The following is a 72,089-nucleotide window of genomic DNA, read 5'->3' as shown; positions in this document are numbered from 1 at the left end:
GGAACAGGATGAGAAGTAATGAACTCAAATTGTAAAGAAGGGGACTTTGGTTAGATGTTGGAAAGAACCTTCTGTGGCAGGTACACCTGCCCTGATAGAGTGCAAAACTTCTCGGCCGTGAAAAAGAGAAAAAACCCTAGAAGCCGCGGTTTGGGGGGTTGAGCCGCCCTGCCTGCATGGTGGGGTTGGGTTACGACCGCCAGGTACAGGTACACACTTCGGTCAGGAATAAGGAAGTGTTGACCCTCAGCCAGCGAGGACTAACATGACTTTATTTGACCACAGGTCAGATTTGACTAGGGTATAAATGGAGCCCTGATGGAGGGCAAATTGTGTCGGTCGTCCTCGGAGCAGCGGGTCTGCAGTTGGGGACTCTCCCCTTGGGTCAAGACGCTGCCCAAGGTAACTTCTCGAGGTTGAGAGCCCTCATCTTTAAGCTTAAGAATTCTTAAGTCGGTTGTGTCGTATTAATTTCCCCTTACATCATTGAACCTGTGGTTTACTAATGTTGTCGGAGTTATAAACAATTTTGATGATTGAAGAATAAACTTTGTTGAGTTTAACACCTATTTAATTTGATTGTGTGAGCCTCCGTGACACCTTCTAACTCTTCAGAGTGAATTGTATAGGGAGATTATGACTATTATAAGAAATAGGCAAGACATGCATGCTGCCAGCTATGATGTAGAAATATTTTGGTTCAGGATGGTGAGTAGGATGATCTCCTGAAATCCCTTTTTTAGCAGGTGCTTTAGGAATATTTTCAGGACAGGCTACTAAGGGGTTGCCCAAATAGTATCCTTTAAAGTTTTCACTTTGAATTATTGTACTGTGTTACAGAAGCTAAAGTTGCAACTGGAAATCAGAATAAATCAATCATCTCTGTAAGGCAATAAATCAATGCTGGATTCTGCTGCTTATTCACTGGATAGCTTTTCCTCTCTAACATTATTCAAGGGGACACAGATTTCTAAGGCCATCAAGATTGTTTGCTGATGATACCAAACTGGGAGGTGCTGTTGACACTCTCGAGGGACAAGAGGCCTTGCAGAGGGATCTAGATAGATTGGAGCATTGGGCAATCATCAATGGAATGAAATTTAACAAATCCAAGTGCCAGATTCTGCATCTGGGATGGAGTAATGCCAGGCACAAGTATAAATTGGGAGAGGAGTGGCTGGAGAGCAGCCCTGCAGAAAGGGATCTGGGGGTGCTGGTCGACAGCAGGCTCAATATGAGTCAGCAGTGTGCCCTGGCAGCCAAGAGGCCAAACCGCATCCTGGGGTGCATCAAACACAGTATAACCAGCCAGTCAAGAGAGGTGATTATCCCACTGTATTTAGTGTTGGTGTGGCCTCGCCTTGAGTATTGTGTGCAGTTCTGGGCCCCACAATTTAAGAAGGATGTTAAGGTACTTGAATGCGTCCAGAGGAGGGCAACAAAGCTGGTGAAAGGGCTGGAAGGAATGTCCTATGAGGAGCGGCTAAGGACTCTGGGTTTGTGTGGTTTGGAGAGGAGGTGGCTGAGGAGCGACCTCATTGCTCTCTACAGCTTCCTGAGGAGGGGAAGTGGAGAGGGAGATGCTGATCTCTTCTCCCTGATATCCAGTGACAGGACACATGGGAATGGTTCAAAGCTGCATCAGGGGAGGTTCAGACTTGACATTAGGAAGCATTTTTTTACTGAGAGGGTGGTCAAACACTGGAACAAGCTTCCTAGAGAGGTGGTCGATGCCCCATGCCTGTCAGTGTTTAGGAGGCATTTAGACAGTGCTCTTAATAACATGCTTTAACTTTTGGTCATCCCTGAAGTGGTCAGGCAGTTGGACTAGATGATTGTTGTAGGTCCCTTCCAACTGAAATATTCTATTCTATTCTATTCTATTCTATTCTATTCTATTCTATTCTATTCTATTTCCTTCCAAGAGCAACATCAGCCAGAGCCATGTGTTAGGAGTGGATTTTCAGCCTTGTTACCTCTGCAGATGAGGCTTCAAACTATACAGGGCCATTATTCCACACAGCACATTAAAATACTTGGGCAGCAAATATAAGTCAGTTGCCAGGTAACCAGAGAATTCTGATTTCAGAGTTTGGCAATGGGAAAGAAGGGTTCAGGCTATTCATCCATTCTATCATGAACATTATAATTTCCTCTTTAATAAGATTGGAACAATTTATGGGCTTTTTTTTGTATCAGTAGAAGCCGCCTTGGCAGGAGAATGTTTTCACACAGTGATTGTCTTACTATTTGTACAAATTCTCTCAGTGGCTTACTTTAGTAGCCCTTTCCTAGTAATCTACAGGAGCTGGTTATTTAAAAGCTCTTCAGGAATTCCTCTGGTTCTAGTTTTGAAACTGTATCTGTAAAAAGAATCATGGATGGCCACTGGTGAATCTCCTGGCATCCAGGCCTGAGTTGGTTTTGCATCTGCAGAAATAAACATTTTCAAATGGAAGAAGAATCACATCTTCAGTGTCTGTCATTCATAGTTCACTGCAATATGTGTTTTGATCTTTTTTCACAATGTAGAATTAATGAGAAAGATATACTTCCTCAATAAAGAACTATATGAAGGCCAAAACCTGAGATTTCTCCCTTCAACTTTAAGGACCATCAAATCAAAACCTCCTAGCTGTTGTTCTAGTTCCTGGCAGTCATATCATGTACAAGGGACACTGCTGAAAGAGAGAAAAATCTAGATGTTATGCTGCATTGTAGCAAGTCAAATAATTTTTCACCTGATACCACTTACCACAAAATACTGTTTCAAAATCAAGCTTCTTTAACCAGAAAAAACAAATATCAATACAACAGTGCAATACTATCACTCCAGCCACTCTACTAGAAGTTAGGACCAACAGTATTATGGATACTAAGAGAGCAACTTATTTTATTTTTAAACAAAAGCAAAAGTATCAGCAGAAATGTAAAATTTGTCTGCAGTTTTGTACAATCTGGGAGTGCTACAAATGCCACCAGTTCTGCAGAGGAATGGAAATGAATTTCTGTTTTAGTTTATATCTCCTTTAAGTCACTGTCTGTCTACAGAACCGAAGGAATTTTTGCAGCTTTAGTACTATAGATTTCATAAGCTAAGTAGCATTATTTCTGTTAAGTATTGCAAAAGACTCAAACTTCTCCTTATGCATTTCACAAAATTCATGTTTTGGAACAGTTTTATCTTGGTGTGGGCTTCCCTCACGCATGGTGACTAGTGACTCTCATACATTCTGTCCCTATCTGGCTTCTCACAGAGGCATGGTTATTTCAGCAATGACTCATAATCTTTTTTGTCTTCCGTGTTTCTTACTGTCTCAGTGCAAAGAGAGATATTTTAGGCATTTTTTGCCTACTGATCTAAAAATGCTGGGCTTTTGTTTCCTACTTATTTGTACATAGCATATGGTATCTGAATTGTACCTGCCACAAAATGCTGTAGAGTATAATTCATAAAGTGTATGAGATATTCTCTCATGTTCTTGTTTGCTGAAGTTTCTCTTCCCTTGACTCAACAATTTATTTTTATGATAGTCCTTATGATAGTTATATCCTAGGAATGGCTTCTTCTCAGGCTGAAATCAACTGTTCCTTTTTCAGACCTGGACATGGGACAGAGGCATAACGAGTCCCATTTTTGCTCAGACTTACTTCTTCCATTTCCCCATAATATTTGCTCTATAAATATATGTAATTATAGACCCCAAAAGCACCATACATTAGCACTTCCTCCCCAAACTGCTGTTAAGAAGTGGCTATATTATGTGGTGGAAATAAGCTCTGGTTTGGAGCACAGGAACATTGTAACACGACCACCTGTCCTAAGGGAAAGATGCATGATCATTTGTATTGCAGTGAAAGTAAAAGCACTGCTATGCACCAAAATGGAGACATGTACATGTACCTGTTTTGTGGAGTTCACTGCTCTTCTTTAGCAGTCTTATGTTTCAGGAAAATGTATATGAATTTCCCCTCTTCTCTTCCTTTGTACTTTTATTAGATTTTGGAAGGGATGGATGTTTCTGGAAGAATAACCTTTGAAACATGAGCCTGCAATGGAAAGGTAAGGAGGGTGAGGCAGAGCTGTATGTTAAGGTAGGAAAGCTGAGTGATCAATGATGATCATTTTTATATGTTATCTTAGCTTATTTGCAAGGCGCCTCCATATATAGTAAACACTTCTCTAAATAAGTTACTGTTCTCCGTATACTCAGTGAGTGATATCTCAGTCAAGTACTGTCCACACAGTAACTGTAGAGGATTTCTGCCTAAACTGATTGATAGCTAAATACTACCAGGTCTGGAAAATTGTACCTACTATTCCAAAAATCTGGCTGACTTTTGAATATTGGAGTCACTACTGATGAAGATAGATACATTGACAATGTAAATATTTTTATAAGCCAGTTGAAGTCCTACTAGTCTGAGGCAAAATAACAGAAAAGCTGATACAGTGTTCAGATGACAAAGGATTAGAATACAATTATCTCCATAATTTTAATTTAATGAAAATAAATCTTGTCAAGCGTGATTTCTTTTTTTGAGAAGGCTGTAAGTTAAATTAATAAAAATAATGGCATAGTTGCAATAACTAAGCTTTTATAAAAGATTAATTCATTATTGCATAGAATCCTGTTTAAAAATGTCACTGTTCTTTAATATTGACATATCAAAGAACATTAGGAACTCACTGATGGATCTCAAAAAAATGTTGGGAGATTCCTCATTTGAAAGGGTTCTATTTCTTTTCAACATTTCTATCAGTGACCTGGAAGTAGGTTATAAATGTTTAACATTGTGGGATTATTTAAAGTGGGTGGAAAATGAAAATAGTCACCTGCATCACTTGGTAAAATAGGTCCTTTCAAACAAAGTGTGGTTTCACTGTATTGGGTTTGTGTAGCAAGGTTTTGGTAGTGGGGGGGTTACAGGGGTGGCTTCTGTAAGAAGCTGCTAGAAGCTTCCCCTATGTCCGACAGAGCCATTACCAGCTGGTTCTAAGACAGACCCGCCGCCGGCCAAGGCCGAGCCAATCAGCGATAGTGATAGTGCCTCTGTGATAACATATTTAAGAAGGAAAAAAGTTACGGTGGGCACAGAAACGGCAGCTGGAGAGAGGAGTGAGAACATGTAAGAGAAACAACCCTGCGGACACCAAGGTCAGTGAAGAAGGAGGGGGAGGAGATGCTCCAGGTGCTGGAGCAGAGATTCCCCTGCAGCCCCTGGTGAAGACCATGGTGAGGCAGGTTGTCCCCCTGCAGTCCATGGAGGTCCACAGTGGAGCAGATATCCACCTGCAGCCCGTGGAGGACCCCATGCCGGAGCAGGTGGGTGCCCGAAGGAGACTGTGACCCCGTGGGAAGCCTGCGCTGGAGCAGGCTCCTGGCAGGACCTGCGGATCTGTGGAGAGAGGAGCCCACGGAGCAGGTTTTCTGGCAGGACTTGTGACCCTGCGGGGGACCCACGCTGGAGCAGTGTGCTCCTGAAGGACTGCATGCCGTGGAAAGGACCCATGCTGGAGCAGTTTGTGAAGAACTGCAGCCCGTGGGAAGGACCCACGTTGGAGAAGTTTGTGGAGGACTGTCTCCCATGGGAGGGACCCCATGCTGGATCAGGGGAAGAGCGTGATGAGTCCTCCCCCTGAGGAGCATGAAGCGGCAGATATAACATGTGATGAACTGACCATAAACCCCATTCCCCGTCCCCCTCCGCTGCTGGGGGGGTAGGTAGAGAATCCGGGAGTGAAGTGCCCAGGAAGAAGGGAGGGGTGGGGGGAAGGTGTTCTGAAATTTTGTTTTATTTCTCATTACCGTACTCTGGTTGATTGGTAATAAATTGAGTTAATTTTCCCCAAGCTGAGTCTGTTTTGCCCGTGACGGTAATTGGTGAGTGATCTCTCCTGTCCTTATCTCTACCCACAAGCCCTTTGTTATATTTTCTCTCCCCTGTCCAGCTGAGGAGGGGGAGTGATAGAGCGTCTTTGGTGGGCACCTGGTGTCCAGCCAGGGTCAACCCACCACATTCATACATCCAGTCACAGTGTCATGGAGCTGGAGACAAAGAATGGGGTTTATATATGCACTATGCAGTCTCTTATTGGGGAATTTGTACGGAGCATCCTATTATTTTATTGTGAAGAAGGGTACTTAAGAATGCTGAAACAAACTGCCCTGCTCTTCCTGCGAAAACTGATGGAGATTTTAGTATAGGTGGAGGTCTTAGCTTCAGGTGTAGGGTTTTTTTGGACCCATGTATAAGCTAGAGGACAGAGAGGAAATCATGCCAAAACAGTGATGATTTTCAAAATCTCTTCTTTAGTCATGGCTGACTGTAGGCTATTATATGAAAAACTGCACTAATATTTATGACTTTTGAGCTTTGACATCTTAAATTTAAACACTGTCTCTGAGCAAAAGAAAGTTCTTTTTTCATATTTTGATTTTCAAATGCAGTTTCAATTTTGTTCTACTTTACTTCAGTAGTACAGATTCTAATATTTAAATACTGTTCTCTGGCTGTTGGACCTTTACATCAGGACAGGATATTATACTGGCCTATAAAGTACGATCTGTAGTCTGTTGTCAGTCACTTATATCAATGAATGTTGTAATTCTAATTCAGGTTCTTTAGTCTGAAGTCAGCCATGTTACTTAATCTTTTAGAACAGCTACACAATGAAACCTTCTCAGCCTAATGGATTCAGGCATATCTTTCCTTGGCTGATACCCAGAAATTGATTGTTAGTTTCTTCTTTTCTTCTCCCTTTAACTGAGAACTGCCTTAGAACAAAAAAATTGCAGAAATTTTGACTGAACATTAAATTAGTGAAGCCAAGTGTGTGCTTCTTTCCTCTCCTGCATTGAAAAGCTGTGCCTTTGACCTTTGGTCTCCCTTCCACTGGGAGTTATTTCTCCATTATAGAGAGAGAACTTTCTTCTATTAGAATCACCCTCTCACCAGTATCAAACTGATGGATTTTTCCTCTCTCTCACGTGCCTTCATAACTCCTCATGTTAATTTTTTCCATATATTTAGCCCTACTTTGTGCACCAATGCTTAGATCTACAAATAAAACTTAGGTGCTCAAGGGCAAAACATGGTTCCCCAAACTCCATTTCAGCTACTTCTGAACTCATGAGTACCTGGTGGACTGGGCCACCAATGCTTTCCTCAGAAAACTGCAAAAGTGCTTGAGTAGCTGTTAATGAGCATGCACAAAAGTACTTCAGGGCTTGCCAGTGTGAAGCAGTTCAGTTTCTGGCTCTTACCCAAGCTCACTCAAGTTTGAAAGTAAGTATTTCTCTGTGTCTTAGACTACACTTCTCTGATTCAGCATAGTACCAAGAGGAGTGACCATACTTTTCCACAAGACCCATGATCACACTACTTATTGTGGATGTGTGGGGCCCAATTTCAATTATTTTCTGTCTCTAAAGAGACTGAAGTTTATGTCTCCTACCTCTCAAATGAATTCTCTGCCTGTATGATTAGTAGGATGTTTGAGGGTAAATATCTCTAAATCCTTCTTGCTGCTCTTCATGAAATAATGGAACATTTAACTGTACAAGAAAGGAGGCCTCTTTCACCCTTCTCACCTTTCAGTGCCACAAGCACTTGATTACAAAATCATTGTCTCACCAACTGAAGCCACTTCTGAAGGCCTAAGAGATGCCAAGTGTGCACCCAAATTCATACTTACTCTTTTAAGCTAAAACCAGTTTCCACAATTGCTCCTAAAACTTATGTACATTTTTTATTCATTTATACAGGAAAATGTAGCACTGAGGAAGGAAATTTGGCAGTTTGGCTAGCTTTCCTTTTGGCCTGGTGCATCTTAGAAACATCAAAGTTACACTGTGATGATGTATAGAATCATATAAAAATTTAGACCAAAAGGGGCCTCTGGAGCTCATCTGATCCATCCTCCTGCTCAATGCTTGGATCAGATTGTAACATAAATCCTATTTCTCGTGTTGCAGAAGACTCAGATTACTTCATCATGAGTTTCAGCTGACAGTTATAGGGAAAAAAAGTATAACCGCAGACAGATTTGGATTCTTTATATAAAAAAATGATTAATAAATTAACTGTAGTGATTTTTCATGAACTAAATTAAATAAGAACAGTGTGAACTCTAATATTGTGTGTCACAAACATAAAAACACAGCCAGTGAACTGCGACTCCAGTGACTTGCTGGCTTTCCCAGCTTTGGAGTTAATGTTTATTGCTTAAGTGTGACATATATTGAGTGTTTTCTAGTAATTTCTTCTAAATGATAATATCCTAGCTCTCCCTCTTGATGACTGCAGACTCTAGCACCACTTTCCTGAGACAGACTGCTGAGTTGTAGCAGTGCGACTTCTCCATGCCTCAGACTGTCCATAACTTGCTTCTTCCTTCATTATGAAATCCAGAATGACCAATGTGTGCTTAGGCAAAAAATTTCATGGAGGACTTTTGTAACTCTAAATAAGTATCCTTCCACAATAGCTTTGTAAAGGATACTATTTTATTTAAAAACTATTACTCTTATTTTTGTTGCATGGGCAAAATGTACACAATTACTTGAACTGATTTGGGGCTGGGTGTATGTAGAAGTTTTCATATGAAAATGAGAGATACGTTATTCACTGTAATGTTTTAAATAATTTATTATGCACATTTATTAACCCCTCTGTCTACAAAAGTCATGACAGGTATAATTTAAAAAGTAATCTGCTCCAAGATTGCTCTAAGGCAATCAAGTTTTTATTGTATTAACATAATTTAGAGTCTACCTGTTTTGAAATTTTTTCTTTTTTGGAAGGATAACGTTGATCAGTGACATCTTAATGAACATTTGTAGAGTTTCATGCTTCTATTACCATATAGCAAGCACATATTCAGATTAATCTGGACTGAATATATTCCCTGTTGTGCTGTGCATTCTTTCTAGAAATGAGAAATGTCATACACCCATCTGGAATTAGAAAAGGAAGAGATAACTGAGGGGTTCTTTCCTTCTTTCTTTCTGTCGTGGTTTAACCCCAGCCAGCAACTAAACACCACGCAGCCGCTCACTCACTCCCCCCCACTCAGTGGGATGGGGGAGAAAATCAGGAAAAGAAGCAAAACCCGTGGGTTGAGATAAGAACGGTTTAATAGAACAGAAAAGAAGAAACTAATAATGATAATGATAACACTAATAAAATGACAACAGCAATAATGAAAGGATTGGAATGTACAAATGATGCACAGTGCAATTGCTCACCACCCGCCGACCAACACCCCGCCAGTCCCCGAGCGGTGAATCCCTGCCAGCCCCCACTTCCCCGTTCCTAAACTGGATGGGACGTCACATGGTATGGAATACACCGTTGGCCAGTTTGGGTCAGGTGCCCTGGCTGTGTCCTGTGCCAACTTCTTGTGCCCCTCCAGCTTTCTCACTGGCTGGGCATGAGAAGCTGAAAAATCCTTGACATTAGTCTAAACACTACTGAGCAACAACTGAAAACATCAGTGTTATCAACATTCTTCACATACTGAACTCAAAACATAGCACTGTACCAGCTACTAGGAAGACAGTTAACTCTATCCCAGCTGAAACCAGGACAGTATCCACCCCTTATTCTATACCATTGACGTCATGCACAGTTCCCATACCTTTAGTTACATCCTGATCAATCATCACCTTTCCATTCCTTTAAGACATATGAGCAATGATATATATATATGTATACACACACAGAGATATCATTCCTTTAGTTCATGGGTCATGTTCATAAAATGTTCATTGAGTTTATTTAGTTTCTGACTCTGGGCTCCATCTGTCATACCAGTCTTTTCTGGGCAGAAGGGATGGTGCAAAGTCCTCTCAGTCGGTAGAGCAGAATTGGGCTTCAGTGCAGTGTGGCAAGCAGGTGACATTTGGCGCAGCAGGAGGATGGTGTGCACCGTTGGATTGTTGCATGCTGGAGTCAGTTCTGGTTCCATCACTACTGCGCTTTGCTCAGTTTTATCACAGTTCTTTTCTTGCTTGATCTAAGTGATTCTTACTATAGTACTATGGATATAGCACATAATTATAGTAAGGATAACATACAGTAGCAGGGTTATAGAGCAACTAATATACAGTTTAATTCTGGCTGTTCTCACCTAAAATTAAATCCCCTTGAGGCACACATCGGACTTCCCCATCTTTTCGCATCACCCACCAAGTGCACCCAGGCCCTTGAGCAAAAGCAATCCCACGAATGGGTTTACCTTTGCCTGAGGCAGGAGTAACCCAGACTGTCTTCCCTAACATATTTTTTATGTGCACTACAGGGACTTTATCCCCTTCTACAGTATGTAAAAATTCTGACTGGGCAGGGCCACCCCGATTGGCAGATCCTCTGGTGTTGACTAACCAGGTGGCTTTTGCTAAATGTGTATCCCAATGTTTGAAAGTTCCACCCCACATTGCTCTCAATGTAGTCCTTAACAGTCCATTGTATCGCTCAATTTTCCCAGAGGCTGGTGCATGATAGGGGATATGATACACCCACTCAATGCCATGCTCTTTGGCCCAGGTGTCTATGAGGTTGTTTCGGAAATGAGTCCCGTTGTCTGACTCAATTCGTTCTGGGGTGCCATGTCGCCACAAGACTTGCTTTTCTAGGCCCAGGATAGTGTTCCGGGCGGTGGCATGGGGCACAGAATATGTTTCCAGCCACCCAGTGGTTGCTTCCACCATCGTGAGCACATAGCGCTTGCCTTGGCGAGTTTGTGGGAGTGTGATATAGTCAATCTGCCAGGCTTCTCCATATTTATATTTCAGCCATCGCCCTCCATACCACAGGGGCTTTAACCGCTTGGCTTGCTTAATTGCAGCACATGTTTCACATTCATGGATAACCTGTGCAATAGTGTCCATGGTCAAGTCCACCCCTCGGTCACGAGCCCATCTATATGTTGCATCTCTTCCCTGATGGCCTGAAGCATCATGGGCCCACTGAGCCATAAATAGCTCACCCCTATGTTGCCAGTCCAGGTCCACCTGAGCCACTTCAATCTTGGCAGCCTGATCCACCTGTTGGTTGTTTTGATGTTCTTCAGTGGCCCAACTCTTGGGTATGTGAGCATCTACATGACGTACTTTTACAACCAGATTCTCTAGCCGGGATGCAATATCTTGCCACAGTGCAGCAGCCCAGATGGGTTTACCTCTGCGCTGCCAGTTGCTCTGCTTCCATTGCTGTAGCCACCCCCACAGGGCATTTGCCACCATCCATGAGTCAGTATAGAGATAGAGCACTGGCCACTTTTCTCTTTCAGCAATATCTAATGCTAGCTGGATGGCTTTCACCTCTGCAAACTGACTCGATTCACCTTCTCCTTCAGCAGTTTCTGCAACTTGTCGTGTAGGACTCCATACGGCAGCTTTCCACCTCCGATGCTTTCCCACGATGCGACAGGACCCATCAGTGAACAGGGCATATTGCCTCTCATTTTCTGGCAGTTTATTATACAGTGGGGCCTCTTCAGCACGTGCCACCTCCTCCGCTGGCGACATTCCAAAATCTTTGCCTTCTGGCCAGTCCGTGATCACTTCCAAAATTCCTGGGCGACTGGGGTTTCCTATGCGAGCCCGTTGTGTGATCAGTGCAATCCACTTACTCCACGTGGCATCAGTCGCGTGATGTGTAGAGGAGACCCTCCCTTTGAACATCCAGCCCAGCACTGGCAGTCGGGGTGCTAAGAGGAGCTGTGTTTCAGTACCAACAACTTCTGAGGCAGCTTGAACTCCTTCATATGCTGCCAATATCTCTTTTTCAGTTGGAGTATAGCGAGCTTCGGATCCCCGATATCCTCGACTCCAAAACCCCAGGGGTTGGCCTCGGGTCTCCCCAGGTGCTTTCTGCCAGAGGCTCCAGGTAGGGCCATTCTCCCCAGCTGCAGTATAGAGCACATTTTTAACATCTTGTCCTGTCCGGACTGGTCCAAGGGCTACTGCATGAACAATCTCCCTCTTAATTTGTTCAAAGGCTTGTTGTTGCTCAGGGCCCCATTGAAAATCATTCTTCTTTCGGGTCACTTGATAGAGAGGGCTTACAATCAGACTGTAATTTGGAATATGCATTCTCCAAAAGCCCACGACACCTAAGAAGGCCTGTGTTTCCTTTTTATTAGTTGGTGGAGACATAGCTGCTATTTTGTTAATCACATCCATTGGGATCTGACGACGCCCATCTTGCCATTTTATTCCTAAAAACTGGATCTCCCGTGCAGGTCCCTTGACCTTACTTTCTTTTATGGCAAAACCGGCTTTGAGAAGGATTTGGATTATTTTCTTCCCTTTCTCAAAGACTTCTTCTGCCGTGTTGCCCCATACGATGATGTCATCAATGTATTGCAGGTGTTCCGGAGCTTCACCTTTTTCCAGTGCAGTCTGGATTAGTCCATGGCAAATAGTGGGGCTGTGTTTCCACCCCTGGGGCAATTGATTCCAAGTGTACTGGACACCCCTCCAAGTAAAGGCAAATTGTGGACGACACTCTGCTGCCAGAGGGATTGAGAAAAACGCATTAGCAATGTCAATTGTAGCATACCACTTGGCTGCCTTTGACTCTAGTTCGTATTGAAGTTCTAGCATATCTGGAACGTCAGCACTCAGCGGTGGCGTAACTTCATTCAGGCCGCGATAGTCAACTGTTAGTCTCCACTCCCCATTAGACTTTCGCACGGGCCATATGGGACTATTAAAAGGTGAGCGAGTTTTGCTGATCACTCCTTGGCTCTCCAGCTGGCGAATCAACTTGTGGATGGGAATCAGAGAGTCTCGGTTGGTGCGATATTGCCGCCGGTGCACCGTCATGGTAGCAATTGGTACTTGTTGTTCTTCAACCCTCAGCAACCCCACAATCGAAGGGTCTTGAGAGAGACCAGGCAGGGTAGACAGCTGTTCCGTGCCCTCCGTCTCCAAGGCAGCTATACCAAAAGGCCATCGATACCCCTTTGGGTCCTTAAAATACCCTCTCCTGAGATAGTCTATGCCAAGCATGCACGGAGCCTCTGGACCAGTCACAATGGGGTGTTTCTGCCATTCATTCCCAGTTAGACTTACTTCAGCTTCCAATACAGTTAAGTCTTGGGATCCCCCTGTCACACCAGAAATAGAAATGGGTTCTGCCCCTTCATAACTTGATGGCATTAAAGTACACTGTGCGCCAGTGTCTACTAGAGCCTTATACTCCTGTGGGTCTAACGTGCCAGGCCATCGAATCCACACAGTCCAATAAACCCGGTTATCCCTTTCCTCCACCTGGCTGGAGGCAGGGCCCCTCTAATTCTGGTCAGGTTTGTCGTTATCTCAACCCTTCGTGCCCCACGTTGGGCGCCAAAAAGGACTGTCGTGGTTTTACCCCAGCCAGCAACTAAACACCACGCAGCCGCTCACTCACTCCCCCCCACTCAGTGGGATGGGGGAGAAAATCGGGAAAAGAAGCAAAACCCGTGGGTTGAGATAAGAACGGTTTAATAGAACAGAAAAGAAGAAACTAATAATGATAATGATAACACTAATAAAATGACAACAGCAATAATGAAAGGATTGGAATGTACAAACGATGCACAGTGCAATTGCTCACCACCCGCCGACCAACACCCCGCCAGTCCCCGAGCGGTGAATCCCTGCCAGCCCCCACTTCCCCGTTCCTAAACTGGATGGGACGTCACATGGTATGGAATACACCGTTGGCCAGTTTGGGTCAGGTGCCCTGGCTGTGTCCTGTGCCAACTTCTTGTGCCCCTCCAGCTTTCTCACTGGCTGGGCATGAGAAGCTGAAAAATCCTTGACATTAGTCTAAACACTACTGAGCAACAACTGAAAACATCAGTGTTATCAACATTCTTCACATACTGAACTCAAAACATAGCACTGTACCAGCTACTAGGAAGACAGTTAACTCTATCCCAGCTGAAACCAGGACACTTTCTTTACAAATAGTAAGCACAAATATGTTAAATGACCTAGAGAGGAGATAAAACAAACCATCTGGCCATAATAAAGATCTATGTCTGTCTTGAATTATTGCCAAATGTAAATGTGCACATAGCCTCCAGGTCTTGTTCTGCAGCTTTTCTGGTATCTTCTAGACATCAATTTACTAAGGCAGAAATTCTATTTCATAGCATGGATCCTTCAGTGTCTGATAATTTGTAGGTGAAAATAGGCCATCCTCAAGGGGCATATCAGAAGTGAGAGAGTTCTCTACTCCTTACTCCAAAACTGATAACATCTGTTTTGCTAAATTTTCTTAATTCTTTACACACAATTATTTGTTCTTATTTTATGGAAGTCGATTTTTTTTTTGGTAATGTATTATGTTTGTGTGGCAGGGTTTTGGTAGTGGGGAAGGGGGCTACAGGGATGGCTCCTATGAGAAGCTGCTAGAAGCTTCCCTGGCTCCAAGTGAGACCTGCCTCTGGCCAAGGCCAAGCCAATCAGTGACTGGTAGTGTCTCTGCAATAACATATTTAAGAAGTGAAAACCTGCAGCAGAGAGGGGAAGTGGGATGTGAAACACCTATGCAAGCACCAAGGTCAGTGAAGGAGGGGGAGGAGGTGCGCTGGAGGAGGTGATTCCCCTGCAGCCCGTGGTGAGATGGCAGGCTGTCCCCCTGCAGCCCATGGAGGTGAACAGTGGAGCAGATGCCCACATGCAACCTGTGGAGGGCCCCACGCTGGAGCAGGTGGATGGCCCCAAAGGCAGCCATGACTCCATGGGAAAACCTGCGCTGGAGCCATGTGTTCCTGTGTTACAGATGCACAACTAACCAAATCCAACAGGTGTTAAAACTCAGATTTATTCTTCAGCAAAAGTTAGTTTGAAGTCCGGTAACATTTTATAAAACCGCAGGCTCAATGATGTGAAGAGAATTAATATTATCATCCAGATCTTCACCATCCACACCTGCCACTGTCATCACTGTCAGCAAAAGGACTGGAATGACTCGTTCCTTCATGGTCCTGTAAGAAATCACAAACTAGGCCTCGGTCTTAACCTGGGTCACAGGGTTAGAAATCCGGGATTATCCACCAGGCACTGATGCTCCCATCTAAGGCTTCCCAGGCATACTAGCCTCTGGGTTTTGCTAAGGCCATAGGAACAATACCAATGGAGGGCAGCTTGCCCTACCTGTTCCTTGTTGTCCCCACCAACCAGGATATCATCTATATATTGATATATGCGGACACCTGATGGTACTTCCACAGCATCAAGAAGCTTGGCTAAGGCATTGTGAGCAATAGTGGGGGAGTACTTATATCCCTGGGGAAGTCGATTGAAAGTGTATTGGGTCCCTCCAAAGTGAAGGCAAACTGGGGTTTGCCCTCTTCCAGTTCCTCTCGCAGTGCCGCGAAAGGGTCCCGTTTCTCTTCCCGAGGGGGCGGGGTTGCTGGCGCTTCCCTTTGGTCTCTAGCTTTCCCCTCCAGCAATTCCACTCCCGGATGCCGCCGGCGGACTGCCCGTGCAGCACGGCTCGGGCTGCCCCCAGTGCCGCTGCCTTCCGCCAGAGAGCGTCCCTTCCGGGATCGTAGTTCCGACCCGACGGCCCCCGAGTTCGAGACCGCTCGGGGCGGGGTTTACAACCGGCTGGGCGGACCTTCCTGCTGCCCTCCGCGCCACCGCTCGGCTCCGCCCATCCTATCTCGCGCCCGTGAACTACTATGCTGTGCTGTACTTCCGCCCAAGTCATCACATGCGCGGGCGGCCTCTGGGGGTTCTGCTGGTTGCACTCAATGACCCCCAGGATTCTTTCGCTGACGGTGAGGGACTGGACGTATATATTTAAAAGATCCAGCAGGTCTCTAATAAAGGGTCTAAGGTGGTGGGGGTCCACCGGGGCAATCATCGGTATCCCTTGCTGCCCTCTATCATACATGGCCTGAACACAGGCGGCTTTCTGCACTCCCTCCGTTAACTCTGACAGTCCCTTTGCCCGGATAGTAATAGGTTCTCCTCTCTCCCTCGGGTCCACACCCCCAGCCCAGTAGGCTACTCGGGACGTTATCGACCTATCTCCCACCGGTTCATCATTCAGAAACACTCCCGGTCCCCAGTAATTTCTTGCTTCATCATCACTCAACAGTATCCAATCCCCCCCCCCGTTAGAGAAACTCTCCACAAATACTCAGGTTCGGTTTCACCCGGCTTGTGCGAAAACTTAGCTTGCAACTCACCGAGTTCAGGTCCCGACCAAGAGGCTGTGAAAACAGCGCTCCGGGGACTCCCACCGTGCGGACCCGCGTGCCCTTCTGTTTCAATAAGGGGCCGCACCTCCCTTTCCTCCAATTCCGCCTTCAGATAATCTATTTCCCCTTGCCTTTTAGCAGAATCACTCTTTCGGTTTTTGTGCTTGAATCAAGCAGGCGCCCAGGAGGGCACACACACTGCCTTTGCTGTCTCGACAAGTTCCGCGGCGTAGTTCTACTCTCTCCACGACTGCTGCTGGGTCGGACCACTACTCCTTCGCCCAGGCCAGACCTGGGGGAGAAGGGCTGCAGCCGTGCCTCCGTAATAATTCCTCTATTAACACCATCCTGCCAACTACACCAATTTAAAATGTTACGGATGCACGACTAACCAAATCCAACAGATGTTAAACCTCAGATTTATTCTTCAGCAGAAGTTAATTAGAAGTCCGGTAACATTTTATAAAACCACAGGCTCAATGATGTGAAGAGAATTAATACTACACAGCCGACTCAAGAATCCCCAAGATTTAAAGTGATGGCTCAAAATGCGCATATCACTCACCTAAAAGCTGAGGGCTGGCTCTCTCCCTCGAGGAGTTACCTCGGGCAGTGCCCCAACCCGAGGGGGAGTCCCCCACTACAGACCAGCTGCTCCGAGAAGGACTTATTCCAATATGTCCTCCGGCGGGACCCCATTTATACCCCTGTCGAATCTGACCTGTGGTCATTTAATCCCTATTGGCCAGGAGGGTTACCTCAGTGTACCTGGCGCATCTCGATTGGCCGGTTCAAATTTCAACCTGCAGCCTCCAGGGTTTCCTTCTCCCTTCCTAGAGAAGTTTTGTTTCTTGCTGGCAGGATGGGGGGGAGGGGGGGGGAAATGTACTGCCGCATCCTGAAGGACTGCACCCCATGGAAAGAGGACCCATGCTGGAGCAGTTAGTGAAGAACTGCAGCTCGTGGAAAGGACCCATGCCAGAGAAGTTTGTGGGGAGCTGTCTCCCGTGGGAGGAACCCCATGCTGGAGCAGGGGAAGAGTAAGTAGTTCTCCCCCTGAGGAAGAAGGAGCGGCAGAAACAACCTGTGATGAACTGACCGCACCCCCCATTCCCTATCCCCCTCTGCCGCTCAGGGGGGGAGGAGGTAGGGAATTGGGAGTGGAGTTGTACCCAGGAAGAAGGGAAGGGTGGGGGGAAGGTGTTCTAAGGTTTGGTTTTACTTCCTAAGATCCTTGTTTTGTTTTGATTTGTAGTAAATTAAATCGATTTTGTTTTATCCCCAAGTTGAGTCTGTCTTTTGCCCATGACAGTAATTGGTGAGTGATCCCTCCCTGTCCTTGTGTCAACCCAAGAGCTTCGTTATATTTTCTTCTCTCCATCCCACCAGGGGGGAGGAGTGAGCGAGCGGTCGTGTGGTGCTTTGTTGCCGGCTGGGCTTAAACCACAACAGGTAAAAAGACTAGTAATTCTTTCAAATGATGTCTGAAGCCAAGTTTTCCTCTTTAATAAGTTTATATGGAGGCACAGAGCCATAAATATGTGTGTTTGTGTGCCAAATAAATTAATCTAATTTTTAGGAATTTCAAGGCAAAGTCTGGGATTAGCAAGATCTAGTGTTCTAAAATCATTAGGTGAAATATTATCACCACTGAAACCTAAAGGATTTTAAAATATCTTCTCATTAAATTTGCTCATTTCTGTAATAGGAATGCTGAGCTAGAAAGACAGCTTGTATGGTGTCCAACTGCTTACAGTAACAGGTGGCCCTGTTATAGAGGGCATCATTGTTATCATGCTTGAGCTGCTCAGGAAAAGAAAATTCAGAGAATGGTTTTTATATTTTTTTCCAGTTCATCAAATTATAAGGAAAAATGACTCAATGGCAAAATGAAGCACTGCCACCACTGTCTTTCCTTAAGAGCTGTTAACTGCTAGCAATGGGTGGATAAGTTTAATCACTATGAATATTAAGCTTGTTCTAATTTTTCAGATCCTTGATTCCAAAATATTTGATTTTGTCTGGGGAAGTGAAGAACTTTGATGTTTATACTTTCAGATATGGTTAGATTTAATTTGCCTCCGGGTAGTTGTATGTACTTTTGTATGCTGAGAGAATTAGGTAATAAAATTCAATAGGTCATCTGTACAAAGTGTAACCCCACATTATTTTTCAGTGATTTTTATGAGAATTTTGAGATTTGTTGTTACTGCCACATGTTATTATTGATGTTGTTGGGTTAAAGCGTAAAGAAGTTTGGCAGAAAATAAACCCCCTTGCATTCCAGCTTGTCCTCGGATATCAGAGGGGCTGGGTGCGGCTAGGCTTAGATTCTGAGTGATGCCCAATTCAGCACTATAAGTCCAGTCATGTTCAATATATTGAACTATCACGATTACAGATGCCCTAATAGCGCACTGTACTTTCAATTTAGCCACGTTCAATGAACTATCATGGCCAGACTTAGGGAGTTTGGTTGTGTTCAATGAACTATCACGGCTAGATTTTAATGAATAGTACAGTTTATTAAAGCAACAGTACAGGTTCTTTTGGATTGCCAGTGTTAAATACACTGTCTGCAAAGCACATGCAAATGATAATACAGTTGACTACCAGCGCACTAAATTATGGAAAAACTCTATAGAGATTTCTAAGTTTCCCAGGGAAGCACTTGGTATAACCGAGTGTAGCAGGGAACCATCTGGAGACGTGAGCCGAGTAACAACCGGACACCGATACAGTTAAAGTTGTTCTCTCTTTATTGCCCAAATAGCGTGCTTATATACCTTGTCAAGCTAAACATCAGCTGTCCACGCGCCAAAAGCTAAAATATAATTGGTTATACTATCTCTGTCCACGCGCCTAAACATAGGACACAATTGGTTATACTAACTAAAACATGCGAAACTTGTCTCAGCCTAATTGGTTAAGATAAACTGCCGAATTGAGGTTCTTCGTGCCAAGTTCCCTTTATCTTGGAATGTGCACCTGTGTTCTTCTAATTGGCATCTTTCTTTTTTTGTCTTCTTGTTTATTCTGTTCAAGGCCTTCTAAAGGCGTCTGGAATACTTTTGCGACCGTTAGCTAAATATGTGTCCGCAACAATTCCCCCTTTTTTGTTTTTTCATCAATTGTTTCCATCAATAAGTTCTTAAACTTCGTTGATGCCAGTGGAACCCCCTATTAAACCTGTGAAAAAGGGATTGCTTGGTGCTGCTGTACGGAGGCATAAGCAATCTTGTCCGGTCACGTCAGCCAGGGTCATCCAGATGTTTTCTTTGGCTTGCGGCAGTATCCGTGACTACATCCAACCGAGGACTGTGAGGAAGATGGACCATCCATACATTCTTGTGCCGTCTTGCACCGCAAACTTAGCCCAGCAATTGGTAGGTGCCAGCTTTATGTGGGCGTCCCCACGTAGGCAACGATGGCCTTGCCATACACCAGCCCGATGCTCTTCGGAAAATCCCGGTATTTATACATCTGCAGAGGAACGGATTTCAGCACACGTGGCCAGCGGGTGCCAAAATCCGCCTCGGTTGCAACATGGGGAGCCTATGACACATGCGCTTGCTGGCCAGGCGCACTGCACGAGTCATAGCCACCATGTCTATTGGTTCATGGGCTTTGTGATGCGGTTGCAATGCACAAAGAATCTTGACCCTTCATGTTGATCAAGGTAACCTACAAGATCTATGAACACAATTAATTAAACACAGTAAAAGCAACATTATACCTAATAAAATACACAAGAATAAAAGAAACCCCGATTTTTAACAAAGATACAAACCAACTCCTAAATCCCCATCCCGCAGCTAAATGCTCTAAGCCGAAATGACAGCTTTCTTAATTGCGTTAAAGCTCTTGCAGCTCCTTCTTGCCTCTGCAGTTCTGTTATCTTGTTTATTAATTGCTCCACTGTCCAAGTTCCTCATGTCCGTTGTTTTTCTGGTGGTTCAAAGTCCGTTCATACTGCAGCTGTCACGTACTCTGGCCCACTCATGCTAACTGCGGCCTACTTATGCTAACTCTAAATAATCAGGCTCAAAGAAATGTCCCCCATTTTCCATGAAATCTCCCACAATTCCCCCTTTTTGTTTTTTGGACAAGCCAGGCCTGACTTACTATCTTTTCTAAACCCTTTTTTATGCATGACACACATATACATGCTGCTAAAACAAATATCAATCCATAAACAATCAAACGAACTCCTTAAATAAGTTTCCCAGCCATCCACCAAGGCCCAAGCTGGCTAGCCACTCGTCAAATGGAGATGTTGACTCTGTAATATGAGACATGCGTTGCTTCATCAGCGACAGTGCCTTGTGAATGGATTCAGAATGATCAGTCAAGTTCATACAACACATTCCTTCAAAATCTTCACAGCCATGTCCTTGGGCTAATAACAAAAAATCAATGGCAGCTCTATTTTGTAAAACAGCATGGCGCAAGCTACTCTGATCAGCTAATAATTGCGTGATTACATCAGCAGTTGTGTTAAAGTGCTTTTGCGTCCAACAAGCAAGCTTATTTAAATTGTTCAAAGCGTTCCCTGCTGCACCACCTGGGAGGAGGAGAGACAACGCTACCCTTGCAGGTGTTCCCAAAAGTTCCACATTATCATTGCACTCGGGAGTCAACTGCGTTATTGCTCGCTTGCTCCGAGGGTGGTTTCTTGTAAGGTTCCTCCAAGTCCTAATGGTAGGTGCAAATAAGGTGAGCTTACCTAAATAGCACGGTCCTCCTATTACATTTTTTGGCAGGCCTTGCCAAGCTCGGTCGCCACAAATTAAAAACACTCCAGGGGGTAAGGCTTTAGCAGTATTGTTTACCCATATAGATTGCTTACTGCCTTTTGTTTCTGTTCCTAAGGTGCCAAGGCCTTGTTTTTGACTTTCGGTGCGGCTGATACCACAAAAATCTCCTGCATTCATATAGCCATATATCGTAGAGCGGCTTGTTATATTGGTCCACTGAGACCAACTCTGAGGTTTATACATGTTTGTGCCAGCAAATAACGAACTGCCAAATACAAAACAAGTTTGCGTTACGTTTTTGGTAGAGTTGTCAATGGGCATTGAACCCAGCAGATCTAGCTCTTGCGGGTCCCAGGGCAACGAGACGTTTGCCATATTAATTAATTGCGCAGCACACCATGCTACTGACTTACATCTGCTACAGTTTCCAGTGCTATGACTCTTAAAATCCTCTGCATTAAATTGGGGTATTCCAATTAAACAAGTGCGAAATGGATCTGCAGCTGATGCCATTGCCAAACAAAAAAAGTGCTGTCCCATCTCATTTGCCCATGTGACCCACATGTTTACCTGAGGGTTAATGCGATGTATGGCTATGATGCTCGTCACCCACTGTAGGAACAGACTTGTTATACACAAATGGTACCCTTTTGGGCTCAAAAGATTGCCAATCTTTTGATTAGTGCTCATCTTAATATTACAAGGTATCTTTCTCTCAAACTTCACACACACTGTCTAAAAGGCCAGCAGGGCCGCTAATTTGCGGAGGCACAGATGTCTTCTTCGTTCTTGTCGGCTTCTCTCGGTTGTTGTGCAGCTCGGGTAAATCGCGCTGGTACCCACAATGGTCCTTCACCTGTTGTATGATGTATGACCACAGGCAGCTCCTCCCTGCCTTCCGTTAAGCACAGATAATTCAAAGTAAAAAGAGCCTTGTGTAGTCGCTGTACAGGGTCTAATTCCTCTGTAGCCTTTTGCTTGGCAAGATAGTCCTTTAGTACTCTGTGTGTTCTTTCAATAATAGCTTGACCAGTTGGAGAATGCGGGAGTCCAGTGCTGTGTTTTACCCCCCAAGTAGCCAAAAATCGAGAAATGCTCTGACTTGTGTAAGCTGGGCCATTGTCTGTCTTAATATGTTCTGGGACCCCCATAACAGCAAAACAAGCTGTGAGATGCTTCTTTACATGAAGAGCTCGCTCTCCAGGTAAAGCAGTGGCCCAAATGAATTTTGAAAACGTATCAACTGTAACATGCACATATTTCAGACGCCCAAATTCTGTTACATGGGTAACGTCCATCTGCCACAGTTCAAGGGCTCACAAGCCTTTTGGATTGACTCCCAAACCGAGGCCTGGGCCATGACGGCTGCACTGGGGGCATGCTCGAACAATTCCTTGGGCCTTCGCATGTGTAAGTCTAAATTGTTTTCGCAACGCACGGGCATTCTGATGAAAGTTTGCATGACTATTCCGTGCCTGTTCAAACTGATTCAAGGGAGGCACGTGTGTGATCCAACTGACTGCAGCATCTGCTCTGGCGTTTCCTTCCCCTAGGCCAACGTCCCACATATGACTTCTAATGTGGATGACACAATACTGATGTTGCCTTGTGTTAATGGTGCGCCGTAATTCTTGAAACAAACTTCCTAGCCGAGGGTTGGCAGTACGCTTCAGTAGGGCGTCCTCTATGCGGCTCACTACTCCGACGACATACAGCGAATCAGACACCACATTCAAAGGTTCATCAGTCCATTTTAAGACGGTCCAACAGACCGCCTTGAGCTCTAAGGTCTGCAGGCTATCTTGCCCGTCTCCTTGCAGCACGTGCGTCTGCCATTTCCCATCCTCCTGCCACACACAAGCTGCTTTCTGTGATTTTTTCCCTGCATTCAATATATCATTCATATAGTGATAGATCAGAAATTGAGCAAATCTTTCTCTGGTTTCAAAGCCCAAGCAACAAAATGTTGACACATGGTAGGAGAGTTTTTCATTCCCTGTGGTAAAACTGCCCATTGATACCGTCGTGCAGGCTCTGCCTTATTTATTGATGGTACTGTAAAAGCAAACTACTCTTGATCTTCAGGATGTAACGGTATAGTAAAAAACCCACAATCTTTCAGATCAATAATCAAAATGTTCCAATCTACTGGAATCATTACCGGGGAGGGCAATCCAGGTTGTAAGGCTCCCATATCATGCATTACTGCATTGATCGCATGCAGATCGTGCAACAAACGCCATTTCCCATTTTTCTTTGGGATGGTAAAAATTGGGCTATTCCATGGGCTCGTAGAGGGAACTATATGTCCTGCCTCTAGCTGCTCTTGTACTAACTCTTGAATCTTGGACAGCTTTTCTGCATTGAGCAGCCATTGATCAACCCATACCGGTGTTTCAGTTTTCCATCTCAGTTTTAGGATTGGCAGTCCTTCAATGGCCGCGATTAAAAACCCTGAGTTGTCAGCCTCGCGCCCAGTTGACTCAAGGCGTCTCGCCCAATCAATGCGATGGGAATGTTCAAAACGTGTGGTCGTGTTGTCACCTCAGAGCCGTCAGAAAAACAGAAATTTAAATGCTCTTTGCTCACACTAGTGGATTGCATCCCACCAATTCCATAAATCTCTTCAGTGGTGTGTATTAGCTGCCATTCATTAGGCCATTTACTTCTGGGAATTACGGTAACATCTGCTCGCGTATCAATGATCATTTTTAAAACAATGGTTTCGTTTTTTGGTCCCATAATTCTCACTGTCTCCTCTGGTTTAGACTTTTGAATATTTAAGGCCAATAGCACTGCAGGTGAACCAGAGGATCCAAATCCTGCATCTCCTCGCAAAAGTTTGCCAGATTTTGGTACTCGGGATTCAAACGGAACTAACTGCGCTATGCGTGCACCTTTCGCAATATTCACGGGTGGCGTTATTGTTTGGACCATGATCATGATCACACCAGTGTAATCAGCATCAATTACTCCTGGTAAGACAAAAATCCCCTGTCGAGATGTTGACGATCGCCCCAACAATATCGCACATAATCCATGACCAAGAGGTCCTTTCATGTTTGATGGAATGCAATGCACCTTTGTGTCCAACAAAGTTACTTCTACTGCTGTTGCCACGTCCACTCCAGCACTTCCTGCTGTGGCGGAGGGGACGCTGTCCAGACACCCTGTATTTGTGTCGTAGCGCGCGGGGATCTCGCGCTCAGTTGGGAGTTTCCCAAAACCCTGCCGCTGACATAGTACTTTGATTTACATTCTTTAGTCATGTGGCCTCTTTTCCCACATCGATCGCATTGTGTTTCACCAGAGACCTTACCATAAACTTTACATTGCGCCTCCTGACCTTTCCCCGCATTTTGTTTGTAGCAGAGGTCGCACTGCTGTGGCAAATGCAGAAGCAAAAAGAGCAGCTTTCCCTTGTTCACCCAAACGGTCGCAAGCTTCTAACATCTCACTAACAGTAACACCTCGAGGTAACGTGCACAATACTTGCTTTGTTTTCGCATTTGCATTTTCAAACGCCAACTGATCAAGCAACTTAACCTTCATGTTACTATCAAGATCTGCGTGAGATTCCAATGCGGTATGCAGTCTGTCTATAAACTGAGCAAATGGTTCAGATTCTCCCTGCCGAATATTAACATAGGAAGGAGAAACCTTTCCTTGCTCGGGTATGCTTTGGAGAGCTTTAAATGCCAATTCCTGTGATTGCATTAAAACTTGAGTATCAAATTGAGCTTGCCGAGCGGCGTTCGAAAATGGTCCAGAACCCATCAGCATTTGAGCTGTACATTGAAATAAGGGATCATTTTGTTGACATCCCCTATTTCCTGCATCTGCATCATCGCAGAGTTCCTGCCACCTATGGAAAAAATATAACTGTTGTGACGGCGACAACAAGGTTTTAGCAAGCATTCACGAGTCGTGGAGTTAAGGTTGACCCAGAAAATATATGGGACAAAACTGCCTGCGTAAAAGGAGATTTTAAACCATACTGAGCAATTGCAACCTTTGCTTCTTTTATGATTTTCCAATCAAATGGAACCCATTTATTAGGTCCACCCCCAGCCCCTGCAATAACCAGAAACGCTGTGGGAGCTGCTGTGATTTCTCCCTCAATTAAGGCATCACGAATAATTCCCCGCCATTTATTCCGGGGGTCCGTTGTTTCTGGAAAGGTGGGGATCGGTTACCAGGGAGGTGGAGAAGGCAGAGGTATAGGTGTAGGACAAGGAGGGGACAGAGGTAAAAAAGGGTTTGAAGGACAGGGAGGAGGAAGAGGGCGGGGCGGGGGGGGAAGGGTGCATCAAAGGATACGGCTGGCAGTTTTTCTGGCTTCACAGCAGCCTCCAGCTGTGCCAGCTTTTCTATTACTGACTGCAACTGCTGCAAAGTGAGCTCCAGCCCCTCTTCATGCTCTTGAGGTGACCCAGGCGTAGACGGAGGCAACGGAGGGTATATGCTAGGTATAATTTGTTCATGTTGAGCGGCAATATCTGGGGGCTGTTTTCTCGTAGGCAGATTTTTACTCGCTTCCTGATTCTGTAGGGTTTCCTTTAAGCGTACGGTTAGGGAGGCTTGGGAACTGTCAGATAGCTGATTAATATCGGCAGTCCCAGGGAGTGGAGCAGAAGTCAAGGGTGCAGAAGCAGGCGGACAAGCTCCAGGGAAGCCAAAAGTCTCTCTCGCTGCATTATGTTTTTCTCCCCGCGTTTCCCCTTCGCTTGTGGTGGGAGAGAGAGCAGCAAAAGCAGACACAGCCGCTTTACGATCTGCTTTCATTTCTTGCAGAGTTGTCTTAATTACTTTTCATAAAGTTGCAAGACCTTTAACTTCTTTAGACCCGTCACTAATTGCATCCCATAGGGAGGTTCCGATAGCTTCCCAGGTACTAAGCTCAAAAGCTGTACCCACACTAATTAAAAGGTTTCTGTCCTTGCTCCATTGTAAAAGCCGCTTTAAACAAGCTTCATCATATTTTATGCCTCTCTTTGAGAGTATATGTTGGAGGAGCTTAAGTACTGCTGCTTCTTCTTTGGAAAGCGTAGACCCCATCTCCTCCCCCGACCTCTCGCCATTCTTGCGGGCTGAAGAAAAGCGGAGCTGACTGGCACCGTCCCTTCTCCCGGGCCCACTTAACAAGGGCTTGAATCCCTTTAATATCTGCCTCGAGCCCTCTCATAGAGAGGATACTTGCGAGGAGCAGAACCGCCGCCTCATCTTCCATGATGGTTCTTACCTTTGCAGAGGGTCGCTCAGCTGCGCGAACTCCAGGCTCCGACGCTTTACTTTCGGCTCGTGCCCACCTCTGCTTCTCACGTCCCCAGCCTCCCGGTATCACTTATCTGCGATGCTTTGGAGGTTTCAGCAAGCTGTCGGATCCAGCCTCCCGGTATCACTGGTCTGCGATGCTTTGGAGGTTTCAGCAAGCTGTCAGGTCCCTTCTCCCGGGCCCACTAAACAAGGGCTTGAATCCCTTTAATATCTGCCTCGAGCCCTCTCATAGAGAGGATACTTACGAGGAGCCAAACCGCCGCCTCATCTTCCATGACGGTTCTTACCTTTGCAGAGAGTCGCTCAGCTGCGCGAACTCCAGGCTCCGACGCTTTACTTTCGGCTCGTGCCCACCTCTGCTTCTCACGTCCCCAGCCTCCCGGTATCGCTGTTCTGTGATGCTTTGGAGGTTTCAGCAAGCTGTCGGGTCCAGCCTCCCAGTATCGCTGCTCTGCGATGCTTTGGAGGTTTCAGCAAGCTGTCGGATCCAGCCTCCCGGTACCACTGCTCTGCGATGCTTTGGAGGTTCCAGCAAGCTGTCGGATCCAGCCTCCCGGTATCGCTGCTCTGCGATGCTTTGGAGGTTTCAGCAAGCTGTCGGTCCCTGTTCGGGCGCCACTTGTAGCAGGGAACCATCTGGAGACGTGAGCCGAGTAACAACCGGACACCGATACGGTTAAAGTTGTTCTCCCTTTATTGCCCAAATAGCGTGCTTATATACCTTGTCAAGCTAAACATCAGCTGTCCACGCGCCAAAAGCTAAAATATAATTGGTTATACTATCTCTGTCCACGCGCCTAAACATAGGACACAATTGGTTATACTAACTAAAACATGCGAAACTTGTCTCAGCCTAATTGGTTAAGATAAACTGCCGAATTGAGGTTCTTCGTGCCAAGTTCCCTTTATCTTGGAATGTGCACCTGTGTTCTTCTAATTGGCATCTTTCTTTTTTTGTCTTCTTGTTTATTCTGTTCAAGGCCTTCTAAAGGCGTCTGGAATACTTTTGCGACCGTTAGCTAAATATGTGTCCGCAACAACCGAGGGTTCGAATCTTACCCAATGGGCGTCCCTATGGGGGGGAAGAGAGGTTCAGCCCGTCGACTGATCCCAGAAGTTAGCGATGTCCTCCTGACTTGTCTATGATGGTATCTTCCCTAGCATTCCTCCTCTCTTAATCCCTTTTACATTTTCTTATTTTTAGGTGGATCTTGTGTGACTCTAATCATACATACCTTTATTATGATTGGTGTAAAATCTCCTCGCTTTACTTTTAAAGGTATATGCTAGAGAAAATTCAGAGCGCATACTCAGTGAGGGGTGGTCGTACCTTGGAGGCAGGTAGCTTTTAGGATGGAGGTGTGTTTTGGTATTATAATGAGATTATCATGAGCAAAGTTCACCCAGAGGACATGATTTAGTGTGTCACTACTCCAGAACTGGGCACTTATGTTATAAATCAGAAGTAAGACAATAGCATTGACAGAACCCCCGTTATTTCACCTCCTTGCTTCAGTGGATTCAATGCAGGGACCTACCATTCTTCTTCCTATTGTTCCAGCTCCCTATTCCTGCGATGATATCACAGAGCCTGGCCGCAGTGTCTCCACTCCGCTCCACCCTCCGTGTTGTTTCTCTCAGAGTCAGCATACCAAGCTTCCCTGGTGTTGCTAACATCTAAGACTGCAGTTTATGTCTCTTTAGGGAATTATTATGGAACAGATTCCTTGCATATCCACTGCATTCCACCCTAGAGGTTTACCTCCCCTTAAGGGGGGGGAAACAACATATTGATAAGTCACTTCTGGTAATCGTTCCACAGATGTCCATGTGTATTATACTCCCAACTTCTGTAAGTTTTGGGTTGTATAGTCAAATAGGTGTATTAAGGTCTTTGTTCAGTAAGTCCCTAAGCCTTTAAGTAGATGTTTCTGGACATGCAATAAGAAGTTTGGAAAGGCTTAGTATCCCTTGCCCCCTAGCCTAAATTTCAGGGATTGTATTAATAAAGGGAGCATTGAATTTCAAACAAACATTTTAATCTCACCTTATTGAAAGGTGAAATGTAGTTGTGCTACAAATTTTTTCCATATTACAAAACTTTTTATTGAAATAAAATGTAGAGAATAGAGGTTTATCACTCTGAGAAAGATCTTGTGAACAATATTCATCTTGGGATTTTTGGAATAAATTATTTTGCTATGTATGTTTTCTATAAATAATATATTCTGTCCTTTGTACTTATGTAAAATTATGTACCACTTGAACAGTGATTGTCCCATTGTGACTGAAGGCATGTTTTAGTGTAATGTAGAGCTCTGAAGCTACACCAGTCTGCATTAGTTGTCTGTGCCACCAAGTTCACTTTTATCCTCATCATTTTGCAAAATTTAGTTTGCCTGCATCAGCTGACCAATGCTTCTGATTTCAGTAATCTTTCCTTAGACTGATAGTTTGATCTGCATCAAGAAAAGGCAACTAATCAGATGACTGTGGAAATGGAACCCTATATGTGAGGAGTATGTTAAAGTTGTGTTTCTGTAATATTTGCAGTTAGTATGAGAACTTTGAGATTTTAGATAATTTTATTGCCATTCTATTCAGTTTTAATTGAATAATGTACATTGTAGCATTGATTACTTTGGAAGTAAATGTTTCAGAATTCTTTTGAATTTGAATAGTTGGGCTCACTATCCTTATTTGAATTTTATTTTAGGGTTTTTTTCTTCCTCAGAAGTGCAGAAATTTCCAGCAATCTCTGATTTCAAACTTTTCTGGTTTCCAGAAAGTAGATGATGAGATGGACTGAGGGGGTACATGGCATCTTAAGAATTGACCTTCTGTTGCTAATGTGTCCAGAATTCTCTACAGACTGTCCATCATGTTTAGGACTTTTGACCTAATTCAATACCATAGAGGAATTGAGCTTTTCCACTTGAACTGCTGTGTCACCATTTCATACTTTCATTTATGATTTTGCTTTGCAACATTGTAGCTTGCACCAAATTTTAAGGTAGCTCTTAGAAATCTAAAGCAAAGAAAATGAAAGAAAGCAAGTTTACCCCACTGGGAAAAGGCTTCTGCTATCTGGTGGTACATCTCATAACTTGTAATTCTGGAATATAACATTTTTAACCATTTTTAAAATTAATGATGTGAATACAGATGAGAGCAGTAGCTGTCTTTTACCTTGACTTTAGCAAGGCTTTTGACACTGTCTCCCACAATATTCTTGCATCCAAATTAAAATGTTACAGTCTAGATAGATGTGCAACTTGATGAGTTAAAACCAGTTTGGGTGACCAGGCTCAAAGGCTGGTGGGTAATGGGTTGTACTCTACCTCAATGCCAATAACAAATATAGTACTGCAGGGATCTGTCATGGAACATGTCCTGTTTAACATCTTTTTCGATGTTCTGGAGGACGTGACAGAGTACACACTTGTCAAGTTTGCAGGTGATGCCAAACTAGAGGACTTGTTGATATGCTCAAGGGCAGGGCTGTCATTCAGAGATACCCAGACAGTCTGGAGGAACAGGCTGACAGGAAATATGAAATTCAAAAAGGAAAAATGCAAATTCCTCTTCCTGGAAAGTAAGAACCCATTGCTGGAGTCCCAAGACAGGCAGGGGACTGACTGGCCAGGGAGCAGCTCTGCGGAAAAGGCCCTGGAAGTCCTGGTAGACAGCAAGCTGAATGTGAGCCAGTAGTGCACCCTGGTAGCAAAGAAAGCCAAGAGTATCCTGGGCTGTATTAACAAGAACACAGCTCATAGACCAAGGGAAAGGATTATCCCTCTACTCAGCACTCGTTAGACCACATTAGAATACCACATCCAGTTTGAGCTCCCATAAAAGAACATCACTAAAATGTGTACTCAGTCTTGTCCTGAAGTAAATGGAGGTATCTTATCCCTCAATGTACATGACTGTCTGAAAAGTGATCTTAAATTCTTTGTGCTAAAGGCAAGCTAATACAAAGTATTTGCGAGATTTTTTTTTTGCTTAAAGTGTGACTGGGAAAAAAAAAAAAAGGGGAAAATAGTGGAAACTACAAATGGAGATACTTTCAAGTAGTTCATCTGGTCCAAATGAGCTAAGCAGTAAAAACTTAAGAACATCTCATCATTTGGACTGTTTTGTCTTTTCACATTTTAAATTTTCACCTTGAGTTTTACCCCTCAACATTTACCTGCACCTTCCTTATTGATACTATGCTGTGTCAAAACCAATGTGGCAACAAGTAGAAGTTAAGGAGTACATGAATGGAAACTGTTTTATGGATCTGCAAAACAATTTTGTCAAATAGTAATTACTGTGAAACATCTTGTTTCTAAAACATTGTTTTTCCACTGAATTCAGAAGCTCTTCTACAGAAGTCTCCCCTAACAGTCAAAGACTTGCCCAAGTGACAGCTGTTTTATACTTTAAATTTGCCATGAGCAAGCACTAGATTAGTGTTAGGCTATTTTTTCAACTGGAAGTGTATTCCCACCAAACAAAAGGAGATCTGGACATTTTTCACTTTCATTTACCAGCAACAACAAAAATGAACCAAATATGTAACTCCTTTAGGTCTTCTATAGGTCTTTTGAGTTCATCCCAAATCCACTGTCACCCCAAAGTATTTAATTACAAAAACATCTGATCTCAGTCAAGAACTAGTAATCAGATATTTATGTTTGTCTCATTTAAACAAATGATAGAGAGAAATCTAGGTTGGGAGTGACCTCTGGGATCTAATGTCTTGCGCAAAGCAGAACTAACTTCAAAGTTAGATCAGGTTGCTCAGGGCTTTCAAATATCTCCAAGGATGGAGATTCCACAACCTTTCTGTGAAACCTCTTCCAGGGTTGTACTGCCCTGCCAGTGAAGAATATTTTCCTAATGTCCTTATGTCAAGTATGTTTGTTAATTTACAGCCTAATAGAGAATTAAGATTTTGTGGAAGAAATACTTCTCACTGATAAATGACAATAAGTCACTCAGCTTTCTTATTAACTTCTCCTATTTAAATTCTACAGTTTGCTAGAAAGTAAACTAGTCAGTCAAGTACAGGTAGACAGTTTAGGCTTCTGTCATGATCCGGGCTGGACAGACCAGGGAGGGGTCATGGTGAATTTGGAATTCCCTCGGACTAAATTAAGGTGAAGCGACACCAAGCGATCAGTTAAACATTTTATTCAAGGCAGAAGCAACCTGAACTTGGGAGGCATAACAGTAGGTGGCGTAGTTTCTCACAACAGGAATTGGCATGAGACTACCTCAGTAAACCGTGTAACCAGTGGTAACCATATACATCAATTCAGGGAAGAAAATAAGGAGAGCCCTCCCGTTGAGTCACGAGGTTCAGAGCAGACCCCCTTGCTTTCTAGACTCCTTCTCAGAGAAGAGCCTAGGGGCGACTAGATCCACTCCTAGTCCCAGACTTGGTCAACGGTTTTGTGTCTAAAGGGATGAGGTGTAGGGATTATGAAAAGGAGGGAGAGGGAGAAAGAGACAGAGGAAGAAAAAAGAGAAAGATTTCACCGGTCCTGGGTCCAGCATTGGTCCAGTCAGCCTAGGGGTCCAGTTCTGGTGGGCGTGCATGCACGTGGGGCTTCGGTTTGTGTCCTTTTATCATCTCCTTGCCCCTCCTTCAGGCAGGCACTCAAACTCATTAGGCTAATTAGGTGTCATGCGCGGTTTGAGCTTTCAGAACCTTCGGGAAATGGGTTGGTGGGCTTGGGGGGTTGTTTGGGGAGTAACTTCCCCTTCCCTGCAGATGTGACCATTGTTTGATCTTTGGCCATGCATGGTGAGCTGCCCTGCTCAGCATATCAGAACACAGAGCTGTGCATCCTCCGGCATGCCCTCCCTGTCCTGTTGCTGATGTCCTGTGCTGATCTGTGCTGATTGGCTTCTTTTTACCTGTGGTTCGTGGGTTCGTTGTTATGCAGTTAGTCGTTATGCAGAACTTGCCCCACCACAATGTTTGAGACATTAACTCTTTCAGTTTCTCACAGCTTCTGAAAGAAGACTCTAAAGTAAGCTCTTGTTGGGAGGCTTCCTCTCCTGGGTGACTTCTCTCATGGAAGCATTTTCTCTTATAAATGCATCCTGACCCATAAGCTATACATGGAGACTGAAACCCTGACTACAGCCATGACAGAAGCAAGCAGCAAGTCATTGGGTTCAGAAACTTTCTAATGTATGTTTAGCATAAGCAGATTAAGTGTATTTTGTGTATTTATCTATGTCTTTTACAAATATTAAGCACATGATTTATTTTGAATGTCATACATAAATGATTTTGCTTGGATTTGACCTATAAGTGGCTTCAGATAGGCATGACATAAGTTTGCTGGGCAACAATATGTCAATCTTCTCTCAAAAGTATGACAAATACATAAAATGGGGTTCCCAAGCTCACCAGCGCACCCCCTATTGTACCCAAAGGGTAATGTAATGGACCTCTCTTTCATCTGCAAAGGCCAGAAAGAGAAATACACTGGGGTGACACTGGGGAAGCAAGAGGGGAAGAAACATCCTCTGATGACCATGAAGGCTTTAAGATGTTGGAAAGCATGTTTGAACCACAAAGGTCACAGGAAGTATGTTACTGGTACATATCCCTCAGATCCTCAGATCATAGAATCATAGAATGGTTTGGGTTGGAAGGGACCTTAAAGATCATCTAGTTCCAACCCCTCTGCCATGGGCTGCGGTGACTGAATTAAGCGCTCAAGCTATCTGTACAAGATTCTGTTTATTTCACAAAAGGATCAAACTTATATATGTTTCAACAAAGATCTAGAAAGAACTAACGGCATACAGCCAATATTACTAACACAGGAGCGCATATCTGGCTCAGCTGGGATGTTTGCCGGTCCTCAGAACAGTTAAACACATTCCATAGACATACTCGTGACTGTCTTCAGCCACATCTTCCCAGGCCTATACAAGGCCATCCTCCAACCTGACCTTGTAAAACTAGTTCTTCAAAGGCTTGGCAAACATGCAGCACAACAAATTCTAACGTTCACTCTTGAAAACAAATGCCAGGTGTTCCGAGCTGCTCCCACATCTCCCCCTTTTTTGTTTAGGAACATCAGATTCACGAGGAAGGCAGCGAGGACTCTAATTTTGGATCGACGTAATCCTTGTACTGCTCCTCAGATGGTTCTGATTGCTGCAAACACACAAATGATTAATAACCCTCCAATAGCAATACAAATTCGGATACACAGATTTAAACCTTCAAACCATGTTTTTCGATTTAACCATTTAACACTATTAGACAATTCTTCAAAAAACACCTTATTCTGTGTGGGAGAATTTGTGGGAGAACTTGTGGGAGAACGAGGGAAACTGCGTAAGGCACAACTGTTATTCTCTGTTTGCTAGCACAAGACACTACTGTTCTTTGTTATAAGTTTGTTGAAGTAAGCACAAAAGTAGAACAAGGTCGGGCGTACGTGACTGATAACAGGAGGGCAACGTGACCGAAGACAGGGTGCAAGACAGCATGCAGGTGGAGGAACTATTCGCGTGATCAGAAGACTTTATCCAATTAGACTATTGTTTAAGCGCGTGAACGGCACATGTTAACCAATCAACAAATGGCTTATGTGTGAGTAGATACTAGAAACATATATAACCGAGTGTTGTGCAGTTAATAAACGGAGAAACCGTTTGATCCACAGTATCTGTGTTGGTCCGTTTTCTCCCCAGGGCGAGTCCCTGGCGATGCGTCGTTTTCCCTAGATTGTCGCAGCGGAGAAAGTGCGGCAAGTGGTGACCCCGACGCAGACGCGGACGCGGAGTGTGCGAGTGTTTTGCCTGGCCAGGCGATTGGAAGGTGGCCCTCGGGGCGATCCTGCCGGTGACGATGGCATCCATCGGAATAATTATTAAGGTACTAAAGGCAGTAGGCAGGGAGGTGGACTGTGGAGTGCATACGGCTCCAGTCACGAGTCTCATCCAGTGGATGATACAACGGGGCTTCATAGTAAAGCCGGGAGAGATATTTGATGCGTCGCGGCTGCAGGCTGCGCGCGAGGAGTTGGTGGAGGAGTGTTTGAGTGGGAAGAAAGCAGCTGTGGATAAGCTCGCAGCTCTTGGCTCAGTGTTGACCGTATTGAGGAAGGGGAGAGAGGCAAAGGCGGTTTGGATGGCGGCTACAGCGGTGTTGCGCGGAGAGGCGAGTAGAGAGATGGTTGATTTGTTAGAGGTACAGGCTGACAAAGAGAGTAAAGGTGTTACAGGAGTCGGAGGCGAGGAGATGTTGGGAAAACAAGTAGAGTGGAAGGAGCAGGGGATGCTCCGGATGCATTGGCATTTCCAGTCTCTCGCGGGCAATTAGAGGATTCTCTTTTTGGGTATCCACCCCTTCCCCCGCCAGGATTGTTTTCACATGAGTCAGAGGAGCCCTCTAAGTATGTCCCGCCAGCGAGTAGTACGACCACGGGTCCTAGTGCACCCCCGGTGTCTATGATGGAGGTACATTCGGATGAAAAAGAACGTTGCATTAGAAAGAAATTGCAAGCAGAAGCAGTTCCATTGCCGGACTCGGATGAGGAGAGTCCACCGAATGCAAAACAGAATCGGATCACTGAGGTAACGGAGGTTTTGACGAAATTTAAAAATTTAGCGGCGACTATTGAACAGACAGTACAGCATGCTCAAAGCGTTGTAGGTCGTGCGGCACAGCCTCCGGTGTTTACAGATTGGAAGTTAATAGCAAAAAATTGTGTTCTAGAGGGTGTGGATTTCAAACCTTCAGATGAAGGGGGAGTATTAGCGTGTCCATTGTTAATCACTCAAGATGGACCTAGATGGCAACCATTAGATTACAAATTAGTGAAGGAATGGCAAACGAGCTGTAGAGATGATGGATTGAATGGTCCAAGGACGCGAGCTCTGTTAGATGTGATTTATGCTCAGCCGTTACTGCCCTTTGATTCGAGACAGCTGGCGCGTGCAGCACTTACGGCACCTTTGATGTGCCTCTGGGAGCAGGCGTTTAAAGAGGAAGCAGAAGCAGTTGTTTTGGACGCTCTTACTCCAGGACACGATTTAGTAGGGGTCTCTATGGCGCAGTTAACGGGGACCGGAGATCATGCATCCCCTCAAAATCAGGCCGGTTTGCGAGGTCGGGTGATAGCGGCTTCTTCAAAGTGTGCTAGAAATGCATTTATGAAGGTCAGTAAGTTTGAAAAGAAAAGAGTCCCGTATACAAAGGTTATTCAGAGACTTAATGAACCATATCAGGATTTCTTAGAGCGTTTGCAAAAGGCGGTGGAGGTAGCAGACATACCGGACGAGGTTAAGCCAGTTCTTGCGAAAGAATTAGCTCGTACACAAGCAAATGACCAGACAAGGCAAATTTTATCGCAATTGCCAGCAAAAGCTTCAGTAGCAGATATGATTAAACGAGTGTTAGAAGCAGAAGCTCAAACCGCAGCGGCACCTGTGGTTGCAGCAGTTACTGCTGTACTTCGCAATCACACAAATAACAGCCCAAGGAGAAACATTTCTTGCTTTGGTTGTGGGGGAAGCGGTCACGTTAGAAGCCAGTGTCCTTCAGTGTCTAGAGCCAATCTGGGCAGGACGCCAAATTCAGACCAAAAAGGGAGTTGTTTCCGCTGTGGGAAGTTAGGGCATCTTGCAAAGCAATGTCGCATGACACGGGCCAGGGAACATCAGGGAAACTACAGGGGCGGTCCCAGCACAGGGCGGGCGGGGCTGCCGGAGAACAATCTGTCCTGTCAAGTATATCCCGTAGAATGCCGAGAATCACCGACGATTGGACAGCAAAAGGACGAGCCCCTGCCCTGGAAGATGACCACCGATGGGCTTTAAAGACTACCACAGGAGTGTGGGTAGAGCAACCAACAATGGTAACATTGAAGAGAGGAGGATCGGGAAAGAGTACGGGTGGAATTTTAGTGGGTGATGGGGCTCACAAATGGGGAGTCAATATTATTCCGGGAATGTGCACTGAAACAAACAATGCTATACAAGCCACTATAGTTCCCCTCACTGAAATACCAATGTATATTCCTGAAGATACCCCTATGGCCCATTTGGTGTTAGATATGTCAAGGCGACCTACTGTTGAATGTACAATGCAACCAGTGTGTGAGCGATGGGGACAGACCATATGTCAAATTAGAGCCCTTTTAGACTCTGGGGCCGATGTTACAGTAATCCCACAAGAAGTTTGGCCAGTGTCATGGCCTCTGGAAGAGACCAGCATCTCAGTAACAGGGGTTGGAGGAAGTCGAGGTACCCAAAAAAGCCTTTTGCCAATTCAAATTCAAATAAAAGGAGAGGACCAATCGACTGTTATCAAACCTTTTATCTTAAAAGGACTTCCTTTACCCCTGTTAGGGAGAGACGCTATGCAAGGCTTGTCGCTGCGCATAGTTTCCGACTCACAGTTGCACACAGATCCGCATTTTTTATAGGGGCCGCTGGCCAATGCCCACCGACCATAGCCATGAAGTGAAAACTCAACAACTGGTGTGGGTTGACCAGTGGCCCCTTCCCCAAGAAAAATTGTCTCAGCTACAGCTATTAGTACAGCGTGAAGTAGAAAAGGGACATTTAGTCCCAACCACCAGTCCGTGGAATTGCCCTGTGTTTGTCATCCAAAAGAAGTCAGGTGCCTGGCATCTTCTACATGATCTCAGAGCAGTCAATGCCGTTCTTGAGGACATGGGACCTTTACAACCAGGTTTACCTTGGCCATCCATGTTACCCCAAAACTGGCCTGTTGTAGCAATTGATATAAAAGACTGTTTCTTTTCTATTCCACTCCATCCGGACGATCAACCCAAGTTCGCGATGACGATCCCGACGATCAACAATCAAGAACCAGTGCAACGTTACCATTGGACGGTGTTACCACAGGGGATGAAAAATTCCCCAACTCTGTGTCAGTGGTTTGTTTCTCGCGCGTTGCGTCGGTTTCGGGATACACATCAAAATTGGGTTCTCTGTCATTATATGGATGATATTTTGCTATGTGGGGAGGGAGACATTAACACAACCTTAAAACACTTAGTTCAAACTCTTAAAGAACATGGTCTAGAAATAGCACCTGAAAAAGTACAAACAACTGTTCCAGTGACATATTTGGGAACACTCATTCAGAAACGGGCAGTCCAGCCTCAAAAACTACAAATTGAACACCAAGTGTCGACCTTACACGACCTACAGGTGTTGGTTGGTAACCTACAGTGGTTAAGATAATTCATTCCCATAACACACAAGGAGTTACAACCCTTGTTAGCAGATTTAGCAGGAACCCCAGATGTCGCAGCTCCTCGCACATTGACAGACACACAAAAGGCTGTGTTACAACAGATAACTACTAAACTAGCTCACAAGAGTCTCAACCGTTATACCCCAGAAATCCCATTAGAATTGCATATAACTATGCAACGAGAAGGAGCAAATGGTCTAATATATCAATTCATTGATTCATGGGTATGTCCTTTGTTATGGCTGTATACCAGTTATCCCAAACAAGCCGCACCACAATTTTTAGTAGCATTGGCAGATGCAATCTCTCGAGGACGACGACAAACGCAGCAGTTATCAGGAAGAGATCCTAAATTTATTTCAACATCTGTTAGTCCCCGTAATTTTCAACAATTACTAATGTTTGATATGTGTTTACAAGCGGCCTTAGCAGATTTTATGGGGCAAATTATCCCAGCTAGGGGTGACCCTCTCATTAAGAGTCTATTATCATCAACCTTCAAACCACAAACACCCATTTCAGAGAAACCCCTCCAAGGCCTCACTGTGTTTACAGATGCCTCTGGAACGACTCAACAGGCAGCTATAGCCTGGTTTTTGGACAATCAATGGCATACCAGAGCTTGGAAAAGCCAAGGATCTGTTCAAATTTTAGAATTACATGCTGTGTTAACTGCTTTAACGACTTGGCCTACCATCCCTCTAAATATTGTAACAGATAGCGAATATGTGTATAACTTAACACAACGATGTAAACAAAGTTTACCGGGAGGGACTGAACCTGCTCGAGAGCTGTTATCCATATTAGAGAAAAGACAAGAACTTGTATTTTTTGCACATATTAACAGTCATACACAAATACCGGGCGCTTTAACGGGGGGAAATGCTTATGCAGACAAAGCGGCAGGAACCCTCATTCAGACAGTAGGTGTTCCCATTTTACAACAAGCCAAACTTTCTCATGAATTTTTTCATCAGGGAGCTAAAGCATTAGCAAGACAATTCCGACTACCCCGTCTGATGCTCGAGCAGTGGTCGCTTCTTGCCCACACTGTCGTCAAACTAACTCTTGGACATGGGGAATTAACCCCCGTGGTCTACGACCGAATCAAATTTGGCAAACAGACATCACAGTCTATGAACCTTTCAAACCCCGGAAGTATTTACATGTTACTATAGATACTTGCAGCGGCTATATCTGCCCGACTGCTGAAACTAAAAGTAACGCCACCACCACCATACGACATTTTTGTCACACCATCAGTATATTAGGGGTTCCACAAGAAATAAAAAACAATAATGGCCCCAATTATATTAGTTCTCGAGTTCGCGAATTTTTAAATAAGTGGGGCATCTCACATATAACCGGAATACCCTACAATTCTACAGGACAAGCAATCATTGAACGGGCCCATCAAACCCTAAAGACGCAGTTAGACCGTCTTAGGGAGGGGGAGAAGGTACCTGTAAGCTATCAAAATGAACTGTTAGCCAAGGCCTGCGTGGTAATAAATCATATGCCACGAGGCGACTCAGATCCATCTCAGCATCACACCGCGGCACAGCAACATTTTTCTACCGCATCGCTATCTGACCGTACGCTGGGAGCACCAGTTCGGTATCGAGATCCAATCACGATGGAATGGCAAGGGCCGGTACCCATTTTACAATGGGGGCGAGGATACGCCTGTGTCCAAACAGACTCAGGACCCAGATGGGTACCGGCCAAATGGATCCGACCAGATGTACAAGGAACCAATAAGGATTAACAGCCTACAAAGTGATACCCCCAAAACTGCGAGGAGGACTCTGTTCCATAGGACGATTGAGAGCCTGGGCACCTACAGAAGCACAATTAATCAACGTGACACGTCGAGAAAAAAGAACTGTACAGGTAACGAAATTGGACAGCTCTTGTGACCCCAACGTCCATTTACCCACTGATTTTTATACTTGACACTCTCATCGGTTACTCCAGTAGGACCTTGGATAAACAGAATGAATATTCAAGCTTTAGCCTGTTTGGTTTTAAAACAAGGAAATGCCACTGCTCGAGCCATCGACGCATTAACAGTGCTTCAGGAAACGACAACAAATCAATTACAAGCACTACTTCCACCCATAGATTTTCTGCTGGCTCAGTTTGAGGTAGGATGCAAACAAAACAACACCCTTTTTCCAGAATTTTGTTGTTTAGACTTTACAAACACCACCAAGATGCTGAAAACCATCAGGCAACAAGCCGAGATCATTCGACAACTCCAAGATGCCGTAAAAGTGGTAGGGATTTCAGGTATTCCTGAGAATTGGTTTGGCTGGTTGAAAAAATGGGGTTTCTCCATCATTGGAGGTCTGTGTGTTTTGGCCATTGTCTGTATGATCATTCCCTGTGCTTTGGCGCTTTTGAAAAGTATGTTAGATAGAATAGTTAAACAAACTATGCACGCTTATGTATTGTACTCACCTATTGCAAGTGAAACTGTTTAGATGAGCTTAGTGAGGGGGAATTGTGGGAGAATTTGTGGGAGAACTTGTGGGAGAACGAGGGAAACTGCGTAAGGCACAACTGTTATTCTCTGTTTGCTAGCACAAGACACTACTGTTCTTTGTTATAAGTTTGTTGAAGTAAGCACAAAAGTAGAACAAGGTCGGGCGTACGTGACTGATAACAGGAGGGCAACGTGACCGAAGACAGGGTGCAAGACAGCATGCAGGTGGAGGAACTATTCGCGTGATCAGAAGACTTTATCCAATTAGACTATTGTTTAAGCGCGTGAACGGCACATGTTAACCAATCAACAAATGGCTTATGTGTGAGTAGATACTAGAAACATATATAACCGAGTGTTGTGCAGTTAATAAACGGAGAAACCGTTTGATCCACAGTATCTGTGTTGGTCCGTTTTCTCCCCAGGGCGAGTCCCTGGCGATGCGTCGTTTTCCCTAGATTGTCGCAGCGGAGAAAGTGCGGCAATTCTGCTAATTTTTTATATTTCCCATTTGATCTTGTAATATCTGTGCAGGATCTTAGATCTCTCCTGCAATATTAGTAGCAAATGCACCTTGTAAATGCGCCTTCACCTGATTCCAATCACATACACTTTCATTCCCTTGTAAAGGAGTTACACAGAGCCCTTGTTTTTGAAATTCCCAATCACAATGTAATTTCATTCTATTTTGTAATGCACTTTGTCTATCTCTATATGATGGGTTGATCCTGGCTGGATGCCAGGCACCCACCAAACCTATTCTATCACTCTTCCCTCCTCAGCTAGACGGGGGAACGGGAAATGAGGTTTGCGGTCAGTTCATCACATGTTATGTCTGTCGCTTCATCCTCCTCAGTGGCAGCACTCATCACACTCTTCCCCTGCTCCAGTGTGGGATCTCTCCCACGGGAGACAGTCCTCCACAAACTTCTCCAGCATGGGTCCTTTCTGCAGCGTGCAGTCCTTCAGGAGCATACCGCTCCAGCGTGGGTCCCCCACGGGGTCATAGGTCCTGCAGGAAAACCCGCTCCATGGGCTTCTCTCTCCACAGATCTGCAGGTCCTGCCAGGATCCTGCTCCAGCATGGGCTTCCCATGGGGTCACAGCCTCCTTCGGGCACCCACCTGCTCCAGCGTGGGGTCCTCCCTGGGCTGCAGGTGGATATCTGCTCCACCATGGACCTCCATGGGCTGCAGGGGGACAGCCTGCCTCACCATGGTCTTCACCACAGGCTGCAGGGGAATCTCTGCTCCGGCACCTGGAGCATTTCCTCCCCCTCCTTCTTCACCATTCTTTGTGTCTGCAGTGTTATTTCTCTTACATATTCTCACTCCTCTCTCCGGCTGCTGTTTCTGTGTGTTCCGCAACTGCTTTTCTCTTCCCCCTCTCTAGCTGTTTTTTTTTTTAGTCTTTCTCTCTCTTTTTTTTTTTTTTTTTTGTACACAGAGGTGCTACCACTATCGCTGATTGGCTTGGCCTTGGCTGGAGGCGGGTCCATCTTAGAGCCGGCTGGCATTGGCTCTGTCGGACATAGGGGAAGCTTCTAGCAGCCCCCACAGAAGCCACCCCTGTAACCCCCCCACTACCAAAACCTTGCCACACAAACCCAAAACACTCCAAGCCAAATTACCACTGCTTCTGAAGCATCCAATCGTGCTAGTATTTGTTGATCAATTTGTACCTGGGTATTCATTTCAGCCATAGCATTTTCTAATACATTAGCTACTGTGTGAGCAGTCTGAACGGATTTCACAAGCGCCGTGGTAGCAACGGTGGCAGTAGCTGCAATAATGATAGCTGATATTATAAAGGCAATGAGCCATCCTATAAATCATTTTGGGTGACTAATTGTCTGCTTTAAAATCCTTGATAATTGACTTAATCCTGTTTCCCCTTCCCACGATTTGGTCATATTTACAGGGATCCACAATTCAGCATGACGTCACATTGGCATGATTACTGTAAGACTTAGTTCAGATATATTCTTATGAGTAAAACAGCTAAAATACCAAGGTTGACTCAGATTAGTTTCAAAAGCATGATTACATAAAGCAATATCTACAGATTGAGCTGGTACAAAAACATAAGGATGTGAAGTACATATCATCACCGAATCTTTGTGATTCTGTGTCAGGTTCAAACTATGCAAGGAATGGTTCTTTTGATAATCACTGTAAGCTATTTGTCATTTTATAAATGGTATACCTATCACCCATGATTTCATGAAAAAAGGGTCCAGTATTATTATTATACTGAGCTTGTGTGGCAGTACACTTCCCCCCTCATCCTGCCAGCGGGAAAAGAAACTTCTCCAGGCAGGGAGAAGGGGAAGGAAACCCTGGAGGCCGCAGGTTGAAATTTGAACTGGCCAATCGAAACGCGCCAGGTACACCGAGGTGACCTTCTTGGCCAATAGGGATTAAATGACCACAGGTCAGATTCGACAGGGGTATAAATGGGGTCCCGCCGGAGGACATGTTGGCAGTCCTCCTCGGAGTAGCTGGTCTGCAGTGGGGGACTCCCCCTCGGGTCGGGGCACCGCCCGAGGTAACTCCTCGAGGGAGAGAGCCCTCAGCTTTTAGGTGAGTGATATGCACATTTTGGAGCCATCACTTTAAATCTTGGGGATTCTTAAGTCAGCCGTGTAGTATTAATTCTATTCACGTCATTGAGCCTGTGGTTTTATAAAATGTTACCGGACTTTGAACTAACTTTTGCTGAAGAATAAATCTGAGTTTTAACACCTGTTGGATTTGGTTAGTCGTGCATCTGTAACATTTTAAATTGGTGTAGTCGGCAGGATGGTGTTAATAGAGGAATTATTACGGAGGCACGGCAGCCCTTCTCCCCCAGGTCTGGACTGGGCGAAGAAGTGGTCCGACCCAGCAGCGGTCGTGGAGAGACTAGAACTATGCCGCGGAAGTAGTCGAGACGGCAAAGGCAGTGTGTGTGCCCTCCTGGGCGCCTGCTTGATTCAAGCACAAAACCAAAAGAGTGGTTCTTCTAAAAGGCAAGGGAAAATAGATTGTCTGAAGGTGGAACTGGAGGAAAAAGACGTGCAACACCTTATTAAAACAGAAAGGCACACGGGTCCGCACGGTGGGAGCCCCCAGAGCGCTATTTGCACAACCCCTTGGTCAGGACCCGAACTCAGCGAGTTACAAGCTAAGTTTTCGCGCAAGCTGGGCGAAACCGAAACTGAGTATTTATGGAGAGTTTCTCTAATGGGGGGGGATCGGATACTGTTGAGTGATGATGAAGCAAGAAATTACTGGGCACCGGGAGTGTTTCTGAGTGCTGGACCGGCAGGTGATCAGTCGATAACGTCCCGAGTAGCCTACTGGGCTGGGGGTGTGGACCCCAAGGAGAAAGGAGAATCTGTTACTATTCGGGTAAAGGGACTGTCGGAGTTAACGGAGGGCAGCAGGAAGGTCCGCCCAGCCGGTTGTAAACCCCGCCCCGAGCGGTCTCGAACTCGGGGGCCGTCGGGTCGGAACTACGATCCCGGAAGGGACGCTCTCTGGTGGAAGGCAGCGGCACTGGGGGCAGCCCGAGCCGTGCTGCACGGGCAGTCCGCCGGCGGCATCCGGGAGTGGAATTGCTGGAGGGGAAAGCTAGAGACCAAAGGGAAGCGCCAGCAACCCCGCCCCCTCGGGAAGAGAAACGGGACCTTTTCGCGGCACTGCGAGAGGAACTGGAAGGGGTAAAAACTAGGAGCTGCGGTTTGGGGTTCAGGCTGCCCAGTCCGCATGGTGAATACCTGCCAATGGTCTGCTGGTAAAGAGCCTTATATACACATTCCTGTGGGCCCAAAACAGATAAGTTTAGAATTCTTAATCGATACAGGAGCCCAAATTAGTGTTTTAAATGATCTACAAGCTAGTGAGCTGGGAATTAAGCCATCAAGAAAGGCTATAAACATTAGAGGAGTAACAGGGGTGACAGAAAATGCCCCATAGCTCAAACTCAACTTTGGTTACTGGGGGAAAAGAGAATGACAGCTGTGGAAGTGGCTTTAAGCCCCTATGAGGGAAATATACTGGGATTTGATGTGCTGGCAGGCAGACAATGGGACCTACCCAATGGCAGGGTGTGGGGCTTTGGGGGCAGGGAGGCAGAGGCTATTCATGTGAGAACATTGCAGGTTGCTCCTGCACTACCGCAATCTAAGGTAACCCGTGTCCCTCAATACCCACTTCCAGCTGTGGCCAAATGGGGCATTTTGGAAGTAATTAATGATCTGGAGAAAAGAGAGATCATCAGTTGCACACATTCTCCTTATAATTCTCCTGTTTGGCCAGTCCGCAAATCAGATGGAAGGTGGCGACTAACAATTGATTATAGAAGATTCAACAGTAATACCCCACCGTTAACTTCTGCCATCCCAAGTATTACCTCAGTGATAACAGCAATACAGGCTGCGGCCCACCCATGGATGGCTGCTTTAGATGTCAAGGATATGTTTTTATGGTTCCCCTATGGGAAGAGGACAAACCCCAGTTTGCCTTCACTTGGGAGGGGACCCAATACACTTTTAATTGACTTCCCCAGGGATATAAGCACTCCCCCACTATTGCTCACAATGCTTTAGCCAAGCTGCTTGATGCTGTGGAAGTACCATGAGGTGTCCACATATATCAATACATAGATGATATCCTAGTCAGTGGGCATAACAAGGAACAGGTAGGGCAAGTGGCTGAGGCCATCTGGAATCTGTTAGTCAAGAATGGGCTAGACATTCCATCTTCTAAATGCCAAGGTCCGGGACAAGAATTCAAATTCCTGGGGGCATGGTGGATAGCTGGAGCAGTTGCGGTACCTGATGACACTCTATCAGCTATTGAAAAGGGACAGACTCCAGGCAATAAAACGGAATTACAACAGCTGTTAGGTACTTTGGGCTACTGGAGAAAACATATACCAGGGTTTTTAGTGATTGCCCACCCTCTCTATGACTTGCTCTGAAAGAATAGGAAATGGGATTGGACTTTGCAACATATGGAAGCCCTTAACACTCTGAAAGATGAGCTTAAGGCTTATCACAGACTAGGTCCATTGCACCCACGAGATCCATTAAGGGTGGAATGGGGATTTGCTGAACATGCCTCATACTGTGGCATGTTTCAAAAGGGGCCACAGGGACCAGCTAGGCCGTTATTATTTTCTTCCACTGCATTTAAAGAGACTGAGCGATGATATTCAGATTGGGAGAAGGGGATTCTTTCCCTCACTAGAGCAGTTAAGGAGGCTGAAAAGCTGCGTACCTCACAGGATGTTATAGTACAGGGTCCTTTCCCTCTCTTAAATTCAATCCTCAATGGGTCACCTCCTCCAGAGGGAGTAGCCCAAAAGGCCACAGTTAGGAAATGGTATGCATACCTAGAAGGGATAAGCCAATTGCTCCCACTAAAGGAGGGTCTGACTAAGGTTTTCAAACTACAGCCACCTGTAAACCCTGACCCAACCTTGCTGGGTCAACTGTATAAACCTTCTCCGATTGAGGAGGCACCCGAATTTGTGGCAGGCTCAGATGTGCAAGGAGTGTGGTTCACGGATGCATCTGCCCATCGAGTGGGATCAAAATGGCAATATAAAGCAGTGGCATTGGAGATTGGTACTGGGAAGACAGTCGAAGAAGAGGGTGAAGGTAGTGCACAAGTAGGAGAACTATGGGCTTTATTACTGGCCGTAGAGAATGGTGCTACCATCGTCTATACTGATTCTTATGCAACCTTTAAGGGCGCTACAGAGTGGATATGTCAGTGGGAATCTAGTAAGTGGGAAGTAGGTCATGCGAAAGTGTGGAGGACAGAGGACTGGCAATGCCTCCTGGCAATAGGGAGATCCTGACCTTTAAAGGTGGGATGGGTGAAGGGACATGCTCAGGATGGAACCCCAGCTGCGAAATGGAATCAGCAGGTGGACCACCTGGCCCAAATCAGGACAGTCGCCAGTGAGAAGGAAGATTGGGATAGACTAGCAGAATGGTTGCATATCAAATGAGGCCACTCAGGGACAGCAGATCTCTATTATGAATGCCGATCTCGGGGTTGGCCAGTGTCTATGAAAACCTGTGAAGCAATTCTTACAGCTTGCCCGCAATGCCGAATAAGGCTTAAGGCTAATCACCCAAACTGAGCTCCAGCCCAGCATATCAGACAAGGCAAGGCTTTTTGGAGCACATGGCAGGTTGATTACATTGGTCCTCTGAGACCATCTCATGGGAGTGGAAAGACTCACCACATCAGTGCCCGGTGGATAATCCCGGACTTCTAAACCTGTGACCCAGTTTTAAGACCAAGGCCTAGTTTGTGCTTTCTTTTAGGACAATGAGGAAACAAGCCATTCCAGTGCTTCTACTGGCAGTGATGACGGTGGCAGGTGTGGATGGTGAAGATCTGGATGATAATGTCGTGGCAAAAATGACAGACATCAGTATCATGAGCCCTTGAGCTCACATGGGAACAATGCAACAATTATAGCTAGAGTTTCAGATTATATGGGGGAGGAGGTTATACTCATGTTGTTTGCAGTTGGTCACCAGGTGCAGTAAATGTTAGTTCAGTATGAAACACCAGATGTGACTATATCCTCCAACTAACCCATGGGATCACGGGGTGGAGTTGGAATGGTATTACACTATGCCCTGAAATTCCATGGGGGCGACTGTATGGTACCCAAGGGAACACCGATAGAGCACTAGAACTGAATTTACAACTATCAACCTTAGCCAATGCTACATCTGACAATTTGGGGACTCTTAAACTATCAGTTATAACATATCGGTAAAATGACCATCAAAAATTGGGCTGTATTGGATTAGATGCCAAAGAAAGAGAAGGGTATATGTAAAGTTTTGAACATGTCGATGGACAACTGCTGTGTTCACTCCAGATGTGTCAATGTGGCTTCAAGACTAAATCAACGAGAGAATACGGCAAGAGACTCGGAGGCAATTGCTTCTGCACCAGGGACCAACTGGTTGGGAAAAGTTTTGATATGTTCAGATTTTCTTTCACGGGGTGGGCGACCAGCCTTCTCTAATCTTTAATAATGCTTGTAGTTATGATTACTGTAATCTATATTGCAATAAGTTCTATCAAATGCTTGGTAGTGAAGCCTGTACTAACAATTAAGTATATTCCCTTAATACCTGTCCATACACTGGATATTCCTGTGTTTGATATTCCACTTTAATTCTAGACCAGAAGGGAATGATGGCCCACAATGAGCATCAAATTCACCAAACTGCACCCCCTTTTAACTTTGGAGGCAAGAGGTGACTGTACCACCACTCCAAGGAAACCAGTCGAATCAAGACTATGGACACGGGGTGGACTGTGTCGCAGTACACTTCCCCCCGCCCCCCATCCCACCAGCAGGAAATGAAACTTCTCTAGGCAGGGAGAAGGGGAAGGAAACCCTGGAGGCTGCAGGTTGAAATTTGAACTGGCCAATTGAGATGCACCAGGTACACCAAGGTGACCCTCCTGGCCAATAGGGATTAAATGACCACAGGTCAGATTCGACAGGGGTATAAATGGGGTCCCGCCAGAGGACATGTGGGCAGTCCTCCTCGGAGCAGCTGGTCTGCAGTGGGGGACTCCCCCTCAGGTTGGGGCACTGCCCGAGGTAACTCCTTGAGGGAGAGAGCCCTCAGCTTTTAGATGAGTGATACGCACGTTTTGGAGCCATCACTAAATCTTGGGGATTCTTGAGTCAGCTGTGTAGTATTAATTCCCTTCACATCATTGAGCCTGTGGTTTTATAAGATGTTACTGGACTTCTAATTAACTTTTGCTGAAGAATAAATCTGAGTTTTAACACTTGTTGGATTTGGTTATGCGTGCATCCGTAACAGCTTGTAATACTGGCTGAGACAATCCTCCCTCGGACCATTTCAGGAAATAATGTGTGTCATTGACATGGATCCACTCTTTCTTTTCTTCTAGTGGGCCAGGAGGTAGTAACCATACACCTCCCATCCATTTTGTGTCATTTACTAGAGACAGGAATCTCTGAATCCCACTGTGGTGGGTTGACCCTGGCTGAACGCCAGGTGCCCACCAAGGCTGTTCTATCATTCCACCTCCTCAGCTGGATGGGGGAGAGGAAATATAACAAAGGGCTCGTGGGTCGATATAAGGACAGGAGAGATCACTCACCAATTACCGTCACGGGCAAAACAGACTCAACTTGGGGAAAATTAACTCAATTTATTACAAATCAACCAGAGTAGGGTAATGAGAAATAAAACCAAATCTCAAAACACCTTCCCTCCACCCTTCCCTTCTTCCCGGGCACAACTTCACTCCCAGATTCTCTACCTACCCCCCCAGCAGCGGAGGGGGACAGGGAATGGGGTTTACAGTCAGTTCATCACACGTTATTTCTGCCGCTTCATGCTCCTCAGGGGCAGGGCTCATCACGCTCTTCCCCTGCTCCAGCGTGGGGTCCCTCCCACGGGAGACAGTCCTCCACAAACTTCTCCAATGTGGGTCCTTCCCACGGGCTGCAGTTCTTCACGAACTGCTCCAGCATGGGTCCCTTCCATGGCGTGCAGTCCTTCAGGAGCACACTGCTCCAGCGTGGGTCCCCCGCAGGGTCACAAGTCCTGCCAGAAAACCTTCTTCATGGGCTCCTCTCTCCACAGGTCCGCAGGTCCTGCCAGGAGCCTCCTCCAGCGCGGGCTTCCCATGGGGTCACAGCCTCCTTCAGGCACCCACCTGCTCTGGCATGGGGTCCTCCATGGGCTGCAGGTGGATATCTGCTCCACCGTGGACCTCCATGGGCTGCAGGGGGACAACCTGCCTCACCATGGTCTTCACCACAGGCTGCAGGGGAATCTCTGCTCCGGTGCCTGGAGCATCTCCTCCCCCTCCTTCTTCACTGTTCTTTGTGTCTGCAGAGTTGTTTCTCTTACATATTCTCACTCCTCTCTCTGGCTGCCGTTTCTGTCTGTCCCAGCAACTTTTTTCCTTCTTAAATATGTTATCACAGAGGCGCTGTCACTATCGCTGATTGGCTCGGCCTTGGCCGGCGGCAGGTCTGTCTTAGAACCAGCTGGTAATGGCTCTGTCGGACATAGGGGAAGCTTCTAGCAGCTTCTTACAGAAGCCACCCCTGTAACTCCCCCTCCCCACCAAAACCTTGTTGCACAAACCCAATACACCCACCATGTTACTGGCCTAAACAAGGGAGGGTCAGTAACATGGGCCCAATAAAAATGTTGCGCCTGAGCCATGGTGACTATGTAAAGAAAGGATCAGAATTGTTACAATACTGTTGCTGGCCACTATTGCCAGGTATGCTAAAAAAGGTGTTCTTTGGAGTAGGATACACGTTGCATCATCATGCTAGCTTGTTGCCGCATTCTCTTCAAATCTCCCTACGTGATAGGTTTTTCATTCTCGATGCGTCGCTTCCTCCTCATTCGTTTCTCCTCCTTCAAATTCAGAGTCTTCATCTGCGGGATTGGGTTGTCCAAGTGGTTTCGCCAGCTCATGATATGGCTTCATGTGTTTAGCTGGAATCCACTTGGTTCCTGTGGGAAGAAGAACACAAGCATACCCTCGCCCCCAAGTGATTAGTTCCACAGGTCCATTCCAACCAGGTCCACTAAAAGGATCCTTATACAGTACTTTAGGTCTGTGTGAAATAGAATCAGGAGTTTTAAAATGCCGATCTATTGCTGTGCTAGCCATTAAGTCTGGTGAGCGATTTAAGAAATTCAAAGTAAACATAGCATTATCTAGCTGTTCTTGTGGTGGCATATTCCCCCTTTTTTGTTCATGTAACATGGACTTTAAAGCATGATGCGCACGCTCAATTATTGCTCGTCCAGTAGGTGAATGTGGAATTCCTGTCACATGGGATACCTGCCACTGTTGCAAAAATAATTGAGTAGATTTAGCTACATACCCTGGACCGTTGTCAGTTTTAATGGTTTGAGGAACCTCCATAATTGCAAAGCATCGTGACCAATGTCGTTGAACATCACGTGCCTTTTCTCCAGAATGAGCAGTAGCACAAATATAAGAGGAAAAGGTATCAATAGAAACATGCACAAATTTCAAGGAGCCAAAGGCAGATACATGTGTAACATCACTTTGCCAAATGGCATTAGAGTGTAAACCTCATGGGTTAACTCCAATGCTCACTGCATCAGAAGCAACTCTTTGACAATCTGGACAAGAACGAATTATATCTTTAGCCTGTGCTTTTGTCAAATTGAACATCTTTTGCAATGCTGCAGCATTTTGGTGAAAAAAGGAATGAGAGGCCACAGCAGAGTGGAATTGCACTGTGCCGACAGTAAAAGAGTCAGCCACGGCATTTCCTTTAGTCAAAGGTCCTGGCAGCACAGTGTGCGACCTAATGTGACAAATAAACAAAGGATAAGCTCTTTTATTTAAAAGAGTTTGCAATTCCAAAAATTTGTTGAATAAGTCTTCATCATTTATCTCCTTTAAGTAAGATCCTGGTAATCGCTGTACAACACGGACGACATATTCTGAATCAGAAACAATATTGAGTGGTTCCGATGGAAATAAAGCTAAAGTGTGTAAAACAGCCTGTAATTCCACACGCTGCGTGGAACCTTGTAACAAAACAGACATCTGCCATACTCCATTGTCTAGCCAGGCAACTACACCTCGTTCAGTTTTTCCAGAGCCATCTACAAAAACTGTACGAGCATTAACAATAGGAGTATCTGATACTATCGTCTGTGGTTTGATGTTTAATGTGTGAAGGTTTTGCAGTAACTTACACTTAGGCAGCAAGAAAGAAATTTTGTTCGTGAAGTCGGCCAATGCGATTTGCAGTGATTGTGATTGAACAAAAAGGTAATCAAAATTTTGTTTTGAAAAAGGAAGATAAAAGGTATCAGGATCAAAACCAATGAGACACTGAGTGCGTGACCGTGCTTTTTGTACCACAGTCACAATCATTTCTAAAGGCTGTGTAATAGTTTTCTTTAAAGTGTTAGAGAGAAACACCCATTCCAAATATAAAATTTTCTGAGCGACTTTATCATGTTGTCCTATAATAGCAAAAGGTTGTTTTGGACCTTGTATGACATACACATCAACAGGTAAAGTTAAGTCCCTTCTATGGGCTTGTAACGTAGATATCTTTTGTGAAACTAGATTTAACTCTTCCTTGGCAGCTGGAGTTAAGATCCGTGGTGATGTTAAATCAGGATCACCTCTCAGAATGTTAAAGAGATTACTTAATTCCTCCGTGGTTATACCTAACATGGGTCGTACCCGGTTTATTGTTCCTAATAATTTTTGAGCATCGTTCAGAGTTCGTATATCTGTCTGAAACTTTAATGATTGAGGCTGTACTGTTCTTTCTGTAAGAATCCACCCTAAATATTTCCAGGGTAGCAGCTTTTGAATTTTTTCTGTAGCAATTTGAAGTCCAAAGGGTTGCAGAGAATTTACAAGATGTTGCACAACACTTTCCAAATACTGTGTTGTTTCTGTTGCAATTAAAATATCATCCATATAATCATATATTATAGCATTTGGAAATGCATCTCAGCTCGGCTGAATAGCCGCAGCAACTACTATCTGACATATAGTAGGACTATTCATCATGCCCTGAGGTAGCACTGTCCACTGATAATGCTGCATAGGCTCAGCATTATTTACGCTAGGCACTGAAAAGGCAAAATGTGCACAATCATCAGGGTGTAAGGGAATCGTGAAGAAGCAATCTTTTAAATCAATGACTTGTAATTCCCACTCTTTAGGGATCATTGCAGGATTTGGCATTCCCGGCTGGGTAATCCCCATAGGTTGTAACACTGCATTTATCGCTCGTAAATCCTGTAATAATCTCCATTTTCCTGACTTTTTTGGAATAACAAAAATCGGCGTGTTCCATGGACTAGTTGAAGTGACAATGTGTCCCTGCTGCAACTGCTCTTGAATTAATTTATGTGCTTGTATCAATTTGTCCCCTTTTAACGGCCACTGATCGACCCAAACAGGCGCAGAGGTTAGCCACATAAGTTTGAGCAGGGGTTTTACATCAGTGACCTGTAGGATAAATTTGAATTGATTGTTGTTAGGGTAATGTGCCATTGTTTCAATAAATCTCTGCCCCACTGCCCTAGTTTCAGCTGGGATAGAGTTAACTGTCTTCCTAGTAGCTGGTACGGTGCTATGTTTTGAGTTCAGTATGTGAAGAATGTGGATAACACTGATGTTTTCAGTTGTTGCTCAGTAGTGTTTAGACTAAAGTCAAGGATTTTTCAGCTTCTCATGCCCAGCCAGCGAGAAAGCTGGAGGGGCACAAGAAGTTGGCACAGGACACAGCCAGGGCAGCTGACCCAAACTGGCCAACGGTGTATTCCATACCATGTGACGTCCCATCTAGTATAGGAACTGGGAAGTGGGGGCGGGGAATCGCCGCTCGGGGACTAGCTGGGTGTCGGCGGGTGGTGAGCAATTGCACTGCGCATCATTTGTACATTCCAATCCTTTCATTATTTCTGTTGTCATTTTATTAGTGTTATCATTATCATTATTAGTTTCTTCTTTTCTGTTCTATTAAACCATTCTTATCCCAACCCACGGGTTTTGCTTCTTTTCCCGATTTTCTCCCCCATCCCACTGGGTGGGGGGGGAGTGAGTGAGCGGCTGCGTGGTGTTTAGTTGCTGGCTGGGGTTAAACCACGACACCCACAAATTTACAGATGAGTCAAGTACATAAGGCTGAATCCATGCTTCATGCTTCTCAGGCCCCTTTACTGACAAAAGTTTGGCACTTTGCATGGGCTGTCGAGTGCCTCCTATACCAACAATTGTAGAAAGAGCTATTTGCAATGGCCACCAAGTTGGCCAGTCTTTTTTTGATATTATAGAAACATCTGCTCCGGTATCTAGCAATCCTGAAAACCATCTACCCTCAATTTGCAATTTTAAAATCAGATGTTGCTGTGTTATTTCCTGTGACCATAACACAAAAGGTCTCCCAGTGCTACCAAAGCTACCGTCACCTCGATTATTTTGCACTTTTTGAGGTACCCAATAAGGAAGCAATTGAGCTATTTTTGTGTTCGCCGGAATTGTACACGGAATTTGCATTGAAGCTAGCATGATTTTAATTTCCCCTTGATAATCTGAATCAATAACTCCAGGGTATACAATTATTCCCTGTGTCGTAGCACTAGATCGTCCAATTCTTAATCCTAACATGCCATCAGGCAAAGGTCCGAATATTGCAGTCCCCACAATATAAATCCTCTGTTCTTTTATTGAGAGCTTGGCTGCTGTTGCCAAATCCAGCCCAGCACTCCCTGTAGTTGCGGGCTGGAGGTCATAGATGGTTCTTGCAGGCTGCCTGTTTGTGTAGCAGTCCCATCGGTTAGTGGTGCCTGCACTGAATACCAGAACCTGTTGGTTTGCGGGGCACCGGGTCTCGCGCCCCACTTGTAGTTTCCCTGGAAGAGATTACCTTCCTTGTCAAATTTCGATTTGTGTTGATTCGCCCAATGATATCCTGAGGAGATTGAAGTAGACGGACGCCTGTAATCTTGAGAGCAGACAGCAGACGACCCTTTATTGCTAAAACACACACATACTTATAGTCACATATTCTGCAAAGTCACTGTACACGCGCAAACATAAAATATGATTGGTTATATCAACGCTGTACACACGCATAAACATAAGATATAATTGGTTATACTAACACTGTACACGCGCATAAACATAGGACACAATTGGTTATACTAACTAAAACATGCGAAACTTGTCTCAGTCTAATTGGTCAAGATAAACTGCCGAATTGAGGTTCTTTGTGCCAAGTTCCCTTTATCTTGGAATGTGCACCTGTGTTCTTCTAATTGGCATCTTTCTTTTTTTGTCTTCTTGTTTATTCTGTTCAAGGTCTTCTAAAGGCATCTGGAATGCTCTTGCGACCGTTAGCTAAATATGTGTCCACAATTCCCCCTTTTTTGTTTTTCGACAAGTAACAACATGCTGTATTGCCCTTTGCAAAAACCTATGAACACAGCTAATTAAACACAGCAAAAGCAACATTATACCTAATAAAATACATAAGAATAAAAGACTGTTCAGGTAATGCCAATGACACACAAAAAGAGGTTTGATTAATAGCTTTTGTCAGTGTCACCCAAACATTCTTACTGTCCCACGGTGTTAAATGATGTGGATCAATCACCGGTGCCACTGTCATGCTGCTTACTACAGTCAGCGTGTTCCATATCAATCTCAGCATAAGGTTTCATCCATTTAGTTGGAATCCACTTCGGCCCATTTTCTGTAATGACACAAGCATAACCTCGGCCCCACGTTATTACTTTAAAAGGTCCCTCCCATTGCTGACGCTCAATATTTTTAACCCAGACTTTCCACCCATTATCAATATTTTGAATTCCACTATTCATTGTTTGAAAATGCCGAACTACAGGGGGGACAACTGACTCTCCACGCAGGGTCAAAAAATTCATCACATATATTGCTTTCATGAGTCTATTTGAAGGAGGTTCCCCTAATTCCCCCGTTTTTTGTTTTTCCAAAAAATCTTTTAATACTTTATGAGTACGTTCGATTATAGCTTGACCTGTGGGAGAATGAGGAATGCCAGTAATATGAGTAACTCCCCATTGCTGAAAAAATTCCTGAGTCCGTTGTGCTAGAAAACATGGTCCATTATCTGTTTTTATCTGGGCCGGGACACCCATTACTGCAAATGCTTGTCGTAAGTGTGTTTGTAGATGTCGACTTGTTTCGCCCGCAAGTGCTGTGGCCCGTATCATCAAGGAATATGTATCAACAGAAACATGAACATAACACAATTTTCCAAAAGCTGGTACATGAGTCACATCAGTCTGCCACAATTGCAAGGATTGCAGACCCCTAGGATTTACAGCGCCATCTCCGTGCCCAGATAATTTCTGGCACTCAGCACAGGATTGAATGATGGCTTTGGCATCTGCTATAGAAATTTGAAACTGTTTGGCTAATACTTTCGCTGGTTGGTGGAAAAAACTATGAGCTCCACGTGCCTGTAGAAGTTTATTGGGGGGTGGCCCAGTCCATACAGGATTAGCTAGCAAATCAGCTCGTTTATTCCCTTCTGTGATCCATCCAGGCAAACTGGTGTGACTTCGCACATGCATTATATAATAACACTTTGTCCGTTGGTTTAACAGAAATAGCAACATCTTAAATTTTTCAAACAATGTGATGTTATCAATTTCTTTCAAATAAGCCCGTCTCAAGCGTTTTACTACACCTACCACATATAAAAAATCAGCAATAATATTGACCTCAACATGCTGCCACTTTTTAAATACTTCTATTACAGCTTGAAGTTCCACCACTTGGGGGAAGCCTTCACATGTGACAATGTGATTTTTCCATACCTGACCTTCTTTCCAAACTACTACTGCCTTTCCTGTTTTTCCACTGCCATCCGTAAATACTGTAGGACCATCAGTAGGTAACTCTGCACACAATTCTTTTTCTTCTACTTGTATATTTTGTAGCAAGGTAAACATTTTGTGTGCAGGAAGATGAATATCTATCTTTCCTTCGAAATCTGCAAAAGCAATTTGTAAAGTTAGACTATTCTGTAGACACCATTGTAAATATCCTTGAGTCAAAGGAACGACAATCGTGTGTGGTTCTTGTCCACAAATCTCAATAATCCGACGTCTCCCCTTTATAATTAATTCTGAAATCATTTCAATTCGAGAAAATATGGTTTTTCGGGCCTGGTGAGCTAAAAAGATCCATTCTATTATTAACAAGTCTTTGTGACTTCCCTCCCATTGATATATGATCCCGAGGGGTTGTTTTTCTCGGTTTAAAATGCTAAGATTAATGTCAAGATTTTCTTTAATCCTAAAAGCCTGACTCTGGGATATTATATCTGCTATCTTTTGTAATGCTTGTTTACCTTGAGGGGTCAATTGTCAAGGTGCCGTTAAGGTAGTGTCGCCTCGTAACATTTCAAATAAAGGGGTCAGAAGCTCATTATCTATTCCCAACAGTGTTTGAACCCAATTGATTGTCCCCAGTAATTTTTGCACATCATTCAATGTTTCAATCATCTTGTCTGTAATTTCCAGTTTTTGTGGAACTATAGTTTTTTCTAAAATCTTCCAGCCTAAATATTTCCATGGTTGCATTTTTTGTACCTTTTCTGGTGCTATTTTTAAACCAAAATCAGACAATTGTGTAGTCAATTCTTTGAGCTTTTCGGATAACTCTCTTTTCCCTGCTATCAAGATATCATCCATATAGTGATAAATAATCAAGTCTGGATTTTGTTGTCTAAACCCTTTTAGAGCTTGGGATACATAGGATTGGCATATGGTTGGAGAATTTTTCATTCCTTGTGGCAGAACTACCCAATGATAACGTTCCATGGGTACCTGTTTGTTTATGGTGGGGATAGAAAAGGCAAATTTTTCCGCATCTTTTGGGTCTAAATATATTGTAAAGAAACAATCCTTTAAATCAATAATCAAAATGTTCCATCCTTGTGGAATCATGGTAGGCGTGGGTAACCCTAATTGAAGGGCTCCCATATTTTCCATTACTTCATTTATCTTTCTTAAATCATGCAATAGTCTCCATTTCCCAGATTTTTTTGGAATGACAAAAACTGGTGTATTCCAAGGGCTCGTGGTATTCACCAAGTGCCCTTGTTCCAATTGCTCCTGTACTAACTGTTTCAAGATGGCGACCTTAGATTCAGTCAGCGGCCATTGATCTACCCAAATCGGTTCCTCTGTTTTCCATTTCAGTTTTAGGCATGGTTGCCCGTCAATGGCCGTGCCACAAAATTGTCTCATGTACTAAGCACACATCCCATTTGACTTAATGCATCCCTGCCTATCAGGTTCATAGGGATATTGGTTACATAAGGTTTGATATAAGAAACTGAATTTTGACAAATCAGTTGAATCATATATTTGCTTTGTCGAGTTTTTGATAATCCTCCCACACCGAACAGTTTCGAATCCATCTCAGAAAGCTCCCAAGTAACAGGCCAGTCCTCCCACGACAGAACTGTTACATCTGCTCCAGTATCCACTAATGCTTGTAATTTTATTTTTTCTGGCCTGTTCTTTGCATTTTGTAACTCTGCTGATATACTAGGTTTTGTTTTATTGATCTCCATTGACCACATAATTTGAGCTTCTAATCCCATAGATCCAAACCCTGCATTGCCACGCTGTTGATTAACCTTACATGGTACATTTGCTTTAAAAGGGACTAGCTGTGCAATTCTGCTTCCTTCCTGTATCGATACTGGTGGAGACGGCGTCCAAATCATAGCATAAATGCGAACTGTGTAGTCTGCATCAATCACCCCGGGAAGCACAAAAATTCCTTATAATGTTATACTAGACCGTCCCAACAACAGGGCACTAAGCCCATTACCTAATGGTCCTTGTGCGTTTACTGGCACACGGTGTACCTGAGAGTTCCATAGTAGAATGGTTTCTATTGTTGAGACATCCACTCCGGCACTTCCAGCTGTTCGGGCTGGCAATTCTGCCAGACATCCTTCTTGGCGCCGTTCTGGGATCCTTTCGGAGCTGTTGGGGTCATCGCACCGCTCCTCGCACTCTTCTTGTAGTTTCCCGGAGATGGGGTATCTCGAGGTGGCAGAGCTACACCTTCATTTGTGAAACGAGATCTACGTTGGTTAGCATAATGTCTCCCTTTATGACAAGGAGGGCATATATTAGGCCCAGCTTCCACTGTGTTTCGCCCTTCTTTACACTGAAATTGCAAATGTCCCGGTTGTCCACATTTATAGCATTTCTTAACATTTTTTGTATCCATTCGCATGGCTACAGCAAAAGCATTGGCCATTAATGTAGTTTTATGCTCCAAAGACCCAACTTTGTTACAGGCCTCTATCGTATCTACTAGCGTCACTCTTCCTGGCATCGATTGTAGTATTTTTTTACAGTCTGCATTTGCATTTTCCACAGCCAAGTTTATTATCAATGCTTCTTTGGCATCAGCATTATCTATTTGCTTTTCAATAGCATCTCACAGACAATCAATAAAGGACATATAAGGTTCCGTATTACCCTGCCTTATACTTGTAAATGATTGTTCTGGCTTTCCAGCTTCAGGCAAGGTTACCATTGCCTTCAGAGCTAAGGAAGCTGATTCTTGTAATGCTTCCACCGGTAGCCTCGCTTGCCTATTAACATCTGCAAAGTCACCAGTCCCCATCGTTTGTGCAGTAGTGATCATACACCGCGGATCTCCTTCTGGGCGGTCCAAATTTCTTAGTGCCGCTAAATCACATAATTCTGCCCATTTCACCTTCCATAATAGACGCTGAGTCGGGGTTAAAATCATTGTAGCCAATTGTGTACAGTCAAAGCCCGTTAAAATTTGACCAGAAAATATATTCTCCAATAACGCCTGACTAAACGGAGCAGACAGTCCGTTAGCCGTTACTGTTTTCCGTACTTCTTTTATTAAATCCCAACTGAAACTGTTATAAGTTTGGACAAAGGTCCAGGAGCCGACTGTGGTGAATAATTAGAAGTAATTTATTAAGCAAGCGGTAAATAGGCAAAACAGCGCTGGGCGGCCGGGGAGCCACTGCTCTACCAATGGCTCGCAACCCCCCTTCCCGTAGCCACAGTTCTTATAGTCCTCTATTTCTGGTATACGTATCTTCCTTAGTGTACTCCGCGTCTGCGCCGATCTGTTGCTAGGGGGGTCTTTTTCTGCCTCCTGGTGATTGCTGGGATGAAGGCCCCCAAGTCTTCCTCCTGTGACCACCCTGGGCCCCTCGCTTGACACATGTATGTTTTATTACCTTTTGTATAAACACAAAGCTTGCACAAACATTGTTTACATTACCGGTTATCTGTAGTTAATGCAAGACCCACTCCTTCCTGTTTGAAGGCCAACATCTGGTTTTTCTACTAACATAAGCAAGATTTGATTAACAAACACTTGTCTATTATCACGATCCCTCCTCTTTCTTTTTCCCATTTTGTTCATCAAATCGTCTCACTGCTTCTTTTGCTTTTTCTAAGATAGGGGCTTCTTCGATTTGCAATTCGCCCTCTCTAAGTTGCTCATATTGACTTCTAATTAGCATCAACTGTGCTGCTTCCAACCTCCCCTTAACTATGGTGATTAATCTATTAAAAATGCATGGTCTAAAAGTAAGTCCTAAAACTAACAAAATGAGTGGTCCAGCTATCGTTGATAATAAGGTGGTGAGCCAAGGGGAGTGATTAAACCACGATTCGTACCAGCTTTGCTGCATTTCTCTTTCTTTTTTCCTTTTTTCTAATCCCTCCCAGAGTTTAGTCATGGTGTCACGAACTACCCCTGTGTGATCTGTATACACACAACATTCTTCTCGAAGAGCAGCACACAACCCCCCTTGTTGTAAAAACATTAGGTCTAGTCCTCGTCTATTTTGTAGGACCACTTCAGATAATGACCTTAATGAGGACTCTAGAGCACTAATAGATTTTTCAATCTTTACTAAGTCTTCATCTACAGCTATCCTCAAGGCTCGGAATTTCTGATCTTGTTGGACCAGTGAGGCAATACCAGTTCCTGTTCCAGCTGCCCCTGCAGCCATTAACAGGCCTATAGTTAACGCCGTGAAAGGCTCTCTTTTTTGTAAGTGATGTTCCTGTACAGTGTGGTAATCGTATACAAAGCTCTCTGGATGGTAAATTATCTTGGGGACGATTATCACTTGTATGCAGTACTCATCACTTTCATTAAACACTTTTAGGGATAAACAAGGGGTAATTCCAGTTTTAGAACAAATCCATTTAGTATTGCTTGCGGGTATCAGCCAGTCTGCTGGAGGTTTCCCTTTTAGTGAGGTTTTGACTCCACATAAGTGATCTTTTTCTAATGGGATTTTTCCCAGGCATCTACCCTTTCCGGAGACTTGGGATAAAGTTATTCCCTGCTTTTGTCCCATTTCTTTTCCCCATAGGCATTGGGCAGGGTTTGAACCATTGATTCTTTTAAATTTAAAGGTCACTCCCATGGCTTCATAAAATGGGGGTTTGATGCCATAGCAGAGCCAGCAATGTTCAGTTAGGTTTGGACTAGTGGCATTGAGCACTTGGTAGCTTGCTTGAACAAGCTTCCACAATGAATTATCTTCAATTTTCTCTTGCGGCTCATTCTCCGGAATAGAGGTGACATTAATTACCCCTGTGGTAGTATTATCCTTTAATTCCTTTAATTCTTTGGTCTCCATTTCTCCTGCAAGTACTGAGTTGGGGCCGACTCCTATGGGATCATTTGGTAAAACTTCTTTCCTGATCAAGATCAGACCCCCTCTATCAGTTCCTGGTTCCCAATATCGTATTCCCCAGGTTCTACCTACTATCCACCCAGGATCTGAAGGGTTGGATATATTTATATATATGTATGCACAATTCCCAGACCAATAGCCGATTGTCGCACCAGCAGAGTCGCGTTGAGGTGGCATGCATCCAGGGGGCCCCCAACCTACTGTTATATGAGGATCCTTGCCTCCCCCTGGTTGCTAATCTGAGGCGACAGTTTCACATCCCCAATAAGCACAGTAATATGCATTCGGATAGTTACAGTATCCTTTCCCAGGGTTTGAATTGGGACAAAAATAAAATCCCAGGCTGGGGTGGCATGGTTTCCTGGGGACTAATTGACAGAGAGCGGGAGTAAAACTTGGGGCTCCTGGCGTAGTTATGATTTGGATATTTTGTTGGTCTTCCCACCTGCTTAGAGTCCATTTATAGGGTTGATGTGCGTATCTGTGTTCCCCTTGAGAATTTCCCGGATACAATAGCAGCAATAAAAATACCAAAATGCGTCGGTGTCATGGTTTAACCCCAGCCAGCAACTAAACACCACGCAGCCGCTCACTCACTCCCCCCCACCCAGTGGGATGGGGGAGAAAATCGGGAAAAGAAGCAAAACCCGTGGGTTGGGATAAGAACGGTTTAATAGAACAGAAAAGAAGAAGCTAATAATGATAATGATAACACTAATAAAATGACAACAGCAATAATGAAAGGATTGGAATGTACAAATGATGCGCAGTGCAATTGCTCACCACCCGCCGACACCCAGCTAGTCCCCGAGCGGCGATTCCCCGCCCCCACTTCCCAGTTCCTATACTAGATGGGACGTCACATGGTATGGAATACACCGTTGGCCAGTTTGGGTCAGGTGCCCTGGCTGTGTCCTGTGCCAACTTCTTGTGCCCCTCCAGCTTTCTCACTGGCTGGGCATGAGAAGCTGAAAAATCCTTGACTTTAGTCTAAACACTACTTAGCAACAACTGAAAACATCAGTGTTATCCACATTCTTTGCATACTGAACTCAAAACATAGCACTGTACCAGCTACTAGGAAGACAGTTAACTCTATCCCAGCTGAAACCAGGACAGTCGGGATTGTGGAGTATGCTTTTGGCCAATTGTATTCAATGAATTTGATATCTGTGGTGGAGTGTATGCTGTGTTGTTGTCATTTGAGTTGGGATAACGGCTGTAATCACCAGGGGATGTTGAGCTTTTAGCCTGGGAGTCTGGGCTAACATCGAGGCAACTCATCCAATACTCTTGCACCATCCCATTCTTTGGGCTCTCGGTTTCTCTTCCCCACCTTTTTACTCCTCTGCCTCGCCCGTCTACTCGGTTGCTTCGAGCAACGGGGTGTGCCATCTTCTCGGCAGCAGGGGTATTCTTCAGGGGTTCTTGTGCCGATCTCAGCAAGTTGCCTTTTCTTATACTGCTCCCAATTCTTTTTTTTTTTTTTTTTTTTTTTTTTTAACTCCTGGTGAGTCGCACGTATTCCCTTTAAGGCTTCATGGCAACACACTTGAGTAATTTCAACTATATAAGGAATGGGTTCATTGGGATGGTAACAATATTTTTCGGGATTTATACCTAAGCTAAAGATTTCCCACCACTCTCTGGACCACTCTTTTAGTTGTCCTGTTGAGACTTTTACTCCTAAGGCCAATTCAGTTAAATTCCTCTCCTTTTCCCAGCACTCTCTATACACCTCTCTCGGGGGCTCCCCCTTATGGCAATGGGTCCACCACTGTTCCCGACACACTTTGCAAGCATAGCATACAAAAGGGTAACGGTTACAGTCAGGGTTCACACAAGTAATAACTATATCATCAGTGCATGTGTAGTCCAGACCGACCCACGGCCTCACTTATATTGTTTACCCATACAGCAGTTACGTTCTGGTTCATTCGTGTCCTTTTCTCAGGGTGATTTTTAAATTGCCAGGTTGACTTGTCACCTTCCAAGAGGGGTCTGTGATGGGTCCCTTCACTCGGCTAGCGTGGGTTCATCCTCGTTCAGCTGTTCGGACGGCAGTCTCTGTAGTAAGTAAAACAAGAAACGGACCCTCCCAGCGAGGAGTCAAGGATGATTCTTTCCAGGTTTTTATAAGTACTTTGTCTCCGGGTTTTATGGAGTGTATTGAAATGTCCAAAGGGGGTCTTTGGACCACCATTCCCTTTTTCCTAAGTTCTTCTCTCCTTCCCATTAATTGTACAATATACTCTTGTAAATAACCGTCTTCAATTCTAGGATGATCTACAGGAAATTCCAAGTCATAGGGCATCCCATATAGCATTTCGAAAGGAGAGATTCCGATATCTGTTCTAGGTTGGGTCCGTATGTTTAGTAATGCTAATGGTAGGCATTTAACCCAAGATGTTTTCGTTTCTAGCATGAGTTTGGTTAATTGTTTTTTTATTTCCCCATTCATTCTCTCAACCCTTCCAGAGCTTTGAGGGTGCCATGGAGTGTGGTATTCCCATTTAGTTCCCATTGGCGCTAACGCTTCTCTGACTACTCGCGAGACAAAATGCAGCCCTCTGTCTGAGTCTATTACTTCTACATTTCCGTACCGAGGGATAATATGTTCTAACAATATTTTTACTACATTGTGTCCTGTGGCTCGAGCAGTCGGGAAGGCCTCCACATAGTGTGTTAAGTGATCAATTATTACCAACAAATACTTATATCTACCAACTTTGAGTAATTCTGTGAAATCTACTTGAATCTTTGCAAAGGGTCTCTGGGCCATCTTTCGACCCCCTGCAATTCTTTCACGGATTTGTTGTTTATTTACTCGTTGACATGTTAAACAATCACCTATGATTCTTTTAGCTATATTATAGACTCCAATACATATGTATTTGGTGGCAAACTGATCCACTAAAGCTTGTACTCCCCAATGAGTCATTTGGTGAAATGCCTTCATCACCTTCCATGCCAGGAGCTTAGGTAGCACTTCCCTCCCATCAGGCAGTTCCCATTTGTCTTCCTTCTCATTAATCCCCATTTGGGCCAACTTTATCTTTTCCTGATCTGTAAACCTTAATTCCTGCTGGTTCTTAGGGTGGGGATCACTCTGTTTGCTAACTTTAACTGGCAACAAAGCTGCCCGCTTTGCCTCTTCATCTGCTAAATTATTCCCCCTTATCTTGGATGTTAATCCTCGTTGATGACCCTTCACATGTACTACAGCTATCTTCTCAGGTCCCCTCAAGGCTTGGAGGGTCTGTATAATCAGAGATTCGTGGATTAGTCCCTTTCCTTGAGAGTTTATAAGCCCCCTTTCTTCCCATATTTTTCCAAACGTATGTATTACTCCAAAGGCATACTTCGAGTCCGTGTATATTGTCCCTATTTTTCCTTTCAGGTACTTAAGGGCTCGCAAGACTGCATATAACTCGCAAGCCTGGGTTGACCAGCTGGGACTTAAGGATCCTGACTCCAGAACCCCCAAGGTTTTCCCATTAATTATTGCATACCCTGATTTTCGTTTTCCTTCCATTACCCGAGAGGATCCGTCCACAAACAATTTTTCTCCCTCCTCTAGTTCTTCTTCTTCCAGGTTAGGCCTGATTTTAGTCTGCTCTTCTATACTACGGAGGCAGTTGTGGCTTAATTCTTCGCTGGGTTCCCCATATAGGAATTGAGCAGGGTTTTGAAGGCTAGTTGTTTCAATTTCTAGTTTGGGCGAACAGATCAATATGCCTTCATATTTTAAAAGCCTAGCATCCGTTATCCATTTGTCCGCCTTCTGCTGCAGTACCCCTCGAATATTATGGGGGGACAATACTTTTAATTCCCCTCCAAAGGTAACTTTGTTAGCTTCTTCCACTAAGAGAGCCACCGCCACTACTGCTTGGAGACACGTTGGCCATCCCCTGCTCACAGGATCTAATAGTTTGGAGATATATCCCACTGGTTTCTTTTTTCCCGCCCATTCCTGAGTTAGCACCCCAAAGGCAGTTCCTTCTTCTGTACTGACAAACAAGTAGAAGGGTCTTTTCACATCAGGTAAACTCAATACTGGAGTATTTATCAAATCAGTTTTAAGAGCCTCTAACTTATCCTCATCCTCTTGAGTCCATTTTAAGAGGCCCTCTTTGGTTAATTTCTGGTATAAAAATTTAACCTTCTTACTAAAATTTTCGATCCATTGCCTGCAATAGCCCAATAAGCCCAGAAGTTGTCTGATTTGTCTTTTACTTTTGGGTGCTCTTAAAGATAAAATACCATTTATTCGATCGGGGTCTAGTTTCTTGCTATCCTTACTAAGCCAATGCCCTAAGTACTTGACCTCTTCTTCCACAAACTGCAGTTTTGACTTGGATACTTTTAATCCCTGTAGACTAAGAAAGTTTAGTAACTTAATGCTTTCCTTTCTGACTACCTCCTCATCGTTTCCTGCTAACAACAGGTCATCTACATATTGTATCAAGGTTACCCCTTTGCCCAAGTCATAACTCCTTAAAATTTGCTCTAGGGCCTGACCAAACAAATTGGGAGATTCGGTAAAACCTTGGGGCAATACGGTCCAGCGTAATTGTTGTTTTCTAAAAGTATCAGGGTCTTCCCATTCGAAGGCGAAGTAATCTCTGCATTCCTCCTTAAGAGGACAGGCCCAAAAGGCATCCTTAAGGTCTATTACACTGTACCATTGATTTTCAGGATTCAGTTGACTAAGCAGGGTATGGGGGTTTGCTACCACGGGAAATCTGGTGACTGTTCTTTTATTTATCTCCCGTAAGTCATGGACCAATCTGTAGCTCCCATCAGGCTTCTTTACAGGGAGAATTGGGGTATTAAAGGGAGACATACAAGGTTCTAGTAATCCTTTACTGATTAATCTCTCTATTTCAGATTTAAGTCCCTTTTTCCCTTCTTGTGACAATGGGTACTGTTTTATTCTCACAGGTACTTCAGGGTTCCGAATGGTGACCTCGAAGGGTTCAATATCTAATTTTCCCACCGTCTCTGGACTGTACCAGACTTCGGGGTTAATCTTTTCTTCATCGGTCACAGTAAGGGGGCACAATCTTATTTTTATTTCTTTATCTTTTACTTCTAGGTTAATTCCCAATTCCACAATCATATCTCTCCCCAATAGATTATATTCTGCTTCGGGGACTAATAAAAATGATCCAACCCCATATTTGCATTTTGATTCAATCATTACATCTCGTATGACGGGAACCTTGAAGGGTTCACCTTTTGCTCCTATCACATTAACTCTTTCGGGAGATATTTTACATCCTCTAGGTAAAGTTTGTACCGTAGATCTTTCAGCTCCGGAATCCACTAGGAACTCCACTTCTTGTTGCTGAGGACCCACTTTTAAAGTTATCAAGGGCTCTGTTCCTTTTGGGGTCCTCAGCACATAGAGCCCCTGACCCCGCTAATCCTCATTAAACATCTTTTTATCCTCTATCCTCCTTCTACAATCTCGCTTCATGTGTCCTCTCTTTTTGCAATAGAAACATTCCACGTCCCTTGTGTCTTTCACGGTCTTTCTTTCAGATCGTTGCACAGGGGTCCTTCTAGATCTATCTCTTGGACCTCCCCCTTGGCTTCTCATGGCTGCAAAAGCTCCTTTTTGCCCTTCCCTCACTGCTGCCACCAAAATCCTTGTTTGTCTCTTTTGTGCTTCTTCCTCCCTTCTTACATAAACCTTCTGAGCTTCTCGGAGCAGCTCATCTAATCCCCTCTCTTGCCAATCTTCCATCTTTTCTAATTTCTTTCTAATATCCATCCAGGATTTTGCCACAAACTGGGTCTTTAATAATGCTTGACCCACAGGAGTTGCGGGGTCCACTCCTGAATATAACTGGAGACTCCTTCTTAATCGCTCTAGCCAATCAGTAGGAGTCTCATCCTTCTTTTGTTGTTCACTAAAGGCTTTATTGATATTCTGACCTTTAGGGACCGATTCTTTAATTCCTTGAATAATAATTGCACGGAGATCAGCCATATTAGCTCGGTGCTCAGGATTCTGATTATCCCAATCGGGTCTTTGATTAGGCCACTTTTGGTCTGCTGCCGGGCCCGCCTGATGTTGCTGGTCCCATATTCTCATCCCAGCTCTCCGAATCATGTCCCGCTCTTCTAATGTGAATAATATTCCTAAAATTGCCTGTATTTCATCCCAGGTATAAATGTTGGGTCCCAAAAATTGGTCTAATCTTTCGGCTACTCCGAGGGGATCTTCTAACAGATTTCCCATCTCTTTCTTAAATTCCCGGACATCTCCGGTGTTTAGTGGGACTGAAACGTAGCCGGCTCCCGGTACTCCAGCCTGACCCCCGCCCCCAGGGACAAGGACTTCTCGGAGGGGAAATAACTTTTCTTCCCTAGCTTTACTCGTTGTGATCCTTGTGGAAGGGGCCTGAGGAGTCTGAGGGGCATGGGAAGAATTTCCGCTCCCCATGTGTCCCCTGGAATCATCTGGAATCCCCTGGGTCGTCCTGACCCTCGGCAGCGGGAGGGTTGGGGGGGTGAATCAGGCGGCTGAGGAGCATAAGGAGGGGGCCACCCGTAAGCATCGTTTTCAGGGCATGACCTCCCTCGCTTCTTTTCCTTTAAGACAAATATAGATACCCTCTCATCCCCTTGCGGTACCCATAAAGCGGCATATCTTCTTTCCTCAGGGTTAGGGGGTCCTTTATCATTTACCCATAAGTTCAATTGTTGACATACCCAATCCTCAGAAGACCCAAAGACTGGCCATATTATATGGGGATCCTTAAGGGATTTCCCTCCCCAAACTTCTATACAATAGTATACCATTTTCTCCTTACTTTTATTTCGCCTTCGTGGGGAATCATTCCAAGATTCAAGCATTAACCCCAGCGGACTATCCGGGGGAATATCCGGCAGTTTCTTCTGGCTGCCACCCATGGGATTAGAGGGCTTGCTCTTCCTCTGTCCCATCTTCCGGAGTGTCTACTCACACACACACCCCCCCCCCGCTCCCCTCGGTCGTGACTCGCTCCCTCGCGGGCTACGAGAACTGCACTACTGGAGGGTCCGCACTCGCTTGGCCTCCCCGAGACCTCTCAGCCGTTACGCTCCGGGATACCCAACCCCAACCAAGTGGATTACCGCAAAACACGAAAATACTTACTCCAGAGTCTTCACTTGGTCTTCGTACACAAAAATTACGGGGTTCTGCAGTTTCTTTTGCCTATTTACCGAATTTGGAGGGGTTCAGGCATCCAGGTCTCGACACGGGAGGTTCTCACTCTGGGGCCATCCGGAGATGGGGCGCCTCCCCAGCGTGCGAGTCCCGAGTCGCAGTTGCCTGGATCCGAGTCACGGCACCAAAATTGTTATAAGTTTGGACAAAGGTCCAGGAGCCGACTGTGGTGAATAATTAGAAGTAATTTATTGAGCAAGCGGTAAATAGGCAAAACAGCGCTGGGCGGCCAGGGAGCCACTGCTCTACCAACGGCTCGCAACCCCCCTTCCCGTAGCCACAGTTCTTATAGTCCTCTATTTCTGGTATACGTATCTTCCTTAGTGTACTCCGCGTCTGCGCCGATCTGTTGCTAGGGGGGTCTTTTTCTGCCTCCTGGTGATTGCTGGGATGAAGGCCCCCAAGTCTTCCTCCTGTGACTGCCCTGTGCCCCTCACTTGACACATGCGTGTTTTATTACCTTTTGTAGGCCCCAAGTCTTCCTCCTGTGACCACCCTGGGCCCCTCGCTTGACACATGTATGTTTTATTACCTTTTGTATAAACACAAAGCTTGCACAAACATTGTTTACATTACCGGTTATCTGTAGTTAATGCAAGACCCACTCCTTCCTGTTTGAAGGCCGACATCTGGTTTTTCTACTAACATAAGCAAGATTTGATTAACAAACACTTGTCTATTATCACAATACGTTGCCACACGTTTGGGGCATTCTGCCTGACTGTAACTGGAAAAGCCACAGGATTTAGACCTTTGGTTAACATTTTATCATTTATGTCCTTCCATCGCTTTTTTATAGCTTCTCCTGGGGATGTATCTGTCTCATAGGGAGGTGCAGAGGGGATAGGTCTCTGCTCGAGAGGCAGGTTACTTAAAGGTTGATCGTTGCCTCCATTAATGACATCTCCCTCGGTGTTTAATTCCTCATCACTGTCCGAATTATTTACCACCTCGCCACACACACTTCTCTTTTTTTCCGGGGTATCTTCAATTGAAATTTTTACAGCAGCAGCCACCTCCTTTTCTGCCTTAAGGGCTTTCAACGTTTCCAGCACCAATCTCCACGTAGCGGAGATTTTCTGAGCCTTCACGTCCCCACGCGATACAAAGTCCCAAATTACTTTTCCCATTTCTTCCCAATTTTTAACTTCAAAGACTTCTACATTCGAAGTGGGGGCACCATGGTCCTTAAGCCACTTCAGCATCATACGTAAAGTATTTGAATCATACTTAATCCCTCTCACGGAGAGGATATGCGAAAGCATTCATACAATTGCCCCTTCTTCCACAGACATCTGGGCACCCATTTTAATCCTCCTAGCCGCTCACCTTACTTCCAAACAAGCAGGGTGATTGATCTCCCGGGAGAAGGTTGTCCGCTCAGTCCAGCTGGCTAGACGATCGTTCGGCTAGAGTCTCCTCCGGACGCACTTCCAGCAATTCCAGCGTTTTCTCGGCCCGCTATCACGTCGGGGTCACCATTTGAGGAGATTGAAGTAGACGGATGCCTGTAATCTTGAGAGCAGACAACAGACGACCCTTTATTGCTAAAACACACACATACTTATAGTCACATATTCTGCAAAGTCACTGTACACGCGCACAAGCATAAAATATGATTGGTTATATCAACACTGTACACGCGCATAAACATAGGACACAATTGGTTATACTAACTAAAACATGCGAAACTTGTCTCAGCCTAATTGGTTAAGATAAACTGCCAAATTGAGGTTCTTTGTGCCAAGTTCCCTTTATCGTGGAATGTGCACCTGTGTTCTTCTAATTGGCATCTTTCTTTTTTTGTCTTCTTGTTTATTCTGTTCAAGGTCTTCTAAAGGCATCTGGAATGCTCTTGCGACCGTTAGCTAAATATGTGTCCACAATATCCTTTACTACAATGAGGGCACAATTGATTTGCAGGTTTATCACGTTTGGATTTCTGTCGTTTAGGTCATTGCTTAGCCATATGTCCCAATTTTCCACACTCAAAGCATTTCACAGTAACTTGATTAACATTTAGTTGTTGTGACAGTACAGCAGCTAACATGTTAATTCTATGAGTGTCTGTCCCTACATTTTGACATATCTTAATATACTCCCCAACATCAGTAGCTCTTCCTCTAACTGTTTTCAATACAGCCTGACAGTCTGTATTTGCATTCTCATAAGCCAATTGAAATAATAATGCTTTTGCAGCTTCCGGATTTTCTACCTGCCGTGTTATTGTGGCTTGAAGGCAATCAATAAAAGATACGTACGGTTCCTGAGAGCCCTGTCGTATAGAGGCAAACGAAGCGACACCTTGCCCAGTTTCGGGTACGCATTGTAAAGCCATGATTGCAATACGAGTAGCTTGATTGAAAACTTGCTTTGGCAAAGCTGCTTGTGCCTGAGGTGTAATGTAAGGGCCTGTTCCTTGTAACATATTTTGATCTATAGTTATCCCTGATGACAAGTTCTCCATAATTTGTTCCACTGACAAATCATTGTATTCTAATTGCCATATAGAATACTGAGCAGAAGTCAACACCGTTTTCATAAGCAATTTCCAGTCCCAAGGAGTCATAGTATAAGTGCCTCCAATTGTTTCCACTAGTCCCATTGTAAATGAATTGTGTAACCCATTTTCATGAATTGATTTCCGTAATTCTTTTATCATTTCATAAGGTAAACTGTCATGCTGTGGTGGATTATGGGGTCTGTACATAACAGGAAAAGTAAACATGGCATCTCCTTGCTGTAGAGCTTTTTCTCGACAGCGTTGCATTAAGCTATTTGTATTTTTTCCCAGATCATTAAATGAATTGTCACATTTAGCATGAAAGTCTATTAAAGGCAGAGCTGAAGGCACTACAATTTTTTCTCCACACCGCTGTAAAGCAGGAGCCACAGGATTCGACAGAGGCATAGAGTTAGAGGGATTAGCAGGAGAAGGAGATACAGGCAGTGCAGCAAAGCCAGGTTCTGTTTTAAGTTCTGCAAACCCTGGAGAGGGAGTACCAGGCAGTTGGGGATGGGGGGGGGCGGCGGCGCGGCCGGGACCTGTATGCGGTGGTGGGGGCCGGCAACCCCGCAGAGCCCGTGCTGCCCCCCCGCTGCCTGCCTGCCTGCCTGCCGGCCTGCTGGCAGGGTGTGTACATTAACGGTGTTGGTGCAGGCGGTGGTGGAAGAAGTGAGGGATATAAATCTGGCTCTTTTTCAGAGTCCACCTTGCCTGATACAAAAGAATTATTATCAGAATCAGAATCCTGCTCATTAGTGGCCTGCTCACAAACTGTCTCCTCAAAAGCAGTATCAGGTTGCATTGATATGATTTTCTCTGCCGGCTGTAAATGCACCAGCGCAGTATAAATAAATTTCCATGTCACAATTAAATTTTCTGATACACCAAAGGCCAAACTTTTTCGTGTTTGTAAATGTTCCCCGACTCTTTCCCAAACCTTGCTATCAAAAGTTCCCTCTGTGGGAAACCAGTTACAGTTATCCTTTACCCATATTAAAAGCGAAGCAATTTGTCCCTCTGTTATTTTATACCCAGAGGCCTGTAAAATCTGCTGCAAAACGTTTAAGTAGAGCTTATGCTCCTGGGAAGCTGATTGCCCCATGCTACCGCAATCTCCCAACTCACCCGTTCTACAGGGGTTGCTGTTACCTATCTTTTCGGAGTCGTGGCCACTTCTTCAGAACTCTCCCCGTTAGATTGCGTGGTCTCCACAGTGGAGGGGAATCACCCCTTTTCTTCTTTTGATCATGCCGGCTTCTTCTCTTGATCGCGTCGTCGTCTTTGATCACGTCGGGGTCACCATCTGCAGCGACTGAATTAAGCGCTTGTGAAATGTTTATTGGCTTTCGCAAAACGAGAACACAGAAATTTGCCTAACTACTGCATAAGTTACATCCCGAAAGGATGTTTGCCTCACTGCCACTAAATTAGGCCTTAACACGGGAAATATGTAGTTAATATATTCCAGGCATCAATTGTATTTTATAGCTTGTAGGCAATAAATGGGCACAAGCAGAATATGTAGTTTCTTTTGATGAGATAAGACATCCTGTAACTCAAGTAATTAAAGGATGTGTAGATAGATTTGTGAAACCATGGAAAAACAGACATATGGACTCAAGGACGAGTAAAATTGAGAACACAAGTAAGAAGATAAGGAGTGATTTGTTAGCATGAGAACAGCATTTTGGGGGTCAAAGATTATTTGACATGAAAGATACGAGAAGAACGAAGGAAAACCAGGAGTTTAATGTGAAAATATTAAAAAGTGTGACTAGAGGAAAATGACAGGGTGAAAAGTGCAGCCAGAGGAAGACTACTGACTTCATCCCTTGCAGATCTCCGAAGGCCGCCAGAGGAAGACTATTGACTTCATCCCTTGCAGATCCCCGAAGGCCCCTCCGAACCACAAGAGACGCGCGCAAGGGGGGGTGGTCTAGGGTGGAGTTATGTTAATAGATACCTGAAATATTAAAATAACCCCTTTGAAATGCCACAAACACAGTGTATAAAAAGGCAAGTTTGGGTATAACCGGGGCGCCTCTGGTTTTGA

The 72,089-nt window shown here is 44.6% G+C and overlaps 1 long non-coding RNA gene across 2 annotated transcripts; it reads right to left on the bottom strand.

Annotated features, from left to right (window-relative positions):
• Nucleotides 1-53,993: 53,993 nt before the first annotated feature.
• LOC128136214 (uncharacterized) lies at nt 53,994-69,231 on the bottom strand. Of its 2 annotated transcripts, XR_008233288.1 has the most exons (5): nt 69,183-69,231; nt 68,860-69,077; nt 57,459-57,660; nt 55,393-55,568; nt 53,994-54,284 (listed from the first exon to the last, which is right to left on the bottom strand). It is a non-coding gene; the product is annotated as an uncharacterized LOC128136214 (long non-coding RNA). The 2 variants fall into 2 exon arrangements; XR_008233287.1 differs by lacking the exon at nt 57,459-57,660 and having other exon boundaries at nt 68,860-69,219.
• Nucleotides 69,232-72,089: the final 2,858 nt, after the last annotated feature.

The sequence above is a fragment of the Harpia harpyja genome, chromosome W (assembly GCF_026419915.1).
Source record: "Harpia harpyja isolate bHarHar1 chromosome W, bHarHar1 primary haplotype, whole genome shotgun sequence".
Lineage (NCBI taxonomy): Eukaryota > Metazoa > Chordata > Aves > Accipitriformes > Accipitridae > Harpia > Harpia harpyja.
The sequence above is the reverse complement of the archived record's forward strand: the minus strand, read 5'-3'. Positions and strand labels throughout refer to the sequence as shown.